Here is a 60,948-nt window from a genome sequence, read left to right as displayed (position 1 = left end):
TCAAACTCCAAGGACACAGTTGAGTCGACCCAAGTCTCCAAAAGCTGGTCGCGACAAGTACCAATAAAAAGGCACTACTCATTACAAAAAAAAGTTGAAATTTTTTTGAATCCAAGATTTGAAGAAGTGCGTAGATGACCATGGCCCTAGGTTCCTGTTTCAATTTCTCACAAGATAAATACAAGGGCATTTAAAAAAGTCAGAAAGTCAGAATTTAATTTGGGGTTCGGTGGTCACCACCAACGGTTTTATTAGGGTTTACAGTGCCCTACATTGCTAGGTGGGGGGAGGGGCATGCCCCCCTTAAAAAAGAGACCTTATACTATGAAAGAAAAAAAATGTTTTGTGCTAGAGGATGAACATATATATTTTGTAAAATAAAAGTTGTTTACTGAGAGTTTCCATTTTCCAATGATCTCTGCATTGGAACAGAAAACATTCTGTAATAGTTTCAAAGTTTGTGTTTACATATCTTCCATGCAGCTTGAACTCATTTGATTTATTTTCTTTTTTATTTATTTTTTTCGGAAAATAATGAGGAAAAGGAGTGGAAAAATATTAATATTTTCTTAAAGTTATCATTTTATTTTCATTTTTTAAATTTATTTTTTGTGATTTATTTTCTTCTTCTCTCACTTTCCACATATGAAACATAGTTTCAAACTTTTAGAGACACTACTGCTGTTGTTGTGAGTGATTAGACTTAGATGCAGCCTTCAAAGTTGACAGTTTTGACCATTTGCAGTTTTTGTATTGCATATCCTGCTTTCTATCCAACAAAAATTGATGGGACTAGATGCATGGCTTTGCCTTTTTCTTCTTTTATATTCGAATTATTTTTTTTACTCGATTTAAACTCAAATAACTATAACAGATATTATTGTATTATTATTATAAAATTTATATTATGATTATTATTAAAAAATATTATTAATAATAACAAATATCGATAATAAATAGTGAATGGAAACTGATTTCAATTATGCATGGAAGAAGAGTACATGTTTGTGTTCCTATTTTCCCCTTTTTTGTGAAGAGAGGGATGAAAGCCTGAAAAGAAATGTACTAGTTTGTTAAAGCAACTTTTTTTGTGCATAGTTTTGTAGCAACAAAACTTCTCAACTTACAGTCCAACTTTCACCTAATTTTCCATTTTAAAGCCAAACAGGCTTTAGAGTGAAAATAATTTGGACTTGCATATATATAAGAAAAAAAATATAAAGAAAATATAATGTTGTTCCATTTTTGACATGTTGCAGGATGATTATTGATTCATGAAGCTCCTCCTAAGTCTTCTTCCTAGCTCATATAATCAAAATAACTGCTAGAAAAAAAAAATTAATTAAAGGGTGATCTAAAGGCAGCACCTAGCTTAGCCCTAGATTCTGCCTAGTTAATAAGACACTCAAGTACTTGAAGACCTTAGCCAAAAAGAGACGTGCAAAGACTAATCTCCATAACAACTTGATTAACACACATTAAACAAATTACAAACCAGCTACTTGTTAAACAACTTGCATATATAGAAAAGACCCCTCCTCTTTCTTTTCTTTTCTAAAGCATTTGTGATTCTTGCCCCTATAATATAAGAAGACTTGAATGACTTGAGTTTTCTTCAAATCAACCCTCCATACGAGATGTTCAGATTACTTTTGAGTCTTTGCCTTTAAATTTCAGGACAGTTCTTACATAGACCGGAGTTTATGGAGATTCCACTATTATTTTATACCATGGATTCATTTAAATTCAGTTTAGTTAATTTTTTTTTAAAATTTCAATAATAGAATAGAGGTATATATATATATATAAAGAGAGAGAGAGAGGGGGGGGGATAAGAGAGTCAAGACACGAGATAAAACAAGAAGTGGAAAGAAAAGTAACAATAAAAACAAGGAGAACATGCAAGTTTTTAGAGTTGGCTAGCTCATTGTTCTGTCACTTCAGATCAACATGCATTGGACCACCCTATACTCTTTACAAGCTGCGTATCCTGGCCTGGACTGCTTGTCCACAAATTCCACCACCGAGCGAGAGTTCTACTCGGTTCCAAACTCGGATTTTAGTTTCACTGCAATAACAAGAAATCTAAGGCTTACTCCTCATGTTTGTGGGATTTAACTTGTTGGGTAATAATGTGGTGTAACCAACATGAGCCCTTAATTAGGATTGTTAGTGAATTGGCTCAGACCCATGGCTGAGCTCATTGAAGCAAATTTAGCTAGCTCTTGGGGTAAAAATGGACGCCCAGATTGAGCACTCATGCCAAGGAAATCTCTTGTTAAACCACTTTCTAAAGAAGTTGAACCTGGTTGCACCTTCAACTGAAATGGGTCATTTTGTCTTCCACTAGACTGCATCGCTACTTGATCAAGACCGCTTGATACGACCATTATAGCGTCGCCCATAGCTACACTGCTTGTGACTGTTATATTACACTCCGGTTGCTTATTAACATTTTGGAAAACTTGGTGCAGCTCATTTCTGTTCTGGCTGAGAGTATTGAGGTTTGTTGTATTGGATGAAGAGGACGAACTCATTAGCCCATGACTATTGCTCCCAAAGAAAGATTGATTGCTTCTTGTGGAACCCATTTGAGCTGCTTTTTGAAGAAGAGCAGTGGCGGACATGGGTGCAGCTGGCTTTGATTGTCTGTTTTGATGACTATCGGAATACAGAGAAGGCAATGAATCTACCATATTAAGCCCCTTGTTACTACCTTCTTCTTCTTTTAGTCCATGTGGAAGTCCTGATAACTTTAAATTACCAAAATTGGTGGTGGATGATGAACCATAAAGATTCGATCCCATTTGCACCATCTCAGGCAAGCCAGTTGAACTTGAAGATGCATAAAGATTAGCGTGATTGGGCACAATATCTGCAGGATTGATCTGAGAATTTGCCTGATTTAGCCACAGGGACAATCCAGTCTTCTGTTGATCAGCACTGAGAGAAGGAAAGCCATTGAAATCTGGTCTAAAACCTGAACTGAATTGAGAAATGCCTGCAATATCTTGAACTCCGCCGCCTGCAGGTTCTCCACGAGGAAAATTAACTGTGTCATTTCTGAAATTTAGATTGGTTGCGGGAACTGAACTGATTCTTGCACTTTCTTCAGCTAAGGCATCACAAAAGGCTCTATGGGTGATAAAGCTATCTTTCCTGTTACAAGTAGATTAAAAACCCGAATTAATTCTATAAACAAAGCGATTCTTGTGTTATGATATATATACCTAGTACTCATTAATGAAGTGAGCATTAAATTTCGATCCAAAAGCAACATCAGCCCTCTATTTCTACTATACGTTATATCATTTATTTCTTATGACGCTTATCAAAGAATGCAAAACCAAAAAAAAAAAAAAAGGGAAAAAGCGATGTACTGATACCTGGAAAATAGAGTTCCACAATCACATTTATATTCTCTAGTCCCACAAGTCTTGGAGTGAGCTTTCCAGTCAGATTGAACTGCATATTTCTTAGAACACTTCTCACACTTCCATTTCTTCTCTCCATGTTTCCGGCTATAATGCTTTTTTATTCCGGTGAGATCCCCAAGAGCTCTCGACGGATCATGATGAACGCAGGTCTTTTCTGGGCATATATAAACTTTCTTTCTGATGACTTCTTTGTTGGTCCTTTGCCTTAGTTTCCATGGAAGATTGTGACCTCTCCGATGAAGCTGCAAGTTTTGGTCTCTTTGGAAACCTTTATTGCATATTTCGCAAATAAATCTGTTTGTAGCCATGAGAGTCTTAGGAGATAGAGCAATAACTTCAGCATCTGGATCTGTTAAGACACAGGTAAAAGTTACTATTCAATTGGAAATCAAATAAAATTAAGGGTATCAAGCAAAAGGGGAGAATTTACCTGGTGTTCCAGGCAAATTTCTCTTCTTCTTGGGCACAGGATTAGTTTTAGGGTTAGGGTTTGCATTCTGTTCTTCAGGAGCAAACAGTGGTATAGAAGAAGGAATGGAGAAAGCATCACCAGACATCATTTGCATCGCCAAATTGGAAGAGAACTAAGTGACACAACAAACCAAGAAAGCTTACAGAAACTGATAAAACTGTACAAACAAAAAAACAAGAGTTTCTCCAAATACAAAGACCTAAATGTTTGGTATGTTCAAAATAACTACTGAACTCTTTATCTCTTTCTAATTCTGCCAAAAGCTTGAAACATAAACACTCACCCACTAAAAAATATAGTCCAAAATTAACTTCGGACTCTTCTTACAGAGATCTGGTTTACCTTTGTTTGATTTCAAAGGAAAACACCAAAAACCATGATAGCTGAAGAGAATATCTCATCTTATTCTCTAACTCTAACCTCTTGTTCCTCTCTCTGTCTCTCTCTCTCTCATTATCTTGGTCTCATTCACCATCATTTTTTAATGGATATTTTAAGGCTATGGCATGGTATTCTCTCACCCAGCTATGGATTTGAAAATGGGCCACCACGGTCCCTCTTCCTCACACAGTCAACACACACGATTGCAGTAGAAGCGGGCGTGTAAGAGACTGTGAGGTGCTGGATTATAACCCAGAATGTGTAGTAGCAGTCGTAGTAGACGTAGTAGGTGGTTAGCGTGTCTTTTTGTAGCCTTTCTTGGGCTCAAACTCCAATTATATCAGAATAATTAATGTGAAAGAATGATATACAAGGCAATAAAATAAAAAAAAGGAGATATGTAAACAGGGGGATTGATTGATATAATATTGGCATTATGAGGGTTTTGAATCCAAAAAGAAAGGAAGAGTCTTTTGAAAAGTTGTTGGCCTTTATCGCCATTGATCATGAATTGAAATGATTATAAGATAATTAAAAGCTAGACCCAATTTGGCTATGGAGCTGCTGGTTAAGGTGGTAGAAGTTGAGGCACAGAGACTGCAGCAAGCGGAGGAGAGAGAGAGAGAGAGAGAGAGAGAAGGGAAATGGGAAGGTAAAGTTTCCTTTCCCGAGGAAGTTGAGAGGACGGTCGTCCGTGATACACTGAGTTGTGAATGTGGGTCCCAATTGAGCTTAGAAACGACGCCATTTTGCCAGTATTACTTTCACCTCTGGTGTTAACTACTATGCACTTGCTTTTCCTCTTCTTTACTGCTGTGTCGTAAAACTACTTTAAATTGATGTACGAAAATTAAGTTTTTGTCCTACCAAAAAAAATAATAATAATTTTTTTTTCTTTTCCCCCTAGAATCATTCTAAGGTCACAGTTTCACGAATCTATTAGCATTTTTTAAATTTAGCCACTAGAATAATTTCATTTTTACTTCAATTATATAATAAAATTATTATTATTATTATTATATATAATTAGTGATGGATTGGCAATAAAAGATCGTTTTTAAAATGTTATTAAAAATGAATTTGAAAAAGTTGTTTTACTTTTTAGTGTTTTCACTAATAAGCCCTTAAATCAAAGGAAATTCCATCTAAAATTATTATTAGAACCCCACACCATTAATTAATAATGAAAATGTGCTAATCAAAGCTGAGTTTGAGCAGACTCATCTTAATTTCATAATCCACTAATTACACTTATAAATTAAGAAATATACATGTGTGTTTGGGTGCATGCATATGGACTTTCCTTCCAAGCAATTGATTCTTTCTCTCTCTCTCTCTCTCTCATATATGATTAAGAAATAGAAATCAAAACCCTAATTCCCAGGTGAAAGAATTGAGAATGAAAATGTTTAAGTGTCCGACCAGAAAGGACACAGCTCCATCTCTTGCACGCATTTAAATAGAATGCTTAGATTCTGCCACCCTCATTACACGTAGAGAATGCCATGCCCCATCTTCCTACCTCTTTCTTTATTCTCTTGCTCGGCTGCTCTTCGTTTGCTCTTTCTTTAATTGCTAACATCTATATATATATTCAGAAAACAAAAAAAAATTAATTAATAATTTTTATGTTTTAACTAATTTTTCGATATTAATAATTTTCATATCTTAACTTTTTTCAATAATTAAATCTATTTTTTAATATAATAAGTGGGATTATAAATTTTTTAATTTTTATTTTACTTATTTTTATTCTATATATAAATGGTTTGATTTGCAATTTGATACATCCTAGTGTTTAGTAAAATATGAGTAGATATCGTTGACATGAAAATTTTTTACTTTGTTATTACTAAATATAATTTTTTTTATTGTGATATAGATATAATTATTTAAATTTTGTTGTGAGTGGTGATAAAATATTTGGGAACTTGAGCTGAATGAAGTACTTTTATCCTTCAGAGAATAAACAACTAATCAACGAGTTTTATTTGTTTTGTGTAATTAATTAATTAATTAATTATTTTTATGGAACTTATACAGTAGAAAAAAAATAATAATATAGTTTTTATTTAGATTATCGATGGTATAATGTAAAATTAAGTAAAGAAAAGTGCACCATAATCACATTTGCCCATGCAAAAACATTTTTCTTTTTTTTTTTTTTCTTGGGGTAGTAACCCACGTGGGCTGTCTTTTATATCTAAATTTTTACAGTAGATTTATTTTTTATTTGAATTTTGAATATACCAAATTGTATTAACTGAATTAAACTTAATTAGATAAAACAATATTTTTTATTTTAATCCAAAAATAGATTTTTTAAAAAATAAAAATATTAAATTTAATTAAAACAATATAAAATAATTTAACATCAATCTAAATGGTTTCAGTTTAATTAGAAAAAATAATAGAAAATTGGCCCAAATTTCTTGGCTGGAAGCTGTCGGTGCAATATATCTCCAAAATATAATATAAACAGGAAAGCAATAAGACAAATAATGGAATTTTTCTCTTCTCTTGGATTTTGGTTTTATGAACAATAATAATATTTCAAGTAATCGTATACTTTCAATTTGTCCAAGTACCAAAATCAAGTTAGGCATATTCGTTGTTTTGGAAGATGAAGGTGATGACAAGATCATTCTTTGATATGCACTATGGAACAGACGCTTCGGTATAAACAAGATCATTCAGCATTTTTAAAACTCAAACGTTTGATATAGAAAATTATATGTTATTAATTTATTTATTATTATTATTATTATTAGGCATGGTTTGTGCCCAATTACATTTTCAATTTAAAAGTTACCAGAGAGGGGTTGGGAGTTAAAAATGAAGTCCAATAACAAAACAACATGCAAAGGAATCCCTAGCTTCTATCATTTTAATTTCCCTTATTATGTTTCCAACTTCTTATTCATCTTGGGGACTTTCACAAATTACTAATCAATCCCTGAATTTCCTTTTTTAAACCACTAATATAAAATCAAATATTTACAACCAAACATAACTATTATTTAATTATGTGTATATTTTAACTTTACCTAATTTTTTTTTCTAAAAAAAATTATTCAAATGAATAATTATTAACCTCACTCTTGTATAATCTCAAGTCTAAAATAGCTAAACTCAAGAAAGTATAGTGATATGTTTTGTTGTAGTAAAGTTTAATACAGTGAGTTTTTTTTATAAGCAGAGAATTTTGTTATATACAAGAAGATATATAATTTTTCATAAATTATTAAATATTAATATTGTTTTTTAATTGAAACACTAAATATTATTTTTAAAATTATCACCAAAACCGTCTAAATTAACCAAATTTTTAAGATGTGGTGTGGGAACACAGAGAGAAAAGGACATGTATAATGAAGGCAAAAACATGAAAAAGGAGAGAGCAAGTGGTGGCATGCTTAATAATTCATATATATCAATCATAGGCCTGACTAACATTTATTTTTCCTCTTGACTTTTGTAGGAAACCTCATGATCTCACCTAACTATCTCAAATTCCTAAAATTGATATATGCTTTTGGACTCTTCTCATTATCAATATTCCAATTTTGTAATTTGGCTACATAGATTAACATGGGCACTGATTTTATAAAATTGTCTCAATGAAAATTCTATCTTAATTCTGTTACTTGATGAAAATCCTCATGGATTTCATCTCAAAATTTTTTGCTATGTGTATTATGCATATTCTAAAACTTACCATTATAATAATTACAAAGTTAAAAATTTTATAATGTTAAAATGATAAAAATTCATATAAAGTCTATTTACACTCATTTTCATTATTAATATTTGATACTCAATTCTTATAAAAAATTAACTATTTTATTCTTAAAAAAAATATAATAATTAAACCTCAAACTTCATAATATATAATTATATTTAACTCTAAAATTTAAAGTACGAGCACATAGAGATTGAATAGTAACACATTTATATATATTTAACGATTTACTTAACCTAAATTTTGCCATCAAACCGTATATAACATCTTGTATATATTTTATTTTCTTTATATTATATTTGTGTGCCTTAAATCTATGGGTTTGATAATATATTTTTCCACAATAAAAACAATAACAGGTTGGATAATGACCAAAATGCCTGATCCAATTGGTTAAATACTTGACTATGAGATAAGACAAATGCATTGCTTTCTAAGCATTCTTCCTATGAAACCTCCACCATGTAACAAAATCAACCTTTCACTAAAGTTATAATTAATCAATTATACCCCTATATATAAGCTTTTCACAGTAACTATACTCATACAAATTAATGATCCTCCTTTTAATCGATAACAATATTGATGATTGATTACTTCCTTCACTGATTCCCTCTTCCTACAAGCTCCTCAATTTCGTCTCCAATTTTCTTTCCATGGAGACAATACCCACCACGGAAATCCATCTTCCTCCTGGATTTAGATTCCACCCATCTGATGAGGAGCTCATAGTCTACTACTTGAAGAACAAAGTAGATTCAAGACCTCTTCCTGCTTCTATCATTGCTGAGCTAGACCTCTACAAGTATAATCCATGGGACTTGCCAAGTATATATACCCACTAGTGTTAATGTTCTTTTATTTCGTTTGCTGTTTGTTTATGTTTACTTACCACACCTAGAGCTTTTCTTGATTTTGAATAGAGAAAGCTTCTTTTGGTGAGGATGAATGGTATTTCTTTACACCAAGAGACAGGAAATATCCTAATGGAGCAAGACCAAATAGAGCAGCTGCCTCAGGTTATTGGAAGGCGACAGGAACTGATAAGCCAATTCTTACATCTTGTGGGACGACTAATATTGGTGTTAAGAAGGCTCTTGTGTTCTACAAAGGACGACCTCCTAAAGGAATTAAAACAGATTGGATCATGCACGAATATAGATTACTGGAGACATTAGCCTGGAATCCTAAGAGAAAAGGTTCCATGAGGGTAAGTGGGGTCCTTGAGATTTGATCTATTTCAATTCTTGATTTAAAATTTCTTTTCTGTTCTGCTTCAGCTGGATGATTGGGTGCTTTGTCGAGTTAGAAGAAAAAGCAGCCTTCCCGGGAGCAGTTGGGAAGATAGAAATGTTCCTAGTTATGAACCCGCAGGTGGCTACTTTCCAATAGTGATGAATGATCCCAGTATTCTATACAATGATTGCCCAATGTTACCTTACATATTTGCGTCACAGAATTTTTCATGCAATGAGAAAGCCTCAGCCTTCAGGTTCCAGACTAATGATAAACCTTGCACTTCGTTGATCTCCGATGAGAAAAATCTTCAGTTCTCGATTACTTCTCTCGACCACCTGCAGAAGAGTTGCGTTCTACCTAGCAAAAAAATCACAAAGGTAAACATTGAAAGTGAGGATACTGTTAAAACTATTAGCGACAATGAAAGTATGAACTTTTATGGAACAGACCTGTCTGAAGGTAGCCATGTCGGTTCTGTTCAATGGGATTCTCTCATGCAACATCAAGACCTTCATCATTTGGCATTCACAGGGAACGAGTAGAATGAAAAGATACATATATACATATATGTGTGTATACATAAACTTGTGTATATAGGTGTCGTATAGCATGTGTGTATATGTATATGTATATTTATTGAGATTGGGGAACTCAGAATTTCTTAACTGTATGCTTGATCAGTTGGCTAGTATATGCTGTCTTTTCCTTAGGAAAAAAGGTAAGTTGTAACAGAAATAAAAATCAGATATGTATGGTGATTCTTTCTTCAATGGATATATATTTAGTGTCTCAGCAAGTAAGATCGAATATGAGAAAAAAGGGTTAGACTCGAGTTTTGAAATCAAGTAGTATATTGTCCCACATCACTTACACTCTGATATACAATACCCTTTTTTTTTTCTTTTAATTATTATTAGGATAATTTATCATTTAGGATGAGATTATATTTTTCTTTTCTATTTACCATTCGTCACAGTAACAATAATCAAAGGATCACAAATAATAATTTTCCACATACATACTTTTTCTACTTTATAAATGCATACTCTTTCGATATGCACATCAAATGGTCGCATTCTTAGCTAAAATTAGATCATTTCTTCTGAATTATGGAGGAAACACGTATAAGTTTTTTTTTCCCCCTTTTTTGCTATATACATCCAAATCAATGTTTAATTAGGTCACTAAATCCTAAAACAAAATTTCTGCATAATAAAAACCTAAATAAAATGTACAATAACCTAATAGAAGAAAACACTTGTCTGTTTTACTTTTTTATTTTTTATTTTGAATGGCATTCACCATGCTACATTAATTATTTCAGTCTCAAAAATTACTCGATCTTCCATCTGGTAATTGCATCTTCTAATTGACAAGGGCACGATTTGTCCCGATTCTGGTAGTAATATAGCACGTAACAAGTTCATTTTCATGAAATTAAGTGTTTCGTTTGTAGAATTTATGATTAAATGATATTTATTTTCTTTCAATATATTTCTATTTATATAACCATAAAATTATTTAGTACTGGTTCCATGTTCTAACAGAAACTAACAAAAAATATTCATATTAATATCGCATATTTAAGTATAATTTAATATCATAAAAAGTATTAATAAAATTTAAAAAAAAAATTAAAAAAAAAAATCACACTAGTTACAAATAGAGCCACAGAAAGCCAACCCTGCAGCATCAACGAAATAGGTCGAGAAGACGCAATGAATCACTTCTTCAGCACGCTGCAAACCAGAAGTCCTTTGTCAGAGCAGCTTCCCAATTACAAATCAAAATAAACAAGAACAAATAGTGGTCGATCCATCACGAAAGGTTAAAACCAGGGAGCAATAAAATATGAAGATACACTAACAAGCAAAGGAATTGGCATAAAAAAGTAATTGAAAAAAATAAAATAAAATCATGCAACTCTAATTCCCCTAGAGACCCTTTATATTTGTACAGTTAAGAGCTTAAGGTTCTCTCAGTAATTTGGGCCCTCCTCACTTTGCTCCAAAAGGTGTAGAGTTTGCAGGAATCGGTCTGCAAATAGCCAAACATTGCGATTGGGGTTGGTTCTAATACCATGTTAATACAATAGATCTAGCATAACTCATTCCAAACAGGCACATTGTGGGGAGAGAATTCAATTAATAGCATTCTATTGGCCAGGTGTACATACATCCGGGCGCTTGTAAAAAAATTCCACTTCTTTAAAGCCATTTCCAAAAACTAGCAAGAATAGTCATACTCTAGTTTGGTTCATCAACTGTACTACATGAAATTTGGATCAATTGCTCCCCAAGCGCTAGTGCCAACTTTTCATCTCAAAAACTCAGTGAGATTAGAGAAAATGCACAAAGAAAATTCATTGAAACACAAATAGAAACTACTTATTTCTTTTGCATATTAAGTCATAACAATAACACAAAATATGTTTTAAGATATTAATGAGAATAACAGAAACTTACTTGTATAGATAGGCAGCAATTCCCAGAATTATGCACAACAAAATAATATCAATGCAGAAGTTTCTGCTAGATCTCAACTGTAACAGAATAAAAAACTTATTAGAGATGGCTGAAATGAACGGAAAACTGAACTTTGTAAGGTTTCCACTCCATCACCTGGTTAACAGTGTCCTTGAGCCTAACATTGGTATTTTTGAGGTCAGCTGTTGCTTTATCCACCTGCAAGGTTGCAAAGAGTACCGTTAATACAAACTAAAAACTCCAGCAGAGAGACATTACAAAAATGCTTTGCAATGCTTCTCACCTTTGTGTCAATTTCATCCATCAAAGGAACTTGCTTATCCAATTCCTGCACATGGCGTTTATCATATTAAAACATGTGGACAATTGTAAATGAGGAAAAAATTGCATTTCAAATAAATTCTCACAACTCACAAACAAACATGCATACAAACACACAAAAGAAAAGACTAAGAGAGAAAAGATTTTAAGAAAGAAAAAAAACCTCATTCATGTCATGAGCCATGTTTTTCAGAGTATCCAAACCTTCTGAAATCATATCTAAACCTTGATCCTGTAGGAATGTGAGGACAGACAGTTAGCAGAAACATAGTATCATACTTAAGAACTTGGACAACCAACAAGAAAAAGAGCTTCCAGTAGTTAATAGGTGAGCCTAAACAAAAATGCAACTCTACATAGTACATGCCTGCTTCATCCTACGCATTTCATATTCCTGCCTGAATTGACTAGATGTCTCATTTTCTTGAAAGTATTCACTATCAAAATGACCATCTGTGGATGAAAATAAATACCTTAGTACAATTGAATAATAATTTTTTTTTTAAGAAAAAAACCGTAAGATATAGAGAAAAGCAGCAGAAAATTATTTATATTATGCAGTAGGAAGAAATCAAATGTAACTTATGAAACATTTAAATACAGTTAAAAGTCTTTGTAGATCTCTCCATCCTAACAGTTATAGAACATTATGAGATGTACTGGCATAACTTCAATAAAGTGAAACTCACCTGAATCAAATTTGATTTCAGTACGGGATGCTGAAGCTCCCCAGCCTCCAGTTTGTTTGGAAGCAGCTGCAGTTCCATCAGGTATAGCTTGAATCCTATCTGGTAATGCAAGGACCAAATCATTACGGGCAGCAAGCTCTTCCGTTGAGAGCCCTTTAACCTGTCAAGCCATTGTGATCTTTAAGTCACTAAAGGCCCAATACAGTCAACTGTAGGCTTACATGATACAAGATAAAGAAAGAGAACAATTCATCACCACCTTATGTGTGCAATGAACACACACATATTTCCATTTCCTTAAAAATAAAAAAATCAATAAAAAAGAAATTTTCAGATATAGTACCTACATGTTAGGATTTCTTTTCCTTAGAAATGTATGACATATAATTAAGTCATAAATTACTCAAATAGCATGAATGTCTTTTTGAAACAAATAATGATACAGAAGCAATACCATAGTAGTGCTGTAATAAATTACTCATGTAGGCATTGTCAACTGTATTTAAAAAGGATAATTTCATATAAGCTAGAAATTAGAGGATTCCAACAAGTAGTATTAATAAAGATGAAAAAGATAATAAGGGAACATTAAAAACAACATATGAGGAGAGAGATTAAAGTGACTACTTATAACTAGTGATACTAAGGAAGTACTTGCCGAAGTGAATCTAAAGGGCACTTCTTAGAGCCTTGTGCGGTTGTGCCTAAAAATAAGGTGCAACCTATGTGCATAAGGCGTTAGGGCTGGAGCTGGCAAGTCTTGAGGCTAAGGTGTGCCCGTAAGAACTATGGCGAATTGAGAAAGTTTTCTCTTCAAAACTCCAAATATTTTAGTGCAAAAACTTTCCCTTCCTCTCAAACAATAAAAAATTAGAAAGCTTAAAAAATCACAAAAACCTTAATTTAAAAACACTTAGTTTATTCTCTCTCCCAAAGTGTAACAAAATGGAGGAATATATATAATCATCCCAACAAACATATGCTGGATTTAGAATATAAATGAGGATAAAACAATAAACATTGCAAATGCATGATATAACATAATTATAGCACACATATTGCTTGCACTGATTTGAATATCTTCTTATTAATTTGGTGCTTTTTGGTGTTCTTTCACATAGAAACACTCCTTTTTTGGTGTTCTTTCACGTAGAAACATAGGAGTGGCAGATTTGCTGAAAATAATAAAGAAAGTTGCTGAACATGACTTGACCAACGATTTGGACAAACCCGTCGGCTGATCTTACTTCGTGGAAACAGAATATGTCCAGATTCTCCAGCTGAGCTAATAATAATCTAGTTAAAAATTGGAGCACAGATTTGCTTAAATCGCTAGGCAAATCAACAGTCTGCACCAGATCTTGACAGAAAGCGGGAATTGACTCAAGATTTGAAAGAAAGATCAAATCTTCTCATTTAAACCTACTAGATCTCACGCGACCTTCCCACCTTAAGTGCGGCGTGTTATTTTCCATGAATCGAAGAATCTCTTCTCAAAAGAAACAAATTAAAAAGGATCCCTAATCAAAGCAATTCAAAAATTAATTTTTTTAGGAAGATTTGGCAAAGATTCTACTAGGGTTTGGCAACTATAAAATCCTGCTTGAGTGAACGATCGCACGAGAATATCATTTTATTTTCAGCTGAGTTCTTTTCTTTTCTTTTGTATTTCTTTCAAGCTGTGTGTGGCTCAACACTTTACTTCTAGTTGAAAAATAGTGTGGAATTTCAATTTCTTCATGAAATGTGAGATCTAAACATTATTGTTCATCTTTTATTCTTTCGACATTTATACAATTTCAGTTTTTATCTTTATTATTGCTTTTTTATTTAATTAATAAAGCATGTGCTCGTGATTTATATTTTCAAGGTAATATATTATTAGTTTAGATGCTTAAAGTCCGTAATTGCTTAATGCATTCAACAACAGGTAACAATTAATGTAATCACTAAAGATTTGCATAATCTAGCTTGAACTTACCACACGATTTGATTTGTTGGTTAGAATTGAGTCGCTTTAATTCTTAAGGCGGTTTATAAATTAAATTCACGACTTGTTCTTTAGCTTGTTTGTTGATTAGGGTTAATTAATGAACGTTTCTTAATTAATTATAACCGAAAAGATAAGTTATGCGGAGCATTTTACATACTGGGAACCAATTTATTAGAATGAATAAAGATATTTTTATTTTATGATCAATTCTCACAACTGAAACAGGTACTAATCTTCAACTAAAATTTATTTATATTAATTTAATTTTCTTTTAATTACTGCTTTATTTAATTATCTTATTTTTTATTTTGGTTTCTCTCTTCGTCAAATCTTTTTTTATTTTCGTTGTTTATTTTCCTAATTATTGATTGAAAATTCTTAGTGCCAATTTCTAGTGAATCGATCCTATTCACGCAATAGGTTATTTTAGGTGGCGTGACACCTATCAATGCACTAGAATTTCTTCTATCCAAGGACGCAAAACTCATCATTCCAATGTAAACTATATTATAGAGAAGTATGCAAGGAACTCACAAATTCATGAAAAAAGTAAACTACTAACCTTCTTTATGGCCAATCTCTGCAACTTAGGGATCTCCTCCAGCAATTTAGCCTTTGTTCGACGAATCTCCGCGTTCAAAGCAACTGCAGATGCTTTATTTTTCTCTTTTGAAGCAAGGTCTGCTTTCTGCAGATCATACTCTCAAACAATCAAATATTGCAAGGAAAAGAAAACTATCATAAACACGTAAAGAGGGAGAGAGAGAGAGAGAGAGAGAGATGATTTTCGTTTCAACTTTCTACTTAGACTTCACTTAACTAAATCCACATGAACAAGTACACTAAATTGACTTCAATCCTCACTCATTTGAAACGACTTAATTTCTCCAGATTTCAAACATTCCATCGTTTTTCCCTGTATGCTCTCAACAATCAAAGGGCAACGAATCAATAGAAAGAGAGGAGGAGATCAAATTGACCTGAAGAGCGGCTTCGATATCAGACTCAACAACGGCGTAGAGACGAGCAAAGGCATCGTCGCCAGAGACATTGAGATCCTTGTGCTTTTCGAGGTCGTACTTGTCGTACTTCTTGCAGATCACATCAACTCTGGTTAAAATGTCGATCACGCTCATGTTGTGAATCGGTGAGAGATTTAGCTAGCTACTGAAGAGGAATATGGAGATAAAATACAAAGGATTTGGGTCCAATTTCTTTATTGGGCAAAGCATCTAGCATGTCAACTATCAAAGAAAAAACACCTCAAAGTGGGCAAGCAACGCTTTCCTTTTTTTTACTTTTTTTTTTCTTTTGCCAGATTTTTGGTGGTCAATTCTCAACTTCAACTCAAAATCCATTTTTACTTTACTTGCCAACCAATTTTACAGTATATACAGCTTTTTTCATTTTCACTTAAAAAAATTAATACTTTCTTCGGATGGGAAGAAATGGAGAGAAAGAAAATAAAATAAAGGAATTTTATAAAATTTATATTGTTTGAACAAAAGGTCAGTAGAAGAAGTGAAAGAGAAATGGAAGGAAAAGAAGAAAAATTATATTTTCCAATTAGAAGCAGAGTCAATTAATTTCTCTTTAAAAAGGGGAATTGGGGAGAAATAAAGGGAAAATACTTAAATGCCATCCTCCAAATAAATTATTAAAACTCCATAATGAAAAATATTTTCTAAACAATAATTTTTTTATTATTTAATTTTAATTTAAAATAAAATATATTACTAAATTTATATATAAATACTAATAAAAATTTTAAAATGTAAAAAATATTTTTTTTTCAAATTACAAGTTATTTTTTCTTTTTTTATTAATTTCTTTGAATATTCCTAATATAAAAAATATTTTTTAAATAATATTTTATAAAACAAATAGAGTCTAAATTTTAAAAAACAAATATGAGCTATAATTATTTTTTCTCCTCTTTTCTTTTTAGAGAAACTTAATTTTCTTTTTTTATTATTAATCCATTCAAATAACGTAAAAAAATATGTATTTTTTCTTTTCATTTCTTACATTTCATTTCCCTTCGATTTTCTTGACAATTAAGATGGGGAATTTTCACTTACATTCACTTAGTTTGGTTTTTAAATATTGATATTGATATTTAAATTTATTTTTTAAAGAAAATATCCTTAACCAATTTTGTTAAAGAAAGATAAATAAATTGAAAACTTCTATCACATATGAGATAAAGAGGAAAAAGGTGAAAATGAAATCCAAAAATATTTTTTTATGGTAAGAAGTCCTAAAATAATATCATAAAAGAAATGCATCTATTATTACTATTATTATTATTATTATTATTATTATTATTATTATTATTATTATTATTATTATTATTATTATTATTATTATTATTATTATTATTATTATTATTATTATTATTGCTCCCCTATATTGTTTTGTAGAGACTGGAGCTAAGTCGGGAAATTTTCAAAAGTTAGGTATATATTATTTTTTTTTATTTTATAATTTTTATTTATTTCTTTTTAATTATTTTAAAATTATTATTAATTTTATTTTTTTAAATTACAATGATAGATAAATTAATTATTATAATTTTATTTTATTTTATTAATTTTTTTAAATATCTGAATATTTAATAAAATTTAATATATTTAAAATATATATAATTATAAAATTAATAAAAATTATATTTTTAATACGTATAAAAAAGTAGATAAAAATTATAAAATAAAGTTAATAACTTATTTTATTTATATATACTTTTATTTAATAAAATATTTTGGTATAACATTATATTAAAATATATTTATTATAAGTCATTTATTAACTGTGGTTTAAAAATAATTTAAATTGATATATTTAAAAATATATTTACTTAAAATAATAAAATTAAATAATGCAGCAAATAATGATGGTCAGCTATTTTATCTTCGTTAAGTCCTAAAATTTTTTAAGGAACGGACAAAACTATTTTTTAAAAGTGATTTTTTTATTTATATTTTTATTTTAGCCTATCTCTAACGTATATAAGGGAGGAGAATAAATATTAATATTACTAAAAAATACTCTTCTTAATTATAAGAATACAAATTTATTTATTTTATTTAAAAATTTGTAATTTAATTAAACAATTATATTAGTGTTATTTAAACTAAAACGTTTAAAAATTTATATTAGTATTTAATAAAAATTATTAACTTATATTAACATTTAATTTTATTAAATTAAATTTTTATTACAATCTAAAATAATATTAAAAAGCTAACTAAAATAAAAAAAAAAAATTATTTAAAGATTGCATTTTTAATAACGCCTAATAATAAAGTTAAAAATTATATATTCATTGTTGTAATATGTTTCTAAAACTTTTAACACAAATTACATTATAAAAATTTCATTTTATTTAAGAAATTAAGTTCATATAATATTTATTTTCTAACATTATTATTTTATCACATTAAATTAATAATTTTAATTAGTTAAATTTAATTTTATTTATTATTATGTCTATAAAATATATATAATTTTATTTTTTTCAATATTATTCTCAAATGATTATCGGTACTTTTATTCTTTTTAGATTAATTTATAAAAAAATAAAATTAATAATGATAAAATTATCTAAAAAAATACATATTACTATTTTATTGTTATCCATTAACAAGCATTATATTATGCTATTTGTTTTATTTTAAAATATAAGTCATCTTTATAACTAAGTATTATTATTATAAAAAACTATCTTATTTTTATCCGTATATATTATTATCAATATAATACAATATTAATAAATTAAGATCATAATCATTATTTAAAAGAAAAAAAAAATCTCTCCAGAAAACACTTAAAAGAGAAAGAAATCCATAGGAGCATAAGGAAAGAGCAAATGCAAATATTTTATACGCATCAAAAATCCACTGCAAAATAAGAACTAGGAAGTACGCGTGTCAAGTGATTCTTGGTTACCACACACTGTCAATCATCTTCCAATTTATTTAGAATTCGTAGTCGACTATAATACTATTTACCTAGTTCAAAAATACCAAAACACCCTCACATGCCCGGTTTCATTTAGGAGTTAAATTATTAAAAAAACAGCTTTGCTTGTTTATTTTCTTAAATTCATATATTTAAAAGAAAATAACTATCAAAATTATTATTCTATAACAATATTAATTAGTAATAGTAATTGAATTGATAAAACAAATAACTGGATGAATATATAAAGAATTACAAATTTTCAGATATTTTATTTTAATTTAAATTATAAATTTAAATATAATTATGAAATAATAAATAATTTCTTTATCAAAATAAAAATATATTCACTAATAGTTAATACGTTTTGTATCGGTAGCCGGTAACGGTGGGCATACCAGCCATTTTCTCCTCCTCTTATTTCTTGAAGCAGGGCCAAACGCAAGCACCCAACCGCTTTACTTCATTGTTCCTTCGCGGAACAAACCTCATCTCACCTTACCTTACCCATTTTCTTCTCTCTCTCTCTCTAACTTTTATTCCCTTTCCGGCGCTGGATTTTCAAGGTAGACTTTTCCGTTTGATCATCTCGGTATCATGTTTCGCAATTTTTTGTCTTAATCTGCTTTGATCGACCTTTTTTTTCTTTATTTTTGTTATCTGCTGTTTGATCATATTATAATTGATCAGCTTTTGGCTTCTGTTTCCTGGTTTGATCATTTAAATTCGTTTAATTCTGATTATCTGCTGTCTGATCATCTTCTGGTTGGATCAGTTTTTGGTTTTGCCTTTGATCGTGTTGTTAATAGTTTCTTTTAGCTTTTGGTTGTTGCCCCTTGGCTTTCTCTTTTTTATTTTTTAACTTTTTTTTTTGTTTGACCTGTATTTAGGAATTATGGATTTTCTGAATTAGGTGGAGTTATACTTATTTTTCATGTGATCATTTTCCATTTTTTATATAGTTTTATATTTACTTCTCGTTTTCTAATATGGGAATATTTAGAATTAGTCTGTAAGTTGTATCAGTTGAGTTCAGCTAATCTAGTCTCAATAATATAAGACCTCTTTACTTTCTAATTTAATTAACCCAATATCTCTCTTAGATGAAGTTACACGGGCATAGATTTGCATGCAAGTCTACATTTGGTTCTCTTTGTCGTTAGTTATTTTTTGTTTCAATAATGTACTTGAATACACACTAGTGCTGTCAAGTTTAAACAGTACAATATGGTATTTGGAAGAGAGATTCTAGATTTATTTTGAATCTGTTATTCAGTTAGGTAAGAGGTGTCTATCTTGCTATAGAAGAGCTATTGGTACTTCTTGGGTACCTTTGACCTTCTCATGTCTTACTCTGAACGCCCATCATCCTATTCTCTTTTTCTAGGCTCTTCAAATCAAAGGTAGTCGTTTGCTGGGTTGCTGAGCATAATTTTTGTTCATTCAAGTGAATTTGAGTAAATGTCTTGTTTGTTTTCATGCTTCTATTGAACTCCACGAGTACTACCCGTTTGTTGTCGTCTTTAATGCACCAAGCTGACCAAATTTGTGGAAGTGAAAGAAGATACTCTTAGCTATTGTTGTAATTTTTTTTTTCTGATTCTGCCTTATAAGATACTGATATAGTTTTCTTGTGGCAGTAAACCTTAAGATATTTTTTCTACTTTATAGTGTAAGCATTTGAAATGTTAGTTTTTTGAATGAGGGCCTGAGTTAAGCGCTAGTTTTACTCTTGATGACCTTAGCATCAACTAGATTTAGATTGTTTTTCTTATTGTGCAGGTTTAGTTCTCACTTCTGATCTGATGGTGTTTACTGTTGGTCACATTGTTGATTTTGAACTGAAGGATGAATAGATGTCAAGTCCATGTTTGTAGGTAAGAAGTTTTGATGATGCATGTTCTCTATTAAATTCTCTTTCTTTTATCCCCTTTCTCTGACAATTCGAATATCAACTTGCATATTTTATCCCTAGTAGCTTTGTAGCTGTTGGCCAAGTGGGCCAATAACAGCTAGCTCAAGGTTATATTCTCGTCATAGTTTACTCCTACATTTCTGAAAATGTATTGCCACACATCATCTATATTTTAAGTCTTCATTTCCCAAATTCTGATGGTTTTTTTTCCTCATTTTAGGTTATATGTGGTATATAATTGGCTCGATATATTTACCTTTGTCACTTGGTGTTGAATATCAAGTTAATGCTTTTTTCTTTCCAAACATGCTGAATTGAAAATGGTGTTGCAGGCGCATTGTGGTTATTGGGTAAACCCTGTGTTCTCTTCAAAATAGAGTAGCTCAGTCTGTTGTTTTGCAGTTATATAAGTTGTCTCTTTCGGGGAGAGCAAAGTATATGGTATTAAAGATTTCCAATTCCACTTTCAAGCATTACTTATTCTTATTACTTTGAACATCATTTTTGCTATTGGATAATCTAATTCCGCAGTGGGAAGCCTTATGTTTATTGCCATAAAAAGCAAATTTGTACAATTATAGTTGAGGATCATGATTGATGGACTTATTTGTTTTCTATTATGATTAATGATGCAAAAAATGTCCTACAGATTATCATTGGAAATCTAGGAAGTGGCATTAATATGAAGAGGCTAATTATAATCCTGCTATGTGATCCTTTTGGTGTGCAGTGTGGGGGGATGAAGGTTGATTTTCAGAAGTTCTGTTGGAGTGGTAGTCAACTTTATATGTTTCGGTCAGAAGTTGTGAAGTAGTAATTCAGGTTGGATTCGTTAATGTCTGTGTGCTCAGCGGATGTCACCTAGATAATCTGCAGCCTGCATTTTGATCTATCATGAGATGTGATATCCTAAAATTATCTTGTGGGAATAATCAAAATGGTGTGCCCTTAATGTTGTACCGACTTGGTTTATCTGGTGATGGATGGTGGCATAATTTTGGGATTGCTGTGAGTGCTGCGATATGCATTAGTTACCTCCAGAAATTTTGTGATTTACACATTGGTTGCAGAGCATTAGGTGGCAGTAAGCTTGATCATAGGGGAAAACAATAATTAAAAGCATGGAATACTAATGTCTATATAGCTGAAGTTCAAGGCCTGATGGCTTCAGGTTTACATAGGTCATGAGCTTGGAGGGGAAACTTGTACCTAATGTCTCACGACTGAAATCAAAAGTCCAAATGATCATAATTTCACTTCCTAGATGGAGTGTCTTGACTGGAGTGCTGATTGCATATTAATTAACTATGCTGCTGGCAAGGCTTGTTTTTGCTGCTGTAAACTAAAGAACAATTATGAGACTTGGGCATTAGGGAGTGTCCCCTTGTGTCTTAGACATCTTCTTTTTTACTCATCTTCAGGAATATCTATAAACATGTATATGAACTATGGAAGCTTGTTTTATGCAGATTATTGCATATGCTTTTCTAGGGGTACACATACAACCCTTGATTTTGTATCATAAAAGACTTCAATAGTAACAATCGACGCTGTCTTATTATAATCATGTATATTCTAGTTTTTAGAGAAACTTTTCATTATAATTAGGGGAAGATTTCATCTTAATGTGGAAATTTACAGTTATCTTGGACAAGCAACTTCAAGTAGGAATATAGAATTAGGAACTACTATGCGGGCAATAAAATGGCTGCTTAATCTTTTCTTGGTTTGGCCGTTGTCTTTTAAAGATTTTCTATACTATTTATGCCTCTTTTAGGTGTCTTTCTCCATCATTCTTCCCATTTATACAACCAATTTGGATCTTGTAGCGAAACTTCTTTTTAAATTCATCTATTTTATGGTAGAGCTATTGATAACCGAGTTTGCAATGAAGAATAAAATCACAAATGACGTGGATGGAAATAATATAAAAATATTTACAATTTTTGGGTATTAAAATTAGCTTCAAAAAAAGCTGAAAAGTGAAAAAGGATCCATATGGCTGGCCTCAACTAGTCTGAGACTAAGACTTAGTTGTTGTAAAAATTACTGCACTTACAACTTTTAGTGGTAAACTAGGACAGTGTGGTTGTAAATTCTACATCAGCTCAATATTGCAGTTCCTGGCTGGCTATTAGAACTTTTATTTTTACTTCATTTTTCATGGTGCAGTTAACTTACAAAATGTATGAAGTTATACAGGTAAGACGCAAATTTAAGTCTAAATTATTCAGCTAATCTTAGGCAATAACTATTCATATGTAGTTTTAAGGTTTTTACAATTTGTATTTGGAATTAAACCCTTTTAAGGATTTTTGTTTTATTTTATTTTAACTATTGATTGGAATTGCAAGAAGAAGTGGTGATTGAAGTAAAACAAACTCATAGGCAGTTACTCAAATGTTGAAGGTAATATTGTTTACCAAAAGAAGTGAAAGATTTTGCTTTCAAAAACTAAGAAAGTTAGTTTCTCCATCTCTTGTCCTTACCCTATTATTTCTTCCTTCTCATGTCCTTTTGAGTCTTTAGGCATTTGTTGAATGTTGATGATAAGTTATTTTAGAATTAGAATTATCTTTTTCCTACAATTAGTGAGGAAGCACTTGGGGGTTTTAGTTTCCATTTTTTCACTCTAGAAATTTCTCTATTTTTTTCCCTTTGTTTAATATACTTTTACTTTATGCCTACTGTACCTTGAAAAGGCAAACATGCATGTGTTACTGTGTTTCTGTTTAACTTTAAATAACCACGTGTTCCTTAGATATCTTTGGGACTATCACCTTTCACTTGATAGTTCACAACTTCATTTCTTCCTATTTCTGCTGTCATTATGATTTAGAATTATGATTTTCCTGGTATTTTGAAGAGGTATAAATCTATCAAAAATCAACAAACAGTTTTCTCCCAAATAACTTCTGCGAGTAATATATCAGCTTCTTCAGTTTGTTAAAATTATGAATCTGGGATCTCTTCCTATTGCTTGACTGGTACGGATTTTTTTTCATGCCTGCAAGTTTTTAGCATGTCTCCAACTTCTCTTTCATTTCACAATATGTTGCAAGACAGTTTCCTGTTAATTTTACATGTTTTTTTTGCAGTGATTATTATATCGATCCTCAAAAGGTTGGTGGCTAAGAAGGAGATTGGTAATAGTTTATAGGAACGTTTTAGTAATTTCTTTAGCTCTATATCTCACATTTGGCTTTCTAGGAGAGGCTTCCTGTCTAATAGCATTTGATGCGGTAACATGGTAGGTGAGATTACATCTTGCAGTGCTAGTGATGATTTAAGACAATTGACTTGTGCAGTAGGTACCAACATATTTTCCCACTGCTTGTAAGATATATGACCATTTATCTCTGCTTATACCGGAGTTGGATCCATTATTTCTCCAGGAGAGAGATTTTTTTTCTTGGTTGTTATTTCTTATGAATCTCCTAGTCTAATACTTATTAGTTCAGTCAGTGCTTGGAGATGATAGGATCAAAATAATCCAATCTTCTTACTTCTCATTTTGGCTATACAGATGTCTCTATCTACTCACGGTCAATTATTCTCAGTTTGGGGAGCCGCCTTTATTGTTTTCCACTGCATCATGTCCTAGCATTCTAATAGGATGTTGCCGTTGATAGCCTTGTTTCATTTGTGAAAGTAAGGGCATGTTGATTTACAATTTTGGTGTCTTGACCTCCTAAGATTCAAGGCTTAAAAAAATTCAGTGTACTCTAATTTGAATGGTTAATGGTAAGTGGTAAACATTTGTTTGAATTATTAATATTAACATATATATATAATATATATATTAAGACCACAAATAAATATGATTGACACAAAAACATATGCACAATCACATGCTTGAAACTAGTTCATTTGGCATTTTGGTAGAAAATTTGTGATGATAAACATAGCTCTTGCAAATTTGAACATAATGTATAAGCATACTTAACAAAGAGGGGATTGTTTTGTTTTCTTATTTAGAATAATTTATGCCATTATTTTTGCTAATTGAGATACTTTTTATTGATACAGATTTTGGGTTTCTCCTTAATTTGACATAATTCAAGTTCGAAGGAATATTGTTATGGGTCATAGGCATTTATTCAGCACATCCCAAATGTTCGACGGCGAACAGGATCAGAATTGGAATAATATGCATATAGAGCAACCTTATGCAAATTTGGGTATTGCTAATTTAAAATTTTGCAAATTATTATTTTTAGGGAAAATATTCTCGATGAAAATGCCATGAAATGGTCCAGATCCCTTGATAGTTTGCATTGTAACTTATCATATATGGCCAGACATGACTTGGTTTGCTTTGTGATATTGTGGTCTATATTTATTGTGATATCAGTACTTTTAAGGTTGTGCAAGCTTCATCAATTCTGTTATTTTGCTAAGCTTTACAAGTCATTTTTTCAGCGGTAGGGGGAAAACATTTGATGCACAAGAATTGAACTTGTGAAACTAGGAGCTATTTTGGGGTGCATTAAAGCTAAAAAGGGCATTATATAGCTTTCTTGAGGTTGTAGCTAGATCTGCATAGCTTTCATAAGAGTTCGACATCTAATACTCTAGTTCATGCAGCCAGGGTAGGTCCTGCTGAGAATGGTGCTTTCTTTTACCATGCTGAAAGTATGCCTCTGGATGGAGTGCATTTTGCGTCTCAACGGAACCCTGCACCAATGTCAAATGCATTTATTTCCTCAAGCCACAGTGTTGAAGTGTCACATTATCAGCCAGATGCTGCAGGCCCATCTCATGATCCTTTTCTGCATTCATCAACAGTGGGAACCTTTTGTGCAGTTCCAGAAAATCATGCACATGCTTCGTCTTCCAATTATGACAGACAGACGATTAATGGCATTGAGGGTGACCTTTTTGATCTTACAATGGGCAATGGAAGGGGGCCCCACAAGCGAAAAAGCCCTGGAGTCCCCTCTTCATGTGAAGGGGGCAGTACAAGCAGGTATTATGGTGCTGGAAGTTCATCGGATCCCTCTGTGCCTTCCGAGTTGCGGCTGGAGAAACCAAATTTAGATCCTCAATATATGGCCTGGGAATGCATTACTATGGCCCCTAGCCATCGAGGCAATCTCTCAATTGGGCCTGAGAGTTCTATCAGGAATGTTAGAAGCAGGCCTGCACTTGATCTAGAAACCAACCTGTCTAGGACCCATTTATCTAGCAATTCTTCCCATAATTCCTATCATGCAGGTCACCCTTTTGACCATTCCAGCTCAGTGGATTTCTCAAGTCAAAGTTCTAGCGCTATGACACATAACTGGAGTCATACCAGAACATCTACTGCTTCTGGAAGGATGCTAGTTTCGGGTTAGTAATGTACATATAATTTTTCATGCAACATTTGAATTCCAATATTTCTAATTTGCCTCTCTGCCACAGATGCTAATGGTTATACTCATGAGACAAACCACTTCCTTGTTGGAAGCAGCATACCTAATGCTTCTGCAGATGTTAGGGGATATCACCATGATTTCATTTCAAGTAGAAACCCTGTTGTTCCTCAAAGTTTCCATAGTGCCTCAGCACATTCTGCCAGAGGCATTCGCAGTAGCTATTCTCAGAGACCTAGCCCAACTTTCAGGGCTTCCTCCAGCAGTTTGCGGTTGGGGCATATGGCACCTTCTGATGATGGGATGCCATTGGTTGCCGAAAATTTCTCATCCAGACAACCAAGGCTATTATCAACTGCAGCTTGGCGTAATAGTGATAGGAATGGGAGATCAAGGAATTCTTATGAGAGATACAGATCGCTGCCCAATGAGCCAAGTCTTCATGATCGATTTTCATCTGAGGTATAATTCCTAAATGATTTTGCTTTAGTACATTTTGAGAGAAGTGTATGAGATGGAATGATATGCCATAACTTCTCTTTTTCTAAATGACTGCTGTTTCTTCCATAATTGCATGATAGATTACTTAAGATGCTGATTATTGCATTTTTTTGTCTGTTCAATGATCTCCCGCATCTTTAAGGCATCATTATCTGATTCTTTGTTGCTTATTTGCTTCTAAGTGGACTTTCTACTATTGTGCTACAGGGTTTTATGGTTGTGGATCGCTCAGCCTTTTATGGATCCAGAAATTTGTTTGATCAGCATAGGGATATGAGGCTAGATATAGACAACATGAGCTATGAGGTTATTATTGTTATTTTATTTGACGTCTGTTTCTCTCTGGTTTTGTGAAATCTTAAACTTCTTGAATGATTGGACCAAGCAGGAACTACTTGCACTGGGTGAAAGGATTGGGAGTGTCAGCACAGGTTTGGATGAAGATCTGATATCCAAGTGTTTGACAGAAACAGTATATCGTTCTTCAGGCCAAAGCGAGGATGAAGGAACTTGTGTGATTTGCCTGGTAAGAATCTTCTCCAAGTATATATTGGCGGTTGGATTCTAATCATAGTTTTAAATCGTGGTTGCGGTCGCGAGTAACAGAAAAAGACTTGTATGGCTGTAACGTAAGGGTAACGGCCTTGGTTACGCAAGTTTTTAAAAAAAATTTGCAAAGTTCATAAATGAAATGATATTAATTAGATTTTAATTCAGAACAATGTATACAAATGCATAATAAATATAAATACATGAAATATAGATTATTTAACTTAAGTTAGACATCATATATTTAAAATAAGAAAAACCAACATAATCTTTGTAGATCGAGTCAACTAATAGTTCAAATTACAATTTGAACTCAAAACTAACAATTTAATTGACAAAAATCTTTTTAAAAAAGGGAAAAAGTAACTAAAAACTAAAATACATAAAATTTAATTAACTTTTTAGAAGAAATAAGTTTGGAAATACAGTAGTTTATGATAAATTTAAGTTTATAGGAAAAATATACAAGAAAGATTGAAATTTAAAAGAGAAAGTGAAGAGAAAACTCAAAAAATATAGTCTTTGAAATTGTTGAAAAGTATAAAAACTAATGAACTCAAAAAATATAGTCTTTGAAATTGTTGAAAAGTATAAAAACTAATGAAATTGAGAATAGAGAAATTAATGAAATTGAGAATGGAGGCAGAAGAGGAAGGATATAAAAAAATTTCAATTATTGGTAACAACCGTTGATATAAAAAATTTCAATTATTGGTAACAACCGTTGCCGTTATTTAACAGTCGGTAACGGTCGTTATGCCGGCAAATAGGGGGCCATTGTAACAGTCGTTTCGCATGCAAATCAGAGGATCAATAAGAGTTGTTATTTAAGACTATGATTCTAATTATGGAATGGCTCGGCTGTTGTTAGCTGTTGTTACCATGGGCGGAAGTAGGGGGGAGTTTGGGAGGGCCACCGTTATTTAAAACTATGATTCTAATTATGGAATGGCTCAGCTGGTGTTACCATGGGCGGAAGTAGGGGGACAAGGGAGAGCCTTGGCCCTCCCAAACTGCCCCCCCAAAAAAAAAATATTTTTATATACATTTTTATATATAATTTTTAATTGTTTTACATTTGACCCTCTCAAAATTAGTAATAAGATTTAAAATATAGTGAGCAATAAAAATTTTAGTTTCTTAAAATATTTTTAAAATTATTTTAATAAATTAATATAATTTGATTTTTTTTTATTTAGTCTCCAAAAATTCTTAGGTGGGTCCACCGTAAACTAAGATACGTTAAATATGGGTCTCATGTAATGAGATTCAATTCTCTGTGTCTTGGGTCTATAGTAGACTGAGTCTAGAAAAGTTTTTATATTATTTTTATTTATTTTATATTTATTTAGTTTATTATATAGGCCTATGTCAGCCTCCTCCAAAAAAAATTTTCTAGTCTCCCTGGTTGTTTCAGAATTGACTATTAGTGGATTGGATCATCACCTTTATCGTTGGGTTGTGTCTAACGAATCTCGTTATTTTGGCTGTCACTGTATTTTCATTTTTTTTTTTTTTCATTTAAGAATCCATGTTGCAATTGGCAGGAGGAGTACAAAGATATGGATGATGTTGGTTCGTTGAAATTTTGTGGCCACAATTACCATGTGAGCTGCATCAAGAAATGGCTATCAATGAAGAACTTGTGTCCAATCTGCAAAGCTTCCGCTGTGGCTGATAACATGAAGGAATAAATTTCAAGTACCTTGTCAACCATTTACATTTTTTTTTAATTATCCAAAACTATTTATCATTGTTGTATATAGTACTTGCTCAAAAGAAGAAACAGATGAACTGAATTTTCTAGGGAATATGTAAATGAATGCTAGTCAATGTTAAATCAATTTGTTGGAGGTTCCCATCTCAAATTTGTGGAGCCTGAATGCTGTTCCAATGGTCTTCTATTAATTGGTCTGTCATTTTTTTTTTTTTCGGTTTTGAAGGGAAAGTTATATCCAGTCCTTGCATACCTTTCCCTATTATTCTCTCTTTTCACTCCTCTAATGAAAGTATTCCTGAGCCTCGTTTGGGGTTGAGGTTCGGAGGCTGAAAAGGCCAGTAACAAAGGACATGGTAAGTAATAGAGCTGCATATTGGTTAAACAGAGAGGAAGGAGGATGAGGGGAGGGATTCACAATGCAATGACAAATATTTCATTTCCTTCCTCTTTATCAAATGAAAAATTTCTCTCAAACATGTGGCTCTGAGAGATTGAGAATTTCGAACAGAAGGATTATAAGTGGATCTTGCGTAGTTCTAGATAGTAATGATTTTGATGTTGCGGGCTACTCCTTTCACAATCACATTTTTGGGGACGTCACATCTGTAGTTTCATAGAAGATGAGCTGGGAATATACTGCGAGATGGTACAGGGGATGTTACAAAATCAGAGTGTCGACTTTGTTTTATGTGCTTCCTAGCTGCCTGGTTCTATTCTTTCTCATTGAATATTGTTGGCCTTATCGTTGAACCCATTCAGAATTTTCCGCCATTGAAGGACATGAATTAAAATGATTAGTTTAGTTGTCGTATTTTGAATGATATAAGATTTAAGTTTTCATATTTGATTCTTTTTAACTAGTTATTAAAAGACGTTTAACGAAATGAATAAAAAATAATAATAAAAATTCGAGAATGAAAATTTTTATTGTTATGCATCATGATTACCGCGAGTTGTAGACAGATGGGTCAGAGCTCAAAAGTAAGGTACTACAAAAACAAGCCGCTCAAATTATAAAGCAATGGCATGGAGAGTGAGAGAAAGAAGGAAGAAACAAGGAAAATTCTCACATTTTGTAGGCAATACTTCTAATTTGGCTGCAGAATGGAGTTTCAGAATGTGTAATCCTAATGAAAATTTAAGAAAATATCTTAGTAACTAAGAACTTTGTGGCTTTGTTGTTGAACTATTTATGTTCGAGTAATTCATACTAATCTTTGTTGTTGAACTATTGATGTCCGAGTAATTCATACTAATCTTGTAAAGAAAAACAAATGAATCTATAAAAACAATTTTGGTTATGCCATAAGAAAACGACGACAAAAAGGATTAAAGAAAATGAAGGGCAAGAAGACAACAAGTCAAAGAAGAGGAGAGTGAGTAAGAGGCCACTTTCTTCTTACCATGCATTGGATAATATTCAGATAGGTCCCACAATCTTGTCACCACTTGATTATTGATTAGGTACAGGATATAGCCTCCACATTTAGATTGTGAAGAAAGTTGTCCACAACTCATGACCACATCTCCTCCTCCACCACTATGACTGTCCATTTAGGTTCCACCACTTGCCTTCCCACATTCTTTTTAATGATTTGAGATCCGGAAAAGGGTTTTGTGAACTTGGAAAAAACTTACGCCTAGAGGAGGGCAATCCTCCTTTTATCTGTTTCTTTTGTCTGCTAATGACGTATAACAAACTATTTATCATTGGGCCATCTGTCCTTATCATGTTGATACGGACGTACGAAAATATAAGATCTCTGCCCCATGTGTAACGGCCTCTGACTCTTCCCGGGAGTAGGGGTGAGCATTCGGTCGGTTCGGTTCAAAACCGAACCGAACCGAATAAACCGAAAACCGAAATTTTAGTTTTTATGAAAACCGAACCGAACCGATTTTGGTCAGAAACCGAATCGAACCGAACCGGTCTGATTCGGTTCGGTTCAGTTCGGTTTGATCGGTTTCGATTTTTAATATTTTTTTAATTTTTTACTCTTTATTTTTAGTATTTTAAAATTTAATTAAAATATTTTAATTTTAATATAATTTAATTTCTCTATATTATTGAAAAAATATATTATTATCCCAAATCGGTTCGGTTCGGTTTTTTCGGTTTTTTTCTGATCAAAACCGAACCGAACCGAAATAACCGGAATTTCTGAAATTTAAAACCGAACCGAACCGAAATGTATAAAAAACCGAACCAAATTTTCAAATCGGTTCGGTTCGGTCGGTTTTTTCGGTTTGAACCGGATTCTGCTCAGCCCTACCCGGGAGCGCATGCGAATGGAGCCACAAGACAGATAGGTTGATCTCCTTCCTGGTTCCAGACCAGGCCGGAAGATAAGATTGAAACGGGGCTCAGAGGAAATCTACTTGAGGGGCTAGGAAGATTGGGACGGCCTGGTTGAGAAATTCAGATGAGACCCGGTCTCAAAGCTTGAGTGAACTGGATCTGATTTGCATGGAAGACATGAGGACCTTCAGGTAATGGGCTATTGTCATGGATCTGGCTCCATATCAGAGTGAAGAAATCTAGCGTTCATCACTTTTATTCTTCTTTCACTGCCACCACAATCTCACCCCTTAATATTTTCAATCACTACTTTAGATTTTCTTCCACTTGGTACCCTTTCTCTCTCTCTCTCCCCATGGCTGATCTCTATTCCTTGTGTCTGTTAGGAGTCATGGACCGTCTTTGGTTTCATCAGATTATTCTCTTCTCAGAGTCATCTACAGTATAATATTATTTATTGATTTATAGATTTTGTGTAGACAAGTCATGTGCAATCTGTCATTTAGGTGCCTTGGCTGGACTTTCATATTACTCACACTTACTGTTTCTGTTATGTTTGTTTGTGCTTAGCAAATTAATCTCTAATTAAAATTTACAATATTTTTGATGATGTGGGCTTGGGAGCTGTATCTCCCAACTCTCAACTACTATCTCTCCACATCATAATTATTCCACCTCAACAATTTTCTTTTCTTGATGTTTTAAGTTTTAACCTCTAAGCCTAGTCATATTTTAATATTATTAAAATTAATTATCAGAATGATTACGATTATTGTCATAATTTAATTAATTTTTTAGTAACAGATTAATGTATTTGGTCCAAGGAAGGAGATCGGATCATTTTCAGGAGATTTATTATTAGTGGGAATAGGTATCTTTTGATAATTAGTGTTTCTAAATATTAAAAAAAGACAAATGTTATAGTCATATGGTGAATTTCTAATTTTTTTTCAAAAAAAAAGGAAATTAACGAATTTTATTTTAATATATCAAAATTATCTCAAAAGTGTGATGTCTCAATTTCAACACAGCAGATGTAATAATAAAAAAAATAAACAAATTGTAAATATCAAGTCCTCATTATTTAAAATAGGACTTGAATAGGTGAGCATTCGGTCAGTTCGGTTTAAAATCGAACTGAACCGAATAAACCAAAAACTAAAATTTTAGTATTTATGAAAATCGAACCGAATCGGTTTTGATTAGAAATCAAATCGAATCAAACCGGTCTGATTTGATTCAATTCGGTTCTGATTGATTTTGATTTTTAATAAATTTTTTACGCTTTATTTTTAATATTTTAAAATTTAATTAAAATATTTTAATATTAATATGATTTAATTTCTCTATATTATTGAAAAAATATATTATTATCACTAATCGGTTCGGTTCGATTTTTTCGGTTTTTTCTGATAAAAATCAAACCGAACCGAAATAACTGAAATTTTTAAAATTAAAAACTGAACCGAACCGAACTGAAATGAATAAAAAACCGAACTAAATTTTTAAATTAATTCGGTTCGATCAATTTTTTCGATTTGAACCAAATACTGTTCACTTCTACTTGACTCATTGGTTTCTTCTATATCCTAATCTTCCATTTTCTTCAATCTTTTGATTGAAATTGTGAATTTAATTAATTAAGATCCAACAAATTAGAGGTTTTGAATAAAATATGACCCGAATGATCCTCTTAATTAGAGGGGATAATTGCACAGTTTCATAATAAAAAGAAAATAAAAGTGGTTGGCACCCAACCTACGAATTATGATTGCCAGTTGCTAACATTAATGCTCTCTTGTGGTAGACCTACCCATGATTCGGTTCAAATCATAAATCAAATAGATCAATTATAATCCATCCAATTCAAAAGTTAAAAGACTGGCTCCTATTTTAATTAGGACCGGAATCCGCAGGAACCATCCATTTTAATCAGAATTAATTCAATTCAATTTTTTTTAATTGAAATTAAATAAATAATGTATTATAAATAGAATATTATAGATTGTATGGTTTTATGGTAAACCTTCAAAGTTCTGCCCTGGCTGATATTGAATAGATCCTGGATTACAAAGACACTATCTTACCTACAGAATTTTGAGCCACAAAGCTAATATATCTCCATTTTGTGGAGAAAATGACATCTAAGCTTTCATATAGATGCATACCTTGATACCTATAAATGCTTGTGGAAAATTTCCATAAAAAAATGAGGGAATTTGTTAAATTTTTTAGGTCAAAATCAATTCATTGATCATTTTCTATTTCATGCAATCAAATCATTTTAACAAGTGTCATATTTCTATGCAAAAATCCAATTCATTTCTCTTGAAATACGTTGACTTGATTTCATTGTGATATTGATAATTGATAAATAAGCATTTTGTAGTGACTCTTCCGGCCGTTGTTGAGTTCATTCATCAAAATTCAATAAAGCTGAAATGTCATATTGGAATTGCAATATATGGTTGTAATAAGCTTGTGAGTAGCAAGTAGAGGCCCACTGAGTTGATATGTAACCTGTGATTTAACCTTGGACTTCATTGGTACCCGAGAAAGAAAGAAAGAAAGAGGAAAAGCCTCTGAATTCTGCTTCTTTCATGCTTTTACAATCCAATAATACATGGCTGCATCTTCATATCTAACTTTTCAAACCCAGTAGCTGTCTGTATATAATCTATTCATCAAAATAGATTGTGCAATGTAGGATTCACCATGTGGTACACAATTTTAAGATTACAATGGAAAAAGATTGTTGCATTGTGACCCAGAGGTCGTGGGTCAAAATCATCAAATCATTTGCTTGAAATGCAAGCAAAGAAAAGGACTTGTACAATTTACTCTTTCCAGAATTTGCATTGCAACAAAGTTCCATATCATCTAACACTATCCTGAAAAAGAGAGGTTACAAGGACTAGGGCCATATCCAGCCATTGATATTGAATTTCAATCATTAAGTTTTTTCTGATAATTGCTCTTTAAGGATTTTTTTTAAAAAAAAAATTTTGCCAAAGGTAAAAATTTCATTAATAAGACTAAAAGCCCAAAGAGATTATAAGAATATGGTTCTAAACAGAAAACATCTCAACCCAAACCACTAAAGTCTAACCACTCGGTCCAAAGGAAACAAAGAAACCTAGCCATAACCGGCTTCTCCAGACCCGATCTATGAAACAAAGGAACTCGAAGCAGACACTACTCATCTTTCATAACAGAGATTTCTACAGACTCCTCGTTTTCACAGGCATCCACCGTAGCTGTCAATCCGAAAGCCCATACTAGGCTGAAAAAACTTCACAACATAGGGAAACCAGGTTATAGAGCATACAAATCTCCACGATTGAGGAGTGAGAAAGAAAACAGAGCTAAAGCCAGCCATAAAAGTTAATAATTATGATGGAGACTTGAGATTGAAGCTTTGATATCTGACACTTGTAGGGTTGCTTGTAAGGCAGCCACATGGAACTCTCTCATCTCCGGTTCTCATTAAGCTCATGAATAGTGAAGGGCAGTGTGGAGCCTGGACCTGGAGACAACTGCACCTTTAAGAAGCCTTTGCATACAAAAGGCAAGATGTGGCCAATGCAACTACTGAAAATGACTTGTTGCAGTTGCATTTTTATGCCTAAAAGATGGGCCAAAGTTTCACTTTGCAGATGCACTGATTTTTTCTTTGTCAACAAGAAAGATATTATATGTCCAAGTTCCAAACTGGATCTTGTTTTTTCCATTCACTAGACAATGAATCTGAACTGCCCAACAGTATAGTCCTTTTCTTTCTTAATTGTCACCCTTTTCTATAACAAAAACAATTCTATCTTAACCCAAACTTTTTGCTGATCAACACAGAATCCAGCTGTTTGGTTTAAGAGAAAATTTTCATGTGTGCAGTGAAAAATGATAAATGATGATGGGTTGAGTTCAATCAACCAGTGATAAATTCTAATCATGGAAACTTTTGACTTTAACTTCTCTGTTATTATAATGATCAATTGATCTTATCTGCACCAGTAAAAATGAAGTGGGTCTCTTTACCTGATGAAGAAGACATCATAAAACTTTCCACCAAAGAGTATCCAAAGGTGATTTGACTAATCAGAATCACTATGATTCTGAGATGCCCACAAAGCAAAAACATTAAAAATATGAAACTTTCTCCATGAAGAATGTGTTTTTATTCTCCTAAAATTTTGTAAATTAATAGAACTTTACATTTTATGTGATTTTAATAATAAATTCACTTCTATAAAATTAATTATAACTAAAACCAATTTGTTAATTTGGGGAAACTTACAGAATAATAATTTTAGAGCCATGTAGATTAATACTAACACATAAATAACAACAATTTCATTGTTTCAGCTTTTTATACATAGAGATTCTCTGCTTCAGCTTCACATATATACTATCTTAAAAACAAAAATAACACTACCTCCAAGTTTCAAAAACTATACTCAGTACAGTTGCCCACAAAATGAAAATAAACAAAGACTAGTTAAATTAATCATGTGAAACCCAACCTTCTATTCTTCCAGAAGCTCAAGAGGACGTACAGTGCCATCATTCTCTATTCTGAGTTCTACAATTTTTGACATTTTCTCTAATTGAAGTGACTGGACTGGACCTTCAAATTCATTGAAAGAAAAAACTTCAACTTTTCTTCAGTTTCTTGATCCAGTCTTGATTCTTGATCAGATTTCTCGGCAAAATGACTTTCTTTTGACATGGGGTGAATTCTCTCTGTGTTCTCTTGATCTGCACTCAGTTTTGTTCTGTTTCTTCACTTTCCAGAGGTGAGCCCCAAAATCTGCAAGCTACAGCGCAGACCTGCTTCTCGTCAATAACAACGCATTCTTTGGTGGTGAAATACTGTAGGAAACATACATCTTATTTTCCTCATCTTCCACTTCACTTTCTTGCCCTGCATCTTCACTTATGTTGCCAAATTTTGGTTCAACTTTTAATGAATCCTCCCGGATTTTGCTTTCTCTCCTGACACCGACCTTAAAAAACATTACCCGCTTGCGCCATGAAAGCAAAGTACAGTTTGGCCGGAGCGTCGCCCTGTTTGAATGAAGGAAAAACAGGGTGTTTCGGACCCATTTACAGAAGCATTTGATTTTACTTGGTTGGGTCTTGGCTTGCTTGGAACGCTTGACTCTAACCTGTCCTATGCAGGTAACTTTTGGGGAGGAAGGCTCTTGGGTTTCATTGGCGCCATTCTTCTTCCTAACGAACATAGGACTTGAACGTGACCTGCCTCTACTTCTGCTACTAACATTGCTCCTCAAAAATCTCATCAATGGTGGCGGATAATTCTCGGTCCGACCGGGGCTGGATATGGGCTTTGTATATATCTTCATCTTCCAAGAATGTCCCTCTCTCCCTCTCCCTCTCCCTCTGTGTCGTGGAGCGCCTCTATACTCCGTTGGGTGAGATAGAGAGAGAAAACAGAGAATTGAGAGTTTGATGAAGCTGGGAAATGAAGAGGAGAGGATATGGCAATATGCCAGGTGGACAGTTTCCTAGTTTTAGATTTTTTTCTTTTCTATATTTGAATAAATTCATGCCTTGGCCATGTTAAGGGATCAGACATGCAATGCAACAGAGAGAGACCCGTTGCACTAGGGAAGCAATTCTAAGTAGGACAATAATTTAATATATATATTTATATATATATATATTTTAATAAATAGATGTGTGAATTTTTAAAATATTATAATTAATTAATATTTTTTTATTTTTTATACATATGACTTTATTCAATATGGTTGATTGTATTTTATAAATTTGGGAGAAAGATGAGGTTATCTATTCAAGAGAAAATTTAACATTAAAAGGTGATTAACCAATACTAACAAACTATATTTTACTTTTATAAAAGAATAATTCATTTATTATTCAAAGAAAAAAATGTGTTATTATACATTCATCTAGAACTTTGCTTTTGTTTAAGTTTTCATTAAATAGTCTCTAACCTTCTGATAATTACATTCTTTCAACTAAAACTTCAATTTGCAGTAGGTAATTCCTGCATTTGTTATTAAAAAAAAATTTCTGTATGTTTCTTATTTCTGTTCCTTTGCATTCAGGATTACGATGGTAATAAGTATGGGGTATGTGAGAATTATTATATCTGAATACAAAATTATTTAATAACTTTATTATCTTCTAATTTCAATTAAAAATTTTGTAAAATCATTAAATTCTTTGATCCTATAATTGAAACACTCGATCATTATATCTTCATATAGGACTTTGCTTTTGCTTAAGTTTTTATTAAATAGTCTCTTGCCTTCTGATAATCACATTCCTTCAACTGAAACTTTGATTTGCAGTAGGTAATCCCTGCATTTGTTATCACATACTCTTGCGTCACAGCTTCATCATCTGTAAAACAATACTTAGGTTTAGAGAGAGACATTTCACATGACAAGACTTTTTATTAGCGTATGGTAACCCCAACTCATGCAAACACCAATAGTTGAGTTGTTCCTTTCTTCCAAGAATATTATAACTCATAAACATACAACCTTGAGTGGATGGAGGCAGAAAAAAGTTGCCTGATACAGTTGATAGGGAGAATTCAGTCAGGCGTTTTACGCAGTCTTTCAGCGCCTGGAGTTCAGCTTCCTTCTCATGGAGTTTGGACTGGGCAGAATGCAATTCAAATTCTAGTTCGATGAGCAAATGGGACAGTTTCCGATCCAGTTCAGATGGCAATACTCCATGGCATTGGCAAGAAATATTGCTCTGACCCTCCAATTTGTGAAGCCCACCAGAAAAAGTCTCATTCTGCACAATATGTTTCTAGTAAAAACTACGGAATACCCCATTCTTAGAGACAGATGGACAATCCAGTGTTCAAGCCACTAACTTATAACATGCCATTCTTCCAGACTCAAGGTTACAATCTACAGTTTAGCATGAATCATGTTTTTGAAGACCCATGTATCAACTGTCATTACAACTGGTAAAGGCACCAACAAACTACTAATCCAAAATACAGATCCTATTTATAAATTTCCCAGCAAATGAAGCTAATGACTTTCCTGAATGTCTACAGTGTGATTCAAGTTGCACTATTATTTCAATTATCATTGAGTTCCTAATTGTAGATTTGTAGGTTCCTAGGATAAAGGCAGCATGAATGCAAAAGAAATCAATTTTCTATTATAGTAATTGTAAAAACTAGCAACAATTACCGGAAGCACACCCAAGCATGACATGCATTTTTCAATATGTAATAGCTTCCTGTTAACCAGGTTGCCATGAAATGAGAGGGATAGTAAACTTTTAACGGCTCTAAACACTGAGGTGAAATAAAGAAATAAACCTCTGTCTATAATTGAAGTAAAAGTTTTATAAAACTGAAAACAAGTTGTTTCATATCTTATATGGGCAGATAAATGCACCAACAGGAAGGGCATGACTTTTACTGGTAAGAAAATCTAGAGAATAAACAACAAGTATGTTTTTGAAAAGGCTCACCTTATCCATATTTGGTTCAACTCCTTCATGACCAGAAGCTTCAGGATAGGACCATGGAAGTTTTTGTAGTTCAGATGCAAGCTCTGCTTCGAGTTGATCCATTTCCAGCAGCTGTGGCTCTGGCTCTTCTGTAAGACCACTACTTGGGCGTTCAACATCATCAATCATTGGGATCCCATAAACTTTGATAACTTTGGGGTCATTATTGTGCCCTGTACCTGCTCTATAAAACTCTAGTTCATTATTACTGCTTAAATCTTTTGAGATAGCAGCAACTTTGGTTGACCTTCTTTTATACAGTTCAGTTCTTAATTCTTTAACAGTTTTTGCAGTCTCATCTATGGCATTGCTTAGCTTACTGATCTCAGCTTTCTCGGCTGACATCATGTACATGATTCCAATGCCAAGTCCACAACCAAACAAAGAGCTATCTGCAGAGCACAATATGATGTCAGCTCAATAAATACATGAAATATATTGGCGAACAAACTTGAAAACAAAGAAGTATTTCCTTAGAGTCAAAGAAACCAAGTCATAGTTCTCCATCAACATGTCAGTCAATTTTGACAACTGATAAGATGCCAAGAACAAGGAACATTAAGATTGATTTATTATTAGTTTTTTGGCAAAACAGATAAAATCACTCCTTGATAAATGTCTTTACAAGCAGACCAATTATACAGTCACATTTCTATGTTTAAGGAACCATTTGGTAGCCTAGATCAAGAATTTCTCTATGTTTATAATTAATGTTTAAGTAAAATTTTTTTATAATTATTATTTAATTAATATATTTTTATAATTAATATATTTTTTTGTTTATTTATAAAATAATTAAATATTTGAACATTGAATGCAAATATAAAATATATAAATATTTAGAATGAATATATAAAATTATATGAATTTTTTGAGTGAAATATATAAATAAAATTAAAATAAAATAAATAATATTTAGAATGAATATATAAAATTATATGAATTTTTTGAATGAAATATATAAATAAAATTAAAATAAAATAAATAATATAATATTAAAGTATGAAGAATATAAATTAAATATTTTTTTCATATTAAAATTCGTGCACAAGGGTTAGACATAATATTGCAAAAAACGGTTGATAGGGTTGGGAGACGGCCTCAGCGGTCAAAGACAGTAAAAGGAGATAAAAAAGAAAAGAGAAAAAAAAAAAAAAAACCAACCTTTAGAAGAACGGGATCTACACTTGGAAGGCACACTCTTGGCAGTTCTCTTCTTCTTCAAGCAAACAGCTAATCGCCTTGCACTCTTCTCGGAACCACCAGATCTTTAATCAGCCTTATAATTTTCCGCACCAAAATTCAATCGGCGCCTTGCACTCTTCTCGGAACCACCAGATCTTTTATCAGCCTTATAATTTTCCGCATCAAAATTCAATCGGCGACCCGTGATGCCCGATTTCTTCCTCGAAATCCTAGTTTTCTTACCACTTGGCGAAGAAGCAGAAGCAGAACTCGAGAACCTAAAGATCCCATCAGGTGGTTGCTGGAAATTACTGTCGTATCCGCACCCATTACCATGGTTAGGAAATAGAGGAGATTGAAATGCAGAAGCAATCGAATCTTCAAAAGGATTTTCTTCCTCTTTAGGGCGTTCCTGAGCAAGAGCAAGAAAATGCTTAGCAACGAAAGTAGTACATCCTGCTACAGCTGCGGCAAGGAGAAGTTGCCACATCTTTTTAAAATGGAAAAGAGAGGTTAGTGGTGGTTGGTGCAGGTTGAGAATAGAGTGAAGTGAAGAGTAGGGGAAGGGAGAGGGAAGAGTTAGGTGGCCGGTGGCGGAGCTGCCAAAGTTGGTTTATTTGGGTGTGGTTCAGAGATGATCTTTTTTTTATATCGTAATTAAAAAAATAATTATCTATTTGGATTCTGAAAATTATTTTTTTAATTGTGCATATATGAAAAATATGCTCAAATCATAGTTCTCGCTTGTTCCTTATTTTAATTTTTCAATTTTGGAAATTATCTTTTTAATATCTCGGTTTGATCAAGTTTCCCAATTTTTCTCTTAATCTCCTCTGATCAACCTTTTTATATCATGCATAATTAAAAAAATAATTATCAATTCAGATTATGAAAAATATGCTCAAATCACGTTGTTTCCTTGTTTTAATTTTCTGATTTGGAAATTATTTTGTTTTGGAAATTTTGTTTGTCATACCAAAACTGACAACTCCCTGTTTAGGTAGGCTGTTTGATCATCTCTTTGATCAACCTTTTTTTTTCTTTATTTTTGTTATCTGCTGTTTGATCATATTATAGTTGATCAGCTTTTGGCTTCGGTTTCCTGGTTTGATCATTTAAATTCGTTTAATTTTGATTATCTGCTGTCTGATCATCTTCTGGTTGGATCAGTTTTTGGTTTTGCCTTTGATCGTGTTGTTAATAGTTTCTTTTAGCTTTTGGTTGTTGCCCCTTGGCTTTCTCTTTTTTATTTTTTAACTTTTTTTTTTGTTTGACCTGTATTTAGGAATTATGGATTTTCTGAATTAGGTGGAGTTATACTTATTTTTCAATGTGATCATTTTCCATTTTTTATATATTTTTGTATTTACTTCTCGTTTTCTAATATGGGAATATTTAGAATTAGTCTGTAAGTTTTATTAGTTGAGTTCAGCTCATGAAACCGATTGCAGTTGTGATGATCATTACTTTTTATATGTACTAAATGTGTCACATAACATGTCTGTCTGACAAATCTAGTCTCAATAATATAAGACCTCTTTACTTTCTAATTTAATTAACCCAATATCTCTCTTAGATGAAGTTACACGGGTATAGATTTGCATGCAAGTCTACATTTGGTTCTCTTTGTCGTTAGTTATTTTTTGTTTCAATAATGTACTTGAATACACACTAGTGCTGTCAAGTTTAAACAGTACAATATGGTATTTGAAGAGAGATTCTAGATTTATTTTGAATCTGTTATTCAGTTAGGGAAGAGGTGTGTATCTTGCTATAGAAGAGCTAGTGGTACTTCTTGGGTACCTTTGACCTTCTCATGTCTTACTCTGAACGCCCATCATCCTATTCCCTTTTTCTAGGCTCTTCAAATCAAAGGTAGTCGTTTGCTGGGTTGCTGAGCATAATTTTTGTTCATTCAAGGAATCAAGTGAATTTGAGTAAATGTCTTGTTTGTTTTCATGCTTCTATTGAACTCCACGAGTATTACCCGTTTGTTGCCGTCTTTAATACACCAAGCTGACCAAATTTGTGGAAGTGAAAGAAGATACTCTTAGCTATTGTTGAAATTTTTTTTTCTGATTCTGCCTGATAAGATACTGATATAGTTTTCTTGTGGCAGTAAACCTTAAGATATTTATTCTACTTTATAGTGTAAGCATTTCAAATGTTAGTTTTTTGAATGAGGGCCTGAGTTAAGCGCTACTTTTACTCTTGATGACCTTAGCATCAACTAGATCTAGATTGTTTTTCTTATTGTGCAGGTTTAGTTCTCACTTCTGATCTGATGGTGTTTACTGTTGGTCACATTGTTGATTTTGAACTGAAGGATGAATAGATGTCAAGTCCATGTTTGTAGGTAAGAAGTCTTGATGATGCATGTTCTCTATTAAATTCTCTTTCTTTTATCCCCTTTCTCTGACAATTCAAATATCAACTTGCATATGTTATCCCTAGTAGCTTTGTAGCTGTTGGCCAAGTGGGCCATAACAGCTAACTCAAGGTTATATTCTCGTCATAGTTTACTCCTACATTTCTGAAAATGTATTGCCACACATCATCTATATTTCAAGTCTTCATTCCCAAATTCTGATGGTTTTTTTTCCTCATTTTAGGTTATATGTGGTATATAATTGGCCCGATATATTTACCTTCGTCACTTGGTGTTGAATATCAAGTTAATGCTTTTTTCTTTCCAAATATGCTGAATTGAAAATGGTGTTGCAGGCGCATTGTGGTTATTGGTTAAACCATGTGTTCTCTTCAAAATAGAGTAGCTCAGTCTGCTGTTTTGCAGTTATATAAGTTGTCTCTTTCGGGGAGAGCAAAGTATATGGTATTGAAGATTTCCAATTCCACTTTCAAGCATTACTTATTCTTATTACTTTGAACATCATTTTTGCTATTGGATAATCTAATTCCGCAGTGGGAAGCCTTATGTTTATTGCCATAAAAAGCAAATTTGTACAATTATAGTTGAGGATCATGATTGATGGACTTATTTGTTTTCTATTATGATTAATGATGCAAAAAATGTCCTACAGATTATCATTGGAAATCTAGGAAGTGGCATTAATATGAAGAGGCTAATTATAATCCTGCTATGTGATCCTTTTGGTGTGCAGTGTGGGGGGATGAAGGTTGATTTTCAGAAGTTCTGTTGGAGTGGTAGTCAACTTTATATGTTTCGGTCAGAAGTTGTGAAGTAGTAATTCAGGTTGGATTCGTTAATGTCTGTGTGCTCAGCGGATGTCACCTAGATAATCTGCAGCCTGCATTTTGATCTATCATGAGATGTGATATCCTAAAATTATCTTGTGGGAATAATCAAAATGGTGTGCCCTTAATGTTGTACCGACTGGGTTTATCTGGTGATGGATGGTGGCATAATTTTGGGATTGCTGTGAGTGCTGCGATATGCATTAGTTACCTCCAGAAATTTTGTGATTACACATTGGTTGCAGAGCATTAGGTGGCAGTAAGCTTGATCATAGGGGAAAACAATAATTAAAAGCATGGAGATGCTAATGCCTATATAGCTGAAGTTCAAGGCCTGATGGCTTCAGGTTTACATAGGTCTTGAACTTGGAGGGGAAACTTGTACCTAATGTCTCACGACTGAAACCAAAAGTCCGAATGATCATAATTTCACTTCCTAGATGGAGTGTCTTGACTGGAGTGCTGATTGCATATTAATTAACTATGCTGCTGGCAAGGCTTGTTTTTGCTGCTGTAAACTAAAGAACAATTATGAGACTTGGGCATTAGGGAGTGTCCCCTTGTGTCTTAGACATCTTCTTTTTTACTCATCTTCAGGAATATCTATAAACATGTATATGAACTGTGGAAGCTTGTTTTATGCAGATTATTGCATATGCTTTTCTAGGGGTACACATACAACCCTTGATTTTGTATCATAAAAGACTTCAATAGTAACAATCGACACTGTCTTATTATAATCATGTATATTCTAGTTTTTAGAGAAACTTTTCATTATAATTAGGGGAAGATTTCATCTTAATGTGGAAATTTACAGTTATCTTGGACAAGCAACTTCAAGTAGGAATATAGAATTAGGAACTACCATGCGGTCAATAAAATGGCTGCTTAAGCTTTTCTTGGTTTGGCCGTTGTCTTTTAAAGATTTTCTATACTATTTATGCCTCTTTTAGGTGTCTTTCTCCATCATTCTTCCCATTTATACAACCAATTTGGATCTTGTAGCGAAACTTCTTTTTAAATTCATCTATTTTATGGTAGAGCTATTGATAACCGAGTTTGCAATGAAGAATAAAATCACAAATGACGTGGATGGAAATAATATAAAAATATTTACAATTTTTGGGTATTAAAATTAGCTTCAAAAAAAGCTGAAAAGTGAAAAAGGATCCATATGGCTGGCCTCAACCAGTCTGAGACTAAGACTTAGTTGTTGTAAAAATTACTGCACTTACAACTTTTAGTGGTAAACTAGGACACTGTGGTTGTAAATTCTACATCAGCTCAATACTGCAGTTCCTGGCTGGCTGTTAGAACTTTTATTTTTACTTCATTTTTCATGGTGCAGTTAACTTACAAAATGTATGAAGTTACACAGGTAAGACGCAAATTTAAGTCTAAATTATTCAGCTAATCTTAGGCAATAACTATTCATATGTAGTTTTAAGGTTTTTACAATTTGTATTTGGAATTAAACCCTTTTAAGGATTTTTGTTTTATTTTATTTTAACTACTGATTGGAATTGCAAGAAGAAGTGGTGATTGAAGTAAAACAAACTCATAGGCAGTTACTCAAATGTTGAAGATAATATTGTTTACCAAAAGAAGTGAAAGATTTTGCTTTCAAAAACTAAGAAAGTTAGTTTCTCTATCTCTTGTCCTTACCCTATTATTTCTTCCTTCTCATGTCCTTTTGAGTCTTTAGGCATTTGTTGAATGTTGATGATAAGTTATTTTAGAATTAGAATTATCTTTTTCCTACAATTAGTGAGGAAGCACTTGGGGGTTTTAGTTTCCATTTTTTCACTCTAGAAATTTCACTATTTTTTTCCCTTTGTTTAATATACTTTTACTTTATGCCTACTGTACCTTGAAAAGGCAAACATGCATGTATTACAGTGTTTCTGTTTAACTTTAAATAACCACGTGTTCCTTAGATATCTTTGGGACTATCACCTTTCACTTGATAGTTCACAACTGCATTTCTTCCTATTTCTGCTGTCATTATGATTTAGAATTATGATTTTCCTGGTATTTTGAAGATGTATAAATCTATCAAAAATCAACAAACAGTTTTCTCCCAAATAACTTCTGCGAGTAATATATCAGCTTCTTCAGTTAGTTAAAATTATGAATCTGGGATCTCTTCCTATTGCTTGACTGGTACGGATTTTTTTTCATGCCTGCAAGTTTTTAGCATGTCTCCAACTTCTCTTTCATTTCGCAATATGTTGCAAGACAGTTTCCTGTTAATTTTACATGTTTTTTTTTGCAGTGATTATTATATTGGTCCTCAAAAAGTTGGTGGCTAAGAAGGAGATTGGTAATAGTTTATAGGAACGTTTTAGTAATTTCTTTAGCTCTATATCTCACATTTGGCTTTCTAGGAGAGGCTTCCTGTCTAATAGCATTTGATGCGGTAACATGGTAGGTGAGATTACATCTTGCAGTGCTAGTGATGATTTAAGACAATTGACTTGTGCAGTAGGTACCAACATATTTTCCCACTGCTTGTAAGATATATGACCATTTATCTCTGCTTATACCGGAGTTGGATCCATTATTTCTCCAGGAGAGAGATTTTTTTTCTTGGTTGTTATTTCTTATGAATCTCCTAGTCTAATACTTCTTAGTTCAGTCAGTGCTTGGAGATGATAGGATCAAAATAATCCAATCTTCTTACTTCTCATTTTGGCTATACAGATGTCTCTATCTACTCACGGTCAATTATCCTCAGTTTGGGGAGCCGCCTTTATTGTTTTCCACTGCATCATGTCCTAGCATTCTAATAGGATGTTGCCGTTGATAGCGTTGTTTCATTTGTGAAAGTAAGGGCATGTTGATTTACAATTTTGGTGTCTTGACCTCCTAAGATTCAAGGCTTAAAAAAAATTCAGTGTACTCTAATTTGAATGGTTAATGGTAAGTGGTAAACATTTGTTTGAATTATTAATATTAACATATATATATATATATAATATATATATTAAGACCACAAATAAATATAATTGCCACAAAAACATATGCACAATCACATGCTTGAAACTAGTTCATTTGGCATTTTGTTAGAAAATTTGTGATGATAAACATAGCTCTTGCAAATTTGAACATAATGTATAAGCATACTTCACAAAGAGGGGATTGTTTTGTTTTCTTATTTAGAAAAATTTATGCCATTATTTTTGCAAATTGAGATACTTTTTCTTGATACAGATTTTGGGTTTCTCCTTGATTTGACATAATTCAAGTTCGAAGGAATATTGTTATGGGCCATAGGCATTTATTCAGCACATCCCAAATGTTCGAGGGCGAACAGGATCAGAATTGGAATAATATGTGTTGAATCCCACATCAGTTGTTGAAAGGGGTAATGTGCCCCTTATATGGGCCAGACCTAACTCACCCAAAAGCTAGCTCAAGGGGAGGATTGCCTATGACCCATATAAGGGGCACATTACCCCTTTCCACAACTGATGTGGGATTCAACACACCCCCTTACGTCCAGAATTTTACTGGTGCGAGATATATTCATGGGAGGCCCAACATCGGATGAGGAGGCTCTGATACCATGTTAAATTTGGGCCAGGCCTAACTCACCCCAAAAGCTAGCTCTAGGAGGATGATTGCCTATGCCTCATATAAGGGGCACATTACCCCTTTTGACATGGTATCAGAGCCTCCCCATCCGATGTTGGGCCTCCCATGAATATGTCACGCACCAGTAATGGGCGTGAGGGGGTGTGTTGAATCCCACATCAGTTGTGGAAAGGGGGTAATGTGCCCCTTATATGGGTCATAGGCAATCCTCCCCTTGAGCTAGTTTTTGGGGTGAGTTAGGTCTGTGCCAAATTTAAGAATATGCATATAGAGCAACCTTATGCAAATTTGAGTATTGCTAATTTAAAATTTTGCAAATTATTATTTTTAGGGAAAATATTCTCGATGAAAATGCCATGAAATGGTCCAGATCCTCTTGATAGTTTGCATTGTAACTTATCATATATGGCCAGACATGACTTGGTTTGCTTTGTGACACTGTGGTCTATATTTATTGTGATATCAGTACTTTTAAGGTTGTGCAAGCTTCATCAATTCTGTCATTTTGCTAAGCTTTACAAGTCATTTTTTCAGCGGTAGGGGGAAAACATTTGATGCACAAGAATTGAACTTGTGAAACTAGGAGCTATTTTGGGGTGCATTAAAGCTAAAAAGGGCATTATCTAGCTTTCTTGAGGTTGTAGCTAGATCTGCATAGCTTTCATAAGAGTTCGACATCTAATACTCTAGTTCATGCAGCCAGGGTAGGTCCTGCAGAGAATGGTGCTTTCTTTTAGCATGCTGAAAGCATGCCTCTTGATGGAGTGCATTTTGCGTCTCAACGGAACCCTGCACCAATGTCAAATGCATTTATTTCCTCAAGCCACAGTGCTGAAGTGTCATATTATCAGCCAGATGCTGCAGGCCCATCTCATGATCCTTTTCTGCATTCATCAACAGTGGGAACCTTTTGTGCAGTTCCAGAAAATCGTGCACATGCTTCGTCTTCCAATTATGACGGACAGACGATTAATGGCGTTGAGGGTGACCTTTTTTATCTTACAATGGGCAATGGAAGGGGGCCCCACAAGTGAAAAAGCCCTGGAGTCCCCTCTTCATGTGAAGGGGGCAGTACAAGCAGGTTTTATGGTGCTGGAAGTTCATCGGATCCCTCTGTGCCTTCCGAGTTGCGGCTGGAGAAACCAAATTTAGATCCTCAATATATGGTCTGGGAATGCATTACTATGACCCCTGGCCATCGAGGCAATCTCTCAATTGGGCCTGAGAGTTCTATCAGGAATGTTAGAAGCAGGCCTGCACTTGATATAGAAATCAACCTGTCTAGGACCCATTTATCTAACAATTCTTCCCATAATTCCTATCATGCAGGTCACCCTTTTGACTAGGCCTGTGCAGATTTCGGTTTAAACCGAAAAATCGAACCGAACCGAATAATTTCGGTTTTTCGGTTCGGTTAATCGAAATGATCGGTTTGGTTCGGTTAGTATATTTAAAATTATTCGGTTTTCGGTTCGGTTCGGTTTAAACGTGTTAAATAACCGATCAAACCGAAATAACCGATTTCCTACCTAAAGGGCAGTTCTCTCGGTCGAGATGTATATTTTTGTATATTTTTTATTGGAGTTTGACGGTGGTCTCCCTCATCGCTTCTAATTGTCGGCAGTTATGGGTTTGTATATGGTCTTGTTTTGGCTTCATTTCCAGGTCGCCGATTTTGCTAGCTTGAGGGTTGTTTCTTCGATATGGTGATGATCCTGTTACTGGGGTTGTGAGAACATGCTTTTGTTTTGCTGGGAGGGCTTTGCATGTTGTTGACGGTGGATTCACAGGGAGTCGTCGATGCGTCCGGTGGTTCATCTCCCTTCGGCCAGTGTTTGCCATGGGCTCTTCCTCAATCACCTCCTGGTTATGCTTTTTTGTTGCTTAGCTGGACGATCTGGATTCTGGGTTCTATGGATGTTTTGGTGCGGTGGATCTTTTCTGTTTGAGACGTTCCTCTTGGATTTCGATTTCGATGCGGCTCTGTTCGGTGTGAAAGTCGGTGGAGTTTGAATCGAACCGAATCGAACCGATAAATTTTTAAAAAAAATTGCAGATTTCGGTTTGAACCGAACCGAACCGAACCGAACCGATAAATCGGTTCGGTTCGGTTATATCATCATAATCGGTTTTTTCGGTTTTTAAAATTTTAACATTTCGGTTTTCGGTTTTTTCGGTTCGGTTCGGTTCCGAACCGAACCGACCGATTGCACAGGCCTACTTTTGACCATTCCAGCTCAGTGGATTTCTCAAGTCAAAGTTCTAGCGCTATGACACATAACTGGTGCCATACCAGAACATCTACTGCTTCTGGAAGGATGCTAGTTTCGGGTTAGTAATGTACATATAATTTTTCATGCAACATTTGAATTCCAATATTTCTAATTTGCCTCTCTGCCACAGATGCTAATGGTTATACTCATGAGACAAACCACTTCCTTGTTGGAAGCAGCATACCTAATGCTTCTGCAGATGTTAGGGGATATCACCATGATTTCATTTCAAGTAGAAACCCTGTTGTTCCTCAAAGTTTCCATAGTGCCTCAGCACATTCTGCCAGAGGCATTCGCAGTAGCTATTCTCAGAGACCTAGCCCAACTTTCAGGGCTTCCTCCAGCAGTTTGCCGTTGGGGCATATGGCACCTTCTGATGATGGGATGCCATTGGTTGCCGAAAATTTCTCATCCAGACAACCAAGGCTATTATCAACTGCAGCTTGGCGTAATAGTGATAGGAATGGGAGATCAAGGAATTCTTATGAGAGATACAGATCGCTGCCCAATGAGCCAAGTCTTCATGATCGATTTTCATCTGAGGTATAATTCCTAAATGATTTTGCTTTAGTACATTTTGAGAGAAGGGTATGAGATGGAATGATATGCCATAACTTCTCTTTTTCTAAATGACTGCAGTTTCTTCCATAATTGCATGATAGATTACTTAAGATGCTGATTATTGCATTTTTTTGTCTGTTCAATGATCTCCCGCATCTTTAAGGCATCATTATCTGATTCTTTGTTGCTTATTTGCTTCTAAGTGGACTTTCTACTATTGTGCTACAGGGTTTTATGGTTGTGGATCGCTCAGCCTTTTATGGATCCAGAAATTTGTTTGATCAGCATAGGGATATGAGGCTAGATATAGACAACATGAGCTATGAGGTTATTATTGTTATTTTATTTGACGTCTGTTTCTCTCTGGTTTTATGAAATCTTAAACTTCTTGAATGATTGGACCAAGCAGGAACTACTTGCACTGGGTGAAAGGATTGGGAGTGTCAGCACAGGTTTTGATGAAGATCTGATATCCAAGTGTTTGACAGAAACAGTATATCGTTCTTCAGGCCAAAGCGAGGATGAAGGAACTTGTGTGATTTGCCTGGTAAGAATCTTCTCCAAGTATATATTGGCGGTTGGATTCTAATCATAGTTTTAAATCGTGGTTGCGGTCGCGAGTAACAGAAAAAGGCTTGTATGTAGTAACGGCCTTGGTTACACAAGTTTTTCAAAAAAATTTGCAAAGTTCATAAATGAAATGATATTAATTAGATTTTAATTCAGAACAATATATACAAATGCATAATAAACATAAATACATGAAATATAGATTATTTAACTTAAGTTAGACATCATATAGTTTAAAATAAGAAAAATCAACATAATCTTTGTAAATCGAGTCAACTAATAGCTCAAATTATAATTTGAACTCAAAACTAATAATTTTATTGACAAAAATCTTTTTAAAAAAGGGAAAAAATAACCAAAAACTAAAGCACATAAAATTTAATTAACCTTTTAGAAGAAATAAGTTTGGAAATACAGTAGTTTATGATAAATTTAAGTTTATAGGAAAAATATGCAAGAAAGATTGAAATTTAAAAGAGAAAGTGAATTGAAAACTTAAAAAATATAGCCTTTGAAATTGTTGAAAAGTATAAAAACTAATGAAATTGAGAATAGAGAAATTAATGAAATTGAGAATAGGGGCAGAAGAGGAAGGGTATAAAAAAATTTCAATTATTGGTAACAACCGTTGATATAAAAGAATTTTAATTATTGGTAACAATCGTTGCCGTTATTTAACGGTCGGTAACGGCCGTTATGCCGATAAATAGGGGGCCATTGTAACGGTCGTTACGCATGCAAATTAGAGGATCATTGTTGTTTTACGACGGATAACTAATAACGGCATTCCAAAAGGCATTACTTAACGTAATGGCCGTTATTTAAAACTATGATTCTAATTATGGAATGGCTCGGCTGTTGTTAGCTGTTGTTACCATGGGCGGAAGTAGGGGGGAGTTTGGGAGGGCCACCGTTATTTAAAACTATGATTCTAATTATGGAATGGCTCAACTGGTGTTACCATGGGCGGAAGTAGGGGGGACAAGGGAGAGCCTTGGCCCTCCCAAACTGCCCCCAAAAAAAAAATATTTTTATATACATTTTTATATATAATTTTTAATTATTTTACATTTGACCCTCTCAAAATTAGTAATAAGATTTAAAATATAGTGAACAATAAAAATTTTAGTTTCTTAAAATATTTTTAAAATTATTGTAATAAGTTCATATAATTTGATTTTTTTTTATTTAGTCTCCAAAAATTCTTAAGTGGGTCCACCGTAAACTAAGATACGTTAAATATGGGTCTCATGTAATGAGATTCAATTCTCTGTGTCTTGGGTCTATAGTAGACCGAGTCTAGAAAAGTTTTTATATTATTTTTATTTATTTTATATTTATTTAGTTTATTATATAGGCCTATGTCAGCCTCCTCCAAAAAAAATTTTCTAGTCTCCCCTGGTTGTTTCAGAATTGACTGTTAGTGGATTGGATCATCACCTTTATCGTTGGGTTGTGTCTAACGAATCTCGTTATTTTGGCTGTCACTGTATTTTCATTTTTTTTTTTTTTCATTTAAGAATCCATGTTGCAATTGGCAGGAGGAGTACAAAGATATGGATGATGTTGGTTCGTTGAATTTTGTGGCCACAATTACCATGTGAGCTGCATCAAGAAATGGCTATCAATGAAGAACTTGTGTCCAATCTGCAAAGCTTCCGCTGTGGCTGATAACATGAAGGAATAAATTTCAAGTACCTTGTCAACCATTTACATTTTTTTTTAATTATCCAAAACTATTTATCATTGTTGTATATAGTACTTGCTCAAAAGAAGAAACAGATGAACTGATTTTTCTAGGGAATATGTAAATGAATGCTAGTCAATGTTAAATCAATATGTTGGAGGTTCCCATCTCAAATTTGTGGAGCCTGAATGCTGTTCCAATGGTCTTCTATTAATTGGTCTGTCATTTTTTTTTTCCGGTTTTGAAGGGAAAGTTATATCCAGTCCTTGCATACCTTTCCCTATTATTCTCTCTTTTCACTCCTCTAATGAAAGTATTCCTGAGCCTCGTTTGGGGTTGAGGTTCGGAGGCTGAAAAGGCCAGTAACAAAGGACATGGTAAGTAATAGAGCTGCATATTGGTTAAGCAGAGAGGAAGGAGGATGAGGGGAGGGATTCACAATGCAATGACAAATATTTCATTTCCTTCCTCTTTATCAAATGAAAAATAACTTCTCTCAAACATGTGGCTTTGAGAGATTGAGAATTTCGAACAGAAGGATTATAAGTGGATCTTGCGTAGTTCTAGATAGTAATGATTTTGATGTTGCGGGCTACTCCTTTCACAATCACATTTTTGGGGACATCACATCTGTAGTTTCATAGAAAATGAGCTGGGGATATACTGCGAGATGGTACAGGGGATGTTACAAAATCAGAGTGTCGACTTTGTTTTATGTGCTTCCCAGCTGCCTGGTTTTATTCTTTCTCATTGAATATTGTTGGCCTTATCGTTGAATCCATTCAGAATTTTTCACCATTGAAGGACATGAATTAAAATGATTAGTTTAGTTGTCGTATTTTAAATAATATAAAATTTAAGTTTTCATATTTGATTCTTTTTAATTAGTCATTAAAAGACGGTTAACGAAATGGATAAAAAATAATAATAAGAATTCGAGAATGAAAATCTTTATTATTATGCATCATAATTAGCGCGAGTTATAGGCTCAAAAGTAAGGTACTACAAAAACAAGCCGCTCAAATTATAAAGCAATGGCATGGAGAGTGAGAGAAAGAAGGAAGAAATGAGAAAAATTCTCACATTTTATAGATAATACTTCTAATTTGTCTGCATAATAGAGTTTCAGAATGTGTAATCCTATTGAAAATTCAAGAAAATATCTTAGTAATTAAAACCTTTGTGGCGTTGTTGTTGAATTATTTATGTTCGAGTAATTCATACTAATCTTGTAAAGAAAAATAAATGAATCTATAAAAACAATTTTGGTTATGCCATGAGACAACGAGGACAAAAAGGATTAAAGAAAATGAAGGGCAAAAAGACAACAAGTCAAAGAAGAGGAGAGTGAGTCAGAGGCCACTTTCTTCTTACCATGCATTGGATAATATTCAGATAGGTCCCACGATCTTGTCACCACTTGATTATTGATTAGGTACAGGATATAGCCTCCACATTTAGATTGTGAAGAAAGTTGTCCATAACTCATGACCACATCTCCTCCTCCACCACTGTGACTGTCCATTTAGGTTCCACCACTTGCCTTCCCACATTCTTTTATTCTTCTTTCACTACCACCACAATCCCACCCCTTAATATTTTCAATCACTACTTTAGATTTTCTTCCACTTGGTACCCTCTCTCTCTCTCTCTCTCCCCATGGCTGATCTCTATTCCTTGTGTCTGTTAGGAGTCATGGACCGTCTTTGGTTTCATCAGATTATTCTCTTGTCAGAGTCATCTACAGTATTAGTTCCTAAAACCCTTAAACAACAAACCCCATTTATCACTGAATCTCTTATAGACTTGCCATCAACTTCAAGCTTCTCTTCAGCAACTTCTCCGGAGGAAGAAATCCCATCATCACCGATTTCACTCGAGGTAATGAAAAGCTACAAGCTACTTCTTTTAACTAGGCTTTTGCGCTTTGCTCTAAGTAGTAGTGGTTTCTTGTGCGCCTAGTTGAACAACGACAAAGAAAAAGAAGAAGAGCAAGAACAAGATAAGGGTGTTGATAATCGGAAACAAAGGCCAACAAGATTGAATAATCTAGCCACAAGCAGATTTCGTTCACATTCTTCGTCGCCATCAACTGTGAAACGTGGACCCAAAAACATCAGAAATCCATGCTCATCCATGAAACTACAGAAATCCATGAGCTGCAGGAGCTTGAAGGAGTTAGAACTGGAAGAAGTGAAAGGGTTTATGGATCTTGGATTTATATTCAAGAAAGAACACATAAGCCCAAGAATGATAACTGTAGTCCCTGGTTTGCTGAGGCTCGGACTACTAAAAAATAAACACAATACCAAAGTCATTAACAGCAAAGCACCTGAAGATTATGACAAACACAAAGAAAGAGAGGAGCAGGAAGATGAGAAGGGTATCATTAGGCCATACTTATCAGAAGCATGGCTAATAAAAAGACCCAATTCTCCACTATTAAATCTAACGTTGCCAAGAGTATCTGAAGCTGCTGACATGAAAAAACACCTCAAGTTCTGGGCTAGAACCGTTGCCTCAGTTCTTGAACAAGAAGCTTGAGATGTGTAGTGGATATGATAATTAAATAGAAGACATTCTACTAAACAAGGGCTGAAAGGAAAGAAAGAAAAAGAACGAAATCTCCAACAGGTTCTTGTCCACCGACAGCTGAAACTGTAAAAAAAGGGGAGTGCGAGAGAGCTTGTAATAACATAAAAAGCGTTGTGTAGAAATAAAGAAGTGGTGAAAATGTGGTTTTATCTGGTTTTGGTTAATGTGTTACAAGTTATAAAGAGGTAAATGAAATCCGATTGTGTTAATTCTTTGAAAGGCTAGAGAAAGATGGATAAATAATTACAAACACATGCCGAGAGGAAAAAGGAAAGGGGTCTAATATAGCTTTTTCAGAAGACATCCCCTCCAATTGTTGCTATAATTTGTCCCTATCTGAGTGCATATTCCCTGAGTTTATATGCATTATTGTTTATTAGCAAAATGCTACCAGTTACAGGGTATATGCCTTTTAAAGTCTATTCATATCTAAAATGGTATACATAAAAGTAAAAAGAAGGGGAATATTAAGACTTCCTCAAGTATTTTATATATGGTATTGTGAATACGTATACTATAAATGTCTGAATTGTTGAGTGATAGAATGAATATAATAAAGATAAGACTTTGTTTTTGTGTTTGATGGAAGATATTATTTAAGATAAATTGAATTTAAATTAAGTGAGGTTTAATTGAAAGAGGTTAATTGTACATATAGATTCAATTACTTATCAACTATTTTCTTCTTTAATACTACTAAATTTGAACTATTAAGTTTAATTTTCAGATATATTATTTTTTGACCATATATATTATTTAATATAATAATTGAGTAAATTATTTTGAATATTTACTTTTATTGTAAATTTAAATTATTTTATCTAATAAAATACAATTAATAAAAAAATAAAATGAAATTAATACTGTTATTTTAAATTTAAATTATTTGAATAAAAAAATAAAATGAAATTATTAAAATATTACATAATAAATTTATATCATTTTATATTTAGGCTGGAAAGTATTGAATTGCCTACTTGAAATCCAAATCATATTAAAATTTATTCATGGGAATTGTGAAGCTAGCTACCTAGTTTTCAACATATTTAATTAAATTATTCAAAAGGATGAATTGCTCAGAGTGATGTGAAGCTAAAAGAGCTTAAGAATCTTGCAGAAATGAGTTGGGGGTTGGCTGGACGGATGAAGCCCTCCCGTCAAGCAAGCTATTGATCAAGCTACAATTCTGGCTAGAATCAGCTCCATGCAATTCATGAAATTGCTTGTTGGTGAATATTTGAATAGAATGTGACAATGCGTCTATGTTAAGTTTCTTACATATTTTTTTGTATTTCTTTTCTCCAATCTCACCTTATATTTAATAATTGATGTTTCTTTTTTATTAATATTGAAACCAGAGATAAGCCATCTATCAAACATCATGCATCTGCAATTTCACATAGCTAGAGGGCAAAGTGTGCTTTGACCTTCCTAATTTGATTTAAATTAATCCCATTAAGTATTTATTTATTTGTTTATAGAAAATAATTTGTGTTTCAAAAATATTTTCTATGAAAATATTTTTATTTAATTTTAATTCTCAAAATAAAATTATATATTAATAAATTAGGAATATCTTTATGATTGTGTAGTAATGGTATAAAATCTTAAATCTTACATGTATTAGGTTAATTCGTAACTTATCAACAATCTTAAATTATTGAAGATGTCTACATTATCTTCTTTTTTTTATTTGTTGTTTCATGTTTCATCCATTCTCCTTTTCATATATGATTTATTTAAAAAGAAAGTAATTTAAATAAATTATTACAAAATCATATAATATTTTATTTCTCTTAAAATTAAAAATCTTTAAAGTAAAAAAATAAATAAATAAATTCTTTTATTCTAAATAAAATAGTTGTAAAATCTTTTATTTCAAATGGAGGCATAACGATTAAGAAATCAATTAAATTATCAATATTTGTACTAAAATTTTGTTTAAATTATATGAACTTCAATCTTAATCATTGTTTCTCTAATAATTTACTATAAAAATGGAGATAATTCGAAGAGATAAAAGAAAATAGAGGATGAATTTTAGAAAATTATATAAATAATTATTTTGTTTAGTATATTAAAGTAAAAGTGAAGATAAACTAATTATATTTTTTTATAAAAAAAATTACAGACAAAACAATGGAGGGTGACATACTGTTACGTTCATAGAGTTTTCCTGAACTAAAATTATAGTCGATCAATAAGAAGTTTGAAAAAGAAATTAAGAATCGAGATAATTTATTATTATTTTTTTCATGTATTTATTTTAAAAGTGTGTAATATAAAATATATTGATATCTTCTCCTATCACAAATCATTTTCTTTATAAGACTCGATGATTAGTTGGCCACCAATGAAAATGTGATAAAACTAGTTATTATACTACTCTCTATAAGTTTTTCCTTGTCTACTTGTAATGTGGAGATTATTATAATAATTATATATGGATATACTTGTACAAATTATTATTTTGTTCCTGAAATAAAAAAATAATTTATTTATAAATTTTAATGTTTAATTATTTATCTCATAATTTTTAGGGGTTTATGAGTATATATTATTTATTGACTTTATTATTGACTTATATAATCTCGACTAATAAAATTATTTGTGATTATATGTTATTAGGTGATTTTTTAAATTGATTTGACCTGAAAAGGATTCAAATAAAGTGTTATACGATTTTAAATAAGTATTTAAATATGAAGTCCGGCGGCATAGCATCGAACAATAATAATGGCATTAAAAAAGATTAAATTAAAATAAATTAATATTTGCATTCCATATTTTGAAAGCCTTAGAAAAGAAAAAGGCGAATTAAGGCATGATATAGTGGTAGGGCATTGATTGAGCATATGAAAAATAATCTCCTAAAGCAAAGAGAAATAAAGGCAGTGCATGAATATGGGGCGATGGTTACAACAACTTCATCTTCGCTTCCCCAAAACACACCCCTCTTTTCCCACCCACTTCAATAATTTTCTTCCTTCAAACAAACTCTTCCCTTCCCTTACATTCCATTTCACTCAAACTTTTCATTTTCAAACCTTTTAATAATTTATTATTCTTATTAATTATACATTTTTCACTAATGGTATTAATTATTTATAAAATTTAATGCAGAGCTAAATTGACCATTCCAATCTACATTATCTTATGAAATTATATAAAACTTAAAACATTATTATTTAATATAAATCAAAATATAATTTAATAATAGAGAGGATATTCAACTATTAAATGAAATTATTAATTGTTTAATTATATTAAAAAAAAAGAAAATAGATGTAATTTCATTTTGTGAGTAGAAGAACGTTGTAACTATTTTTAAAATTACAAAAATATAAAAATAATGTGAAACATATTAAATTATTCCACATATAACCAACTATTTCCCAAAAAATAAATGCTCTATGGTCCATGCACCAATCAATCATACACAATAAACAAAACTCGTCGGTTGCGAAATTCTCAAACCCAATGCCAAAAGGTTCTGCCTAGCGCACCCATGATTCTACTTCTACTGGCTGACGTGGGAGCCTTTGGTGGAGAGCAACTGTGTGATGAATCTAACCTCATGCCATCACATAATTTTATATGGACCGAATATAATTTCACATAAATTTCATTATTATTTTACATTATCTCCTCATTTAATATAATTTTTTTAAAAAAATAAAATAAACTTGAATAAAATTATGCATAATTTGTTTTTTTAAATGAAAATTTTATATTAAATAATAAATATAATAAAAAATTAAATTAAATTTTAATTTCAAAGAGAAGGCAGTCCCTATTTAACTATTGATTTGGATTGCTGTGGTGTGTATGACGTTTTGTTTTGCAAGGAAGCATAGCATAGGAATCTAAATAAAAAGTAGTTATGATGTGGATTAGAGGATGATTAAGAATGCAATGTTAATTCATTGATGGTTAGAGGGTCTAATGATTATATAAAGTTTAAATAAATCAAAATTTGTAAAACTAAAAACCAAATTTCTTCATCAAGAAATTTTAAATTCAATTAACTTTGTATTTTAAAATTATTTATATCCCTTTTAAGCTTAATGTCCTCTTTCTATTGGCGCAATGTCAAATAAGACAAACATAGTTAAATCCTTCTTTTGCTTTTTAATTTTCATTAACTATAATCAATCTTCTAATTAATAAACATAGAGCATATCAGAAATATTAGAAGCGGTAGCTTAACCTTCTCTATTTTATTAATGAAAAAATATAATTAATTAGAAAAATATTTTTTAATCATTTTAGATTTATTCATTATATTACAATCAAGAAAGAAGAGGAGAAAAACAAGTTTTCCTTTTATCTCCCAAAAACAACCACCTGTCTGCTTCACTCTCTCCCCTTCGGATTCCCTGTGTTCTACACTCTACAGTGCTCTCCGTCCCTTATTTTCTCTCCTTGTGTTTCTTCTGTGTTTAAGACCAACAATACAAATCTCTCCTTCTCTTTCCCATCTCCTGAACTTTCATCTTCTTCGATTTTCCCACCACCGCAAGAAAATTCTCTAATGGCCATTCACTAGCCAACCAAATGTTTCCTCTCCTTCACAGAATTTCACTCATTGTTATCTCCATTTCTTCCTCTTCTCTGTTCTTGCTCTGTCTTCTTGTGTTAGCCACCGCCACCACCGAATTCGACTTTGGTACTTTAACTCTAAGTAGTCTCAAGCTCCTCGGCGATGCCCACTTAAACAATGGCAGCGTTCGCCTCACTAGTGACCTCGCCGTCCCCACCTCCGGCGCTGGCAAAGTTCTTTATTCTAAGCCTATTAGATTTCGCCAACCGGGCACTCACTCTATTACCAGTTTCCTTACTTATTTCTCTTTCTATGTCTTCAATCTAAACCCGTCGTCTATTGGTGGTGGGCTTGCGTTTGTCATCTCGCCGGATTCTGAGACTATTGGTGCTGCCGGTGGGTGTCTTGGACTCCTCAACAATGACGGGCTTGGTTCGGGCTTCGTGGCGGTCGAGTTTGATACTCTTATGGACGTAGAGTTCAAAGACATTAATGGAAACCATGTGGCTGTGGATCTAAACAGTATGGTTTCATCGCAGACTGGTGATTTAGGAGCTGCAGATATCGATCTTAAGAGCGGTGACCTTGTTAATGCGTGGATCGAGTACGATGGGACTAATCACGGCCTCAAGGTCTCGGTTTCATACTCCAATCTTAAGCCCAAACTGCCGATTCTATCATTTACTCTTGATCTAGATCAGTACGTGAATGATTTCATGTACGTTGGGTTCACTGGGTCGACGCAGGGGAGCACAGAGATCCATAGTATTGAATGGTGGAGCTTTAGTTCCTCTTTTGACTCGATTTCTGGTCCTGGTTCATCTTCTCCACCGCCTCCAACGACTAGTTTGACGAACCCAACGGCTAATTCCGTGACGTCACCGCCGCCCTCATTGGCCCCTGCTGATTCCGATTCAATTAGTAGTCAACAAAAGAACAGCAAGTCTTCTTCGTGCCATAACCAGCTCTGTAAGCAGGGACCTGGAGCCGTTGCAGGGGTGGTTACTGCTAGTGCATTTTTAGCCATTTTTGCCGGTGTTCTTATCTGGATATTCTCTAAAAGGTACAAACATGTGAAAAAAACAGAGTCTTTTGCGTCAGAGGTTATCAAAATGCCCAAAGAATTTAGCTACAAAGAGCTCAGATCAGCGACGAGATGCTTCAATTCAAATAGAATTATAGGACATGGTGCATTTGGGACTGTTTATAAAGGTATATTGCCAGAAATTGGCGACATTGTAGCAGTGAAGAGATGTAGTCATAATAGCCAAGGAAAGAATGAGTTTTTATCTGAATTGTCCATCATCGGTACTCTTAGACATAGAAATCTTGTTCGCCTTCAGGGATGGTGTCATGAGAAAGGTGAAATTTTATTGGTTTATGATTTAATGCCCAATGGAAGCCTTGACAAGGCATTGTTCGAAGCGAGGACGCCTCTGCCATGGCCACATAGGAGAAAAATTTTACTTGGTGTTGCATCTGCTCTGGCTTACTTGCATGAAGAATGTGAGAACCAGGTGATTCATAGAGATATTAAGACTAGCAACATTATGCTAGATGAAGGGTTTAATGCAAGATTAGGAGATTTTGGCTTGGCTAGACAAATTGAGCATGATAAATCACCGGATGCAACAGCAGCTGCAGGTACAATGGGATACTTAGCCCCGGAGTATTTATTAACAGGAAGAGCTTCTGAGAAAACTGATGTTTTTAGTTATGGAGCTGTGGTTCTTGAGGTGGCTAGTGGGAGAAGGCCAATTGAGAAAGAAACAAGTGTGGTTGGAAAAATTGGGGTGAACAGCAATTTGGTTGAATGGGTTTGGAATTTACACAGAGAAGGAAGATTGCTGATGGCAGCTGATGCAAGACTAGAAGGTGAGTTTGATGAGAATGACATGAGAAGGGTTCTGCTAGTTGGGCTAGCTTGCTCACACCCTGACCCATTGGCTAGACCCACAATGAGGACTGTGGTCCAAATGCTCGTAGGTGAGGCTGAAATCCCAATCGTCCCAAGAGCAAAGCCTACTATGAGTTTCAGCACTTCCCATCTCTTGTTGAGCTTGCAGGATAGTGTATCAGACTGCAATGGCATGATCACAATCTCAACATCCTCATCAGAAAATGGCTACA

General features: G+C 33.2%; 8 protein-coding genes and 1 pseudogene across 25 annotated transcripts in view; 5 read left to right on the top strand and 4 right to left on the bottom strand.

The window, feature by feature from the left end:
• Positions 1–1,853: 1,853 nt before the first annotated feature.
• On the bottom strand, positions 1,854–4,928 carry LOC110620328 (zinc finger protein JACKDAW). The gene is made up of 4 exons (XM_021764017.2): positions 4,193–4,928; positions 3,868–4,021; positions 3,387–3,786; positions 1,854–3,159 (listed from the first exon to the last, which is right to left on the bottom strand). The coding sequence occupies exons 2-4, from the start codon at positions 4,001–4,003 to the stop codon at positions 2,157–2,159; spliced, it is 1,539 nt and encodes a 512-aa protein (XP_021619709.1). The 5' UTR covers positions 4,004–4,021; positions 4,193–4,928; the 3' UTR covers positions 1,854–2,156.
• Positions 4,929–8,511: 3,583 nt separating this feature from the next.
• LOC110620118 (NAC transcription factor 56) lies at positions 8,512–10,101 on the top strand. The gene is made up of 3 exons (XM_021763702.2): positions 8,512–8,860; positions 8,956–9,242; positions 9,313–10,101. The coding sequence occupies exons 1-3, from the start codon at positions 8,689–8,691 to the stop codon at positions 9,811–9,813; spliced, it is 960 nt and encodes a 319-aa protein (XP_021619394.1). The 5' UTR covers positions 8,512–8,688; the 3' UTR covers positions 9,814–10,101.
• A 670-nt stretch (positions 10,102–10,771) lies between these two features.
• On the bottom strand, positions 10,772–16,081 carry LOC110620119 (syntaxin-71). 2 transcript variants are annotated; one of them, XM_021763705.2, is made up of 9 exons: positions 15,741–16,078; positions 15,323–15,448; positions 12,768–12,927; positions 12,446–12,531; positions 12,242–12,310; positions 12,041–12,085; positions 11,893–11,955; positions 11,737–11,813; positions 10,772–11,010 (listed from the first exon to the last, which is right to left on the bottom strand). In XM_021763705.2, the coding sequence occupies exons 1-9, from the start codon at positions 15,894–15,896 to the stop codon at positions 10,995–10,997; spliced, it is 798 nt and encodes a 265-aa protein (XP_021619397.1). In that variant the 5' UTR covers positions 15,897–16,078; the 3' UTR covers positions 10,772–10,994. The 2 variants fall into 2 exon arrangements, with proteins under 2 accessions (XP_021619397.1, XP_043814616.1); XM_043958681.1 differs by lacking the exon at positions 10,772–11,010 and adding an exon at positions 11,048–11,308 and having other exon boundaries at positions 15,741–16,081.
• Positions 16,082–19,134: 3,053 nt separating this feature from the next.
• Positions 19,135–28,936, top strand: LOC110620885 (probable E3 ubiquitin-protein ligase HIP1). 17 transcript variants are annotated; one of them, XM_043958993.1, is made up of 10 exons: positions 19,135–19,286; positions 20,503–20,597; positions 20,968–21,076; positions 24,162–24,286; positions 24,665–24,816; positions 25,223–25,969; positions 26,042–26,454; positions 26,701–26,799; positions 26,882–27,019; positions 28,590–28,936. In XM_043958993.1, exons 5-10 carry the CDS (start codon positions 24,717–24,719, stop codon positions 28,734–28,736), a joined length of 1,644 nt encoding a protein of 547 aa, XP_043814928.1. In that variant the 5' UTR covers positions 19,135–19,286; positions 20,503–20,597; positions 20,968–21,076; positions 24,162–24,286; positions 24,665–24,716; the 3' UTR covers positions 28,737–28,936. The 17 variants fall into 17 exon arrangements, with proteins under 17 accessions (XP_043814928.1, XP_043814926.1, XP_043814922.1 ...); XM_043958991.1 differs by having other exon boundaries at positions 24,162–24,379; XM_043958987.1 differs by having other exon boundaries at positions 23,734–24,379.
• A 6,939-nt stretch (positions 28,937–35,875) lies between these two features.
• LOC122724377 lies at positions 35,876–36,424 on the bottom strand. Its single transcript, XM_043959109.1, has one exon. The coding sequence runs from the start codon at positions 36,422–36,424 to the stop codon at positions 35,876–35,878; it is 549 nt and encodes a 182-aa protein (XP_043815044.1).
• A 647-nt stretch (positions 36,425–37,071) lies between these two features.
• Positions 37,072–40,266, bottom strand: LOC110620884. The gene is made up of 5 exons (XM_043959108.1): positions 39,888–40,266; positions 38,553–38,983; positions 37,625–37,856; positions 37,357–37,451; positions 37,072–37,092 (listed from the first exon to the last, which is right to left on the bottom strand). The coding sequence occupies exons 1-5, from the start codon at positions 40,264–40,266 to the stop codon at positions 37,072–37,074; spliced, it is 1,158 nt and encodes a 385-aa protein (XP_043815043.1).
• Positions 40,267–42,037: 1,771 nt separating this feature from the next.
• On the top strand, positions 42,038–51,847 carry LOC122724357 (annotated as a pseudogene).
• Positions 51,848–53,140: 1,293 nt separating this feature from the next.
• Positions 53,141–54,462, top strand: LOC110620766. The gene is made up of 2 exons (XM_021764616.2): positions 53,141–53,561; positions 53,643–54,462. Exons 1-2 carry the CDS (start codon positions 53,340–53,342, stop codon positions 54,222–54,224), a joined length of 804 nt encoding a protein of 267 aa, XP_021620308.1. The 5' UTR covers positions 53,141–53,339; the 3' UTR covers positions 54,225–54,462.
• A 4,138-nt stretch (positions 54,463–58,600) lies between these two features.
• Positions 58,601–60,948, top strand: part of LOC110620764 (L-type lectin-domain containing receptor kinase VIII.1) — a 2,479-nt gene continuing 131 nt past the window's right edge. The window contains exon 1 of the mRNA XM_021764614.2: positions 58,601–60,948. This exon is cut by the window's right edge and continues 131 nt beyond it. Within this exon, the coding sequence (XP_021620306.1) occupies positions 58,833–60,948 (2,116 nt within the window). The 5' untranslated portion in view covers positions 58,601–58,832.

The sequence above is a fragment of the Manihot esculenta genome, chromosome 8, assembly GCF_001659605.2.
Source record: "Manihot esculenta cultivar AM560-2 chromosome 8, M.esculenta_v8, whole genome shotgun sequence".
NCBI classification, from domain to species: Eukaryota; Viridiplantae; Streptophyta; class Magnoliopsida; order Malpighiales; family Euphorbiaceae; genus Manihot; species Manihot esculenta.
The sequence above is the reverse complement of the archived record's forward strand: the minus strand, read 5'-3'. Positions and strand labels throughout refer to the sequence as shown.

Excerpts from the sequence above, each read along its gene's own strand:
- LOC110620328 (XM_021764017.2), bottom strand. The coding sequence starts at position 4,003 with ATGCAAATGATGTCTGGTGATGCTTTCTCCATTCCTTCTTCTATACCA. Across the intron at positions 3,787-3,867 it reads AAATTTGCCTGGAACACCAG|ATCCAGATGCTGAAGTTATT; the intron begins GTAAATTCTCCC and ends GTGTCTTAACAG. Across the intron at positions 3,160-3,386 it reads TGTGGAACTCTATTTTCCAG|GAAAGATAGCTTTATCACCC; the intron begins GTATCAGTACAT and ends TACTTGTAACAG.
- LOC110620118 (XM_021763702.2), top strand. The coding sequence starts at position 8,689 with ATGGAGACAATACCCACCACGGAAATCCATCTTCCTCCTGGATTTAGA. Across the intron at positions 8,861-8,955 it reads TAATCCATGGGACTTGCCAA|AGAAAGCTTCTTTTGGTGAG; the intron begins GTATATATACCC and ends GATTTTGAATAG. Across the intron at positions 9,243-9,312 it reads AGAGAAAAGGTTCCATGAGG|CTGGATGATTGGGTGCTTTG; the intron begins GTAAGTGGGGTC and ends GTTCTGCTTCAG.
- LOC110620119 (XM_043958681.1), bottom strand. The coding sequence starts at position 15,896 with ATGAGCGTGATCGACATTTTAACCAGAGTTGATGTGATCTGCAAGAAG. Across the intron at positions 15,449-15,740 it reads ATATCGAAGCCGCTCTTCAG|AAAGCAGACCTTGCTTCAAA; the intron begins GTCAATTTGATC and ends TATGATCTGCAG. Across the intron at positions 12,532-12,767 it reads TGAAATCAAATTTGATTCAG|ATGGTCATTTTGATAGTGAA; the intron begins GTGAGTTTCACT and ends TTTCATCCACAG.
- LOC110620885 (XM_043958997.1), top strand. The coding sequence starts at position 24,717 with ATGGGTCATAGGCATTTATTCAGCACATCCCAAATGTTCGACGGCGAA. Across the intron at positions 25,970-26,041 it reads TGGAAGGATGCTAGTTTCGG|ATGCTAATGGTTATACTCAT; the intron begins GTTAGTAATGTA and ends TCTCTGCCACAG. Across the intron at positions 26,455-26,700 it reads ATGATCGATTTTCATCTGAG|GGTTTTATGGTTGTGGATCG; the intron begins GTATAATTCCTA and ends ATTGTGCTACAG.
- LOC122724377 (XM_043959109.1), bottom strand. The coding sequence starts at position 36,424 with ATGAAGATATATACAAAGCCCATATCCAGCCCCGGTCGGACCGAGAAT.
- LOC110620884 (XM_043959108.1), bottom strand. The coding sequence starts at position 40,266 with ATGTGGCAACTTCTCCTTGCCGCAGCTGTAGCAGGATGTACTACTTTC. Across the intron at positions 37,857-38,552 it reads TTGAACCAAATATGGATAAG|AATGAGACTTTTTCTGGTGG; the intron begins GTGAGCCTTTTC and ends CATATTGTGCAG. Across the intron at positions 37,093-37,356 it reads AGGAATGTGATTATCAGAAG|GAATTACCTACTGCAAATTG; the intron begins GCAAGAGACTAT and ends TAACAAATGCAG.
- LOC110620766 (XM_021764616.2), top strand. The coding sequence starts at position 53,340 with ATGGCTGATCTCTATTCCTTGTGTCTGTTAGGAGTCATGGACCGTCTT. Across the intron at positions 53,562-53,642 it reads CATCACCGATTTCACTCGAG|TTGAACAACGACAAAGAAAA; the intron begins GTAATGAAAAGC and ends TTGTGCGCCTAG.